The 72,089-nt window shown below is 44.3% G+C and overlaps 1 long non-coding RNA gene across 1 annotated transcript; it reads right to left on the reverse strand.

The window, feature by feature from the left end:
• Nucleotides 1–27,193: 27,193 nt before the first annotated feature.
• LOC115800246 (uncharacterized) lies at nt 27,194–39,989 on the reverse strand. Its single transcript, XR_004021646.1, has 3 exons — nt 39,971–39,989; nt 38,770–38,879; nt 27,194–27,265 (listed from the first exon to the last, which is right to left on the reverse strand). It is a non-coding gene; the product is annotated as an uncharacterized LOC115800246 (long non-coding RNA).
• Between the last annotated feature and the right edge of the window lie 32,100 nt (nt 39,990–72,089).

Below are 72,089 nucleotides of genomic sequence, written 5' to 3' on the forward strand. Positions count from 1 at the left end.
TGATTTTATATTTTATATCAGCTGCTAGAACCTCTTCAGATGATGTAATAACATCTTCAATCCTGTCCTGAGGGTTAAAGAAGTCTCCTGAAGTCTGTTCTGCATCCTCGTCTCTGCCTCAGAGTTGACCTCCTGTTTAGATTCCTGGCTTATTTTAGCTAATCTGCTGATTCCAGAGAATTTGTTGATGCTACAGTCTGCTGCAGGTCAAGGGGAAACGGAGTTTAACTCATGTTTGCGCGCTCCAACAATAAATAACACCTGAAACAACAAGCACAGACTCTGTATTTCTTTTTCTGGGTCATATAGAAAGTCATCCGAGACCAATTAAAAACCGCGGGACACCAGTTCCTTCAGGAGCAACGCAGCAATCTGTCTGCTGCTGGGAGAGAAAGAAATGAGAGACGAGGTAAACGGCATTGAGCTGATAGGCCTCGATCCAGAAACCGAACTGCCGTTAATTCATCAGATGCATTTGTCAGCGTGGAAATGAAGTGCGATCCTCCTGCAGAGCTGTGCAGTGCAGCTCAGTGAGGTAACCTTCGCATTTATTAGGTCACGTTTCAGGATTTAGACTGCTCCCCACTTCAACAAGACCATTACCACTGCCAGCAGCTAACTCTCTCTGCTCCCCACTGCTTCTTCTCTACACTCTTTGTCCGTCACACACTCACAAACCCACAATCCTCTTTGTGTCTCAGTCTCTCTTTTTCATTCCACAGAGATGATTTATTTTGTTTCTCCCCTCTCCTCCTCCTCCTCCTCCACTCCTCAGCCGCCCTCGGGGTCAGCGCCGAGCTCCATCACTCTGTCTGGATTCTTAATCCCCACACTGGAGACGCCCGTGCCAATACAGGAGAATAACAGATTAAAAAAACGCATCCAAAGCCCAGAGTATCTCCCCTTCCTCTGCCTCTGTCTCTGCCTCCCTCCGTCCTCACCACAGATAAGTGGAAAAATAAACTCGGGGGAAGCTAAGCTGGAGTCGAGAGGCGAGTCATCGACCCGGGGATGACAGGGAAGCTTGCAGCACGGTGGTTAATGAAGGTGATGCAGCAAAGCAAGGCCCTCCACAAAGGCTCCTCTGAGTTATAACACCGGAGCCTTGGGAGGTGACACGACTGCTGGCAGGAAGGTTTCCACTTGGCTGCAATTGTCTAAGGAAGATACATGGATGACCTGCACAGGCAAAAACACGAGTAGCAGAACATAAAAATAATGAAACCTCGGCTCTGCTTTCACATAAGTAAAACTGATGGCGGCTTCACCTCCAGGAGGTCACAGTCAACTGGAGAGAGGACGGGTATTAAAGGGTCTCAATCTGAAAAATTAAAATATAGAACACAAAAAACCCTTTAATCAGAGAATCCACTAATCCGAGGCCAGCGTGACGATAGGCCCACGCTGGTGTTTGCACGGCTTCACAACAAACCGGTGACCTTAAAGCAGAATCTTTAGACAAAGCGGCTGCGGTCCTTTCATTCGGGTACGAGGCTCCCCTCCCCGCTGTGTGAAAGATGGGAAAGGGGAGAGGAAGAGGAGGCAGAGGAGGAGGGGAGAGCTGGGACAGCTCTACAAGAGAGATAATGGCTGTGTCAGTTTCACACTGCTGTCCTCACAAAATCCGAGCCAGGAGGAAGCTGAGAGGGAAAGCAAGCGTCTCTGTGCCGGTGCAGCTCAGTCTAATCCACATGTACGGATCTCTGCTGCACTGCACTGCCCTCCACTCCCCAAACACAAGCAAATCATTTAATCACCCTACAAAATCACAGTGATTGTAATTCCTTTCTGATTAACCTCTTAGCATCCAGTAGTTTACCAGCAAGCAGTCCCGGGTTAGTCTTATTAATGCTAATTTGTTCTTATTAGCATAAACAGGGTTAAAACACAGTGAGAATGATCGTGCTGTGTGTTAAAATGTTACATTTATCAGAAATCGTTTCTCACGCAGCAGAATCGCATACTGTTAGCCACATGCTAACAGATCATTTTCAGAAGATGCTGCACATCAGCTGTAATCTCATAATGTGGAGTTACAGGTTTTCCATTTGGGTGCTCAAACGTCCACCCCGAGCCCAGACCCTGTCACAGGATTTTATTATCAGGACTGAATCACGTGACCTCAGGAAGTGATGTCGACTCGCCTCCTCCTAACGAGGATGTTTCCACAATTAATCAGGTGGAAGTCAAATTTAAGCCAAATGAGGAGCACTCGACTGACCAGGTGACGATGGATTTAAATGCTGGATGAGCTGAATATTAACTGTGAATATAATTCTGGATATTCAGGTTAACAAACAAAAGGAACCCATAAGCTAAAAACATAAACCCCTTTGAGACCCAGTAAACAAACAGAGACGGTGTGAATGATGTGTGATGGCCTGTGATTTACCTTTGACCTCTCCACTCCAAACCCCACAGTCATCAGAGGAAGTGGAGCCTCGAAATTCTTCTAAGATTTCCAGTTTGGGATCAAACAGGTAAAAACTCACCTGCATGGACTGTACCACTTAATTAGATTAATGAGCCCGAGCCATGACATCGCCTCCTCTGTGTTTCACAGATGAGCTCGTATGTTTGGGATCATGAGCAGATCCTTTGTTTCTCCAAACTTTAGCCTTTCCATCTCCATGGTAACAGTTCGTCTTTGTCTCATCGGTCCTTCAAACTTTGTCCCAGAGCTCCCGAGGCTCGTTCTTCTTCTGCCCTTCTTGCTCAATAGTGGTTTGGATCTTCTGCTGAAGCCTCTGTGCTTTTGTTCGTGGTCTTCTGTGAACAGTAGATTGTGATCCCTTCACTGCTGCCTTCTGGAGGTTGTTGCTGATGTCACTAACAGCTGTTTTAGGGTCTTTCTGTCATCAGCTGCTGTTGTTTTCTCTGTTCCACATCTGTTACTTAGTACACCTGTGACGACTTCCTTCTTCAGGACCTTAAAAACTGCTGTATTGGTTATGGCTAGTATTTGTTCATGGCTCTGATTGATCTTCCATCTTCTCGCAGCGTCACAGCTGCTGGACAGCTCTCTGGTTTTCATGTTGGTTCCTCCTCTAACTATAAATGCACAGTCTGCACTGGCAGAACCCAAATCTGAAAATGAGCGTATTTATTGTTTGAATAATCAATGTAACAGGACACACCTGAGCAACAAAACACACCTGTCTGTCGCGTGTTCCAATACTTTTGCTCACAGGAAAACGGGTGGCTTCAGACCAAAGGTGCTATCTTCTGAACTGTGTATCAGATCCAGATGTAAACACCTGGAAATAAAAGCTGAGATGTTGATCTTTGGTCTCAGATTCAGCTTTTAATGTCAAACCCAAAAGTTTTCAGTCTGCAGCAGAAATAAAGGGATTCGCCTCAGTGTTCCTATACTTTTCTAGAGGAGTGTATGTTCAAGGATTGTCAGGTGGCTACAGAAACCCCTCTCCGACTCCCCCCTGCTCCTCCTGTCCCAGTTACTCACTGCTCTCGACCTAATCATGTACAGGTGTCTTCATGACCTGCTGATCCCGCTTTGCAACCTGCCTCCACTGCAGCTCGTCCTTTCATGCAGACGCTCAGTTATGCAAAGAGGTTTCCTTTGGTGGACTGAAGTACACATACCTCAGAGCTGAAAGCTTCATTTTGACCTCAGCTACACACCTGTAAGGTTTCCTGACTGCAGCCTGTAAGGCTGAAATTGGTCCTTAGACGGACCTGCCAAAGTACTTCAGCCATCCTTTGTGTTGGCTCGTACTGCTGTAGCTGTCCCCATGATTACACATACAGGCACACAGGCTGCCACAGGCTTGCATCAGAGGGTCTTTTTTAAAGTCTGTTATGAATTTTTAAGTCCTATGAGCCGGTGAACTGAGCGTGTCCAGTATTAGTTCATGTGGGATGAAAGAACCGGCCAACTTCCTGTACTTCTTACAGCTTTTTCAAGCTAGCCATTTTATTTTGGGGTCATTCGGCCTTAAAAAACACTCACTGCTCCAGGGCTCACTGAAGGGTTTGGGATCATGGATTTCCAGCACCAAAATTCCCTGTTTGGAACAAACCAGCGCACCAGCTTCCAGATGAAATCTAAGGAAAAGTATCACGACTGGCAAAAGAAGAGAAGTTGTGTCTTTCTGAGCTTATAGGTTCATTGTTCACCTCTAAACAGCTCGTGACTCTCAGAGGTCCCTCTGTGCCCCTTTAAGGTCCCACCAACAGGACATCGCTGCACCCAGAACGCACACTGTTGGCTCACTGTGGCTGTCTGGACTCTGACAGCACAGCACAATGTGTTTATTGGCTGCATGTGGCGCTTCAGCCATCCGGCCCCCACCCCCACACGGGCCCCCGAGCTCAGTCTGCATGGTGCCAGTGGCAGGTGGGGGCTCCGGCTGGACCGTAAGGTCATCTGCGTGGGGACGATGAGGCGGAGGAGGGGAGGGTGGATCTGTGTGGACGATGAGTGAAACAGAGCAGAGAGCCTGTGCAGGAGCAAAGAGGATTAAAGTCAGAGGTGTGTTTAGAGAGGGAGAGGAGGGCGGAGGAATACAGAGCGGGGGCGAAGCCTCGTTCAGTTTCCGGTGGGGGGGGGGGTGTATCTGCTGCTTACATAAATTCACCCCTAATAACGAGAAGTTACTATCACTGTAATTCCCTCTGTAGTCTCACTGAATATTAAAAAACACACTGACTTCAAGACAAAGAAACAGAATTTTTTTTTTTTCTTTGTACAGTAAATTAATTTAATGGAGATGTTTTCCCTTCGAGCATCAGGCCCTCAAAGTGTGCGGGGGTGGGACAAAAGTTGGTGTTTATTAATTCAAGTCACTTTTCCAGTATTTTTGAACCCTCGTCACCACCTTTAAGCTCGTTTTACAGACGCTCCAAGTGTCACAGTCTGAAGGTAAAATCTGGATTTGGTTGAGCTCGATTTTTCTGTGATCGTCTGTGAGCAGCAGTATGATGGGATGATCTATCACAGCCTGAATAAACTGCAGCAGTTTAGTGTCTGTGATGCAGAGCAGCAGAAACAAACTTCTCCGGATGTTTGATCCGCTTCTGAAAATTCACTGGAAGAAACTTCAAAAAGTGCATTCTGGGTAAACTTTCAAGGCTCGTCTCACCGCGCGGCACAGGTGGCGGTTCAAAGCCACCTGTGCCGCGCATATGAAAGCTCGTTTTTACCCCGTTTAAACACTCGTGATTGTGGCCGCAGGAACAACACTGATGTTCACATGTTCTTCAGCCTGGACAGATCCCACCAATCAGAAGTTTTTCTAAATCCTCTCAATTTAAGCATGCATGAGGTGATTTTTCATGGAATGACCTAATTCATTTCTGTGGCTCTCCACCCACATCAATAATCCAAAGGACTGCAGCTGAGGGGCCGAGCAGTTCAGCTAAAGTTTACAGTGTGGCTGTAGTCCTGACTCAGATACACTCAGATACACCAGCCAGAGCAGAAGATGGAGCTCATTTGTATCTGTGGATGGTAATATTTTATTGACAGGTTTGTATTATAACATGTAAGAAGGTGTGTGTCCGATACAGAGAGCCACACACTGAAACCAACATCTTCTTGTTTCATATTTATATCCAGCTGGTAAACCTACGGCCCTCCACTTCCTAAAGTCAGTCTCTCCCATCCCTGCTAACACCTGAACAAGCTGCTGATACCTGACTTTGGACTGACATGCTGGACGGACCAACCCTGTGTGTGTGTGTGTGTGTGTGTGTGTGTGTGTGTGTGTGTGTGTGTGTGTGTGTGTGTGTGTGTGTGGACGCAGACAGGGGAGGGCTGAGCTGTTTGATGAGTTCTTAACCTCACAAAGCCTCATAAACAACCCACCGAGGGACCTCCCAAGCGCTCAGCACCTCATCCCTCTTTTTGTGTGGACTTGTGCGTTTTGTGTGCCACTCACATCCGAGCGTGGAATTTTCCGCCTGTGAGTCTTTCAGTTTGAGACGACAGCGCGCTGCCCACCGTCTTGTTAGCGCGGTGATTGATTGAGCAGGTCTGGCGGTCCTGAGCCCCCTGCTTGGTTCATTTGTTATACATTTATAGTTCATAATCCATCTGCTCTCACCTCTTCACACTCCATGCCATTTTTCATCCCTCCTTTTGTATCAGGGGGTTCATTTTTCTATATGCCTGTGATAGATTGTTTAGTGTCTGCAGCCTATAATTGGCCCAGATAGTGGGAAGACTCACATGTGTTTATGATTAGAGCCGGAGGCTGTGTGGAGATCTCTTCATCATCTCTCACAATAGCTGTCGAAGCTTCACTTATTGCACTGAATTGATTCATTAAGCTGTTCCAGGGCATGTGGAGGGTAGAGTGGTGTTATGTGTAAAAGTGGCACAAAGTGAGCATTTAAAAAGATGCTAAATAGTGCAACTTTTCCCTTATTTGTGATCGAAAGTGCAGTTTATCCTTCCCCCATGTGGCCTGCAGGTGGCAGTAGAGGACCATGCATGAGCGCGCTGTGGCTGAGTCACTCAGAGTTTACCATCTGTTGCTCTGCAAGAGTTCCCGGGAGATGCCAGACACGGGAGGTAGACCTAATGCTTGTTACAGCCTCATCCCAGGTTTTATTAGTATTTTTTTATTATTATTATTTATCCCCGCAGCTCTCAGCGCTGTTTTTCCTGGTTACTCTTCACAAAGCCTGAGGGAGGGCCAGGATTTTACTGACAGGACCAACCTCAGGGTCGAGACAAAAGTGGGCCGAAATTAAATCCTCCCGAAAAAAAAAAAAAAAATCTAATACACACAATTTATTTTAATGATAGCTTAGCTTTAGTTCTGGAATGAAAAAGCCAAATAGAACAGATGACGAGCTGCACTCAGGCCAATGCAAAAACAACCAGAAGCAGCTGAAAAGTAGCAGAGAACATGTGAAGTCCCCAGGCTCACAGCGCTGCAGGACACGGTCAGACAGCACGGGTTCAAATCTGCAAGCCGGACAAATTTTCTGACCTCGATCTGTGGTTGCATGCCAAACACGGTTGTAAAGATTTTGGATTAATGTTGACCTATTTTCCAAACAGGGATTTTTCACATTTATCAGCACAGCCACTTCACCTATGCATGACCTACAAATGATAAAATCCAAGTTACTGTTAGTAATAAAGAATAACAATAATAGATTTACTGTGGAAGATTGAAGGTCATTTACTGCTTCTTGTTTTTTACAGGGTTGCATGAATGATTCACCAAAGTTTGGAGTCAGCTGTGTTTTTTCACTGCTGCTGTTATTAACTCAGCATTTATGATTATTGGGATATTTTAGGGGCAATTAACAGACAGGTTTGTATGACTCACGTTTGCTCATATACAATAAAACTGATGTGACCTGTGTCACTAAGGGGAATGAAGAGAGGTGAACACGAGCAGTGAAGTGCAGCCGGTTTGTCGTTAGCTTTCTGCGTGTTAGCTTTACCGAGCATGAGCTAATGTGCGGGTTTGAGCAGAGAATGCTCCAAGCAGACGACGATCAGGCGCTCCAGAAATAACAGTGTCAAAATGAGAGCTCTTTTCAGTATCAGGCAGGAACCCACCCACAACCCCCACAGCGGGTGTTGTAATCTGGATGGATGACTGACCTGTGTGAGAGGAAGAGAATCCTCAGAGCGAAGTGAGGGAGGTGTGTAATGAGAAGGAGTCCGATCTCACTCGCCGTGTCGCTGAAAGCACGCTTTGGTGGCTCGTTCCCCTTCTTTGTCCTCCTCGCTCCAGAGGACGGAGCCACGTTGGGCTGAGTCTGTCCTGTAGCTGTGAGCGTTCTTTCCTGAGACCTGAGCTCGAGTGAGGACGCTGCCATGCAGAAACAGAAAGAAAAGAAATCGTTGTGGGAAGAATTGAGAGCAAACTGTGGACTAAGCTGAGGTCAGGAGTTTTTAGCTTAGCATAAAGAGCCAAGCCAGCGAGCCCGGCTTTGTCCAAACTAGCAAAACAAGTCGATTAACTTCCACCTGGAACCAGAAACAGCCTCACAGCAAAATTCCTTTATTTTGTTCATTTATGAGTCAATGAAAGTAATGCACTGTGGAAAAACACAGCATTAGGTGTGTAGACTGTTAGCAAAGGCCAGCTACCTGCTGCTGAGAACATAATATCAAATCTCTCCAAGCACCTGCACAGGTAACGTGCTAACACACAAAGCTAACAGCGAAAGCCCGTGAAAAGCTAAAGCTGAGTGTGTGCTGACCCCGAGCAGGCAGCTAAAGCTCGATGTTCATCAGCAGCACAGAGAAGACCTGAAGCATCACACAAGGAAAACAGTAACATGTTCCTCATTGGTTGATCATGATTGTTTCTGCCACTTTTTAAAAAGTGGTATTTTGTTTCCACCCATAATTCAAGTTATTATGTCAAAATTCCAACTTACTGACTCAAACCTCTGATAAAATAACTCAAAATTGAAAAAATAACTTGAAATTTCGACCTAGCTCTGCCAGTCAGGAGGCTGCTGAAGTGTTTTTTCTTTCAGTGGTGGAAACAAGCTTCCATATGAACGACAGGTTAGATATGATCCATTCTTACTATCAGTGAAAGGTTTGGTTGGCAAATTACAGACTGTGTGGTTCATTGCACAGATAGCTGCTAAATTAGTAGCATTATCTGCTTGGCTTATTTTTTCCAGCTCCTGAGGCTGTTTAGTTTCCACCACAATCACCTCTTCTATGGCTTTATGATTTACCAGGGCCATAAGGGACCTTTTTTTGGAGGGGGGTGCTGAGTTTCAATGCATGCTTACAAGCTTGGTTAGAACGTTAGTTAGATATGAGTGCTGTATGCAAAGATGCCTCATTACTGCTCAGTAAGTAGAATTTCACTCACCCAAACCGGAGCTCCGCCTTCTTGGACGGTCTGTTAGTCCAATGAAGCCACAGCAGTCATATTATTGGTCAGATAATTATATTAAAAATGCTCCAAAAGGCTCCAAAAGTACAAACACTGTGCAGAGGTCCAGGCCAGGGACTCCAGTTAGCTGAGGTGAAGCCTAGCAGACAGCTAGCAGCTACAGCCGCCTGTGTCGCCATCCACCTGTCAGTCAAAGAGGCCACGCCCCTAATAATGAAAACTTTATTTAAACAGTTATAGAAACATCCTCCCCTGCACAGCTGTTATGAAGGACCAAAACAGTTTCTGTATCAGGCTGTAAACGTGTTTATTTAACATGGGGACTGACTCACGGCTGCCTCTGCTGGACGGCAGAGGAACTGCAGGGTTTGGCACATCAGCGCTGTCTCCTGTTTCTGTCCTCGCTGTGACTGTAACTATATGTGGGCATGTGTGAGGTTTAAAGACAGGGAAAGTTAAACAACCCAAACATACTTTGTCCTGTTTCAGGCCTTCCCCTGCCTGTAAAACCATGTTTAACATCTCTTCTTGATCTTTTCCCAGCCATTCACTGACTCATGGTCGATGACTTCAGCCTCAGATGAGTGCAGTGTATCAGGCCACTTCACACTTACTATAACCACTACTCCTTTCACCTAGTGTTTTTATAGGAAACCATAGCAACACCACTTCATGCTACATTTGCTGTCATTGCTTACAGGTGCAAAGAACAGCAGGTGCATTGCTTCTGGCTGCACGGCATTCTTGTCTATTCAGAGGCATTTTCAAGGTGAAGGGATTGGCTAAGAAGCTGTTGCTCTTTGATTTTAACAGTAAAAAAAAAATTTTCTTTCAATATTAGAGCTTTCTTTTCAAGCTATAGTCACAGCTCCACCGCCTTATGCCAGCTGTCTGTATGATGAAATATGCACTGTGAGCGTGGGGCTGCATTTCTTTTCCACTCATCACACCCAGTGGATGTGCTCAGCCACTTTAACATGCTAATGCTAACTGATACCTGCCTAATTAGGAGCAAGCTCAGACCCTAACCAGTCTAAAACCAGAAACGTCACTAACATAAAGCCAACCGTTACGTGATTTGTTGGTAACGACCTGAGTTGGGCTGTGAAATGGTTTTTCCCTCCAGCTTTACTGCTTTCTGAGGCCCTGTCACTACGCTGTGGCAGACACTGTCCAGACCCTGTCCAGACCCTCAAAGCTGGTTTATTTGTTCTGCGCACATAAATAGACCAGTTTCATCTTCACCCACAACATGCTGTAATTCCCTGTGTTATTTCATTATGGCAGATTTTTGCCCTCTGAGCAGTGCCTGATAGGTTTAACAGATTGACAAGCGGGAGAGCCAAAAAAAAGCGTGAAGGAGAGTGACGGATAGAGCAGGAGCCAAAGGTGGAGGCAGAAACTGACAGAGATGGAGAGCGGCTGGAGCTGGAGAAATGAAAGAGTGATGGGTTAAATGAAAAGGACTGAGCGAGCGGTTCGTTCCAGGCTCTGCGGTTGCGGGTGCCTGTCCAGGCTCAGATCAGAATGGTCCACAGCCACTAAGATGTGCTGCTAGCTTTGGCTGCTTCATTCTGCCTCTTTTGGCTCACTGCTACCCTTCTCCTCTATAAAAGGAGAGCGCTGGCTAACGTCAGTGTGGCCACACTCCTTATTGCCCAGAACAACCTCTGGCTCTTGGGATCGCTTACTCATCCCCATTTGGCACTCACAAAAAAGACTCCATCGCCTCCACCTCTCACACTCCCAACAAGCTCTGGTGGAAAAAGCGACACTTTCTCATGGTTAAAATTCCCCCCTCAAGGACTCTGAACTTGCACCCAAAGCTTTTTTCATTTTTCCTCTTCAGTTCAGCATCTGAGAGCAGCAGGAGGGTGATTATATAGCAGTCTGGATGATCAGCCACAACATTAAAACCGCTCACTGATGAAGTGAACAACGATCAGCTCGTTCCAACGCTGGGAAATGTTGGGTTGCTGCAGTCATGTGGATGTTACTTTGTCATTTACCACCCACCTAAATGTTGCCACAGATTAAACATGAACAGCACTCCCTGATGGCTGCAACCTCCCTCAGTAGAACAGCTTCCAAACTCTCCAGATGTTGACTCAGTCAGGCAGCCAGAGCAAGCCAGATCACCAAAGACTTCACCCATCAACCCCACTGCCCAGGCCCCAATGCCAGATACTGCAGGACACGTGCAGTCACATTACTTTTTCAGTAGCACATGACTGTACTGTAATTGTATTACAGTAACTACAGTGAAACAATTAAGTTGCTACTTGTGTGAAATATCTGCCTGATCATCAAACATCAAACGTGCCTGTTTTTCCTGCACACTTATGCTACAATCAGCTGACTTCAGTGTGTGCAGGAAAACGGTGGAGTGACCTACAACTTTTGAGGAGTGCAGATATGGACATTATTTTATTGCATGAAAGGATAAGAATATAATATATATAAGTGTTAACTGTTCTCACATCAGAGAAAAACATCTGCAAACACAGAAACTCTCTGCAAGCATCTGCACAAACAGCACGCTAACACAAAGCTAGCCAAGAACCCAGAGTGATGTTAAAGCAGAGTGTAGCTGATCCCAGCCGAGCAGCCAGAGCCTGATAGTCCACAGCTAACAGAAGCAGAGACAAGCTTGTAGCCTTATAGCCTCCATCTCTACCTGTACATGTTTCTACAGGAGAATCACAGCAGCCACATTCTTCCGACTGGTCAGCGATTATCTGCAACCACTGGTTAGTAGGGAAAAATGTGTATTCCCCATCTGACTGGTGAGTAGCTGCTGGCTGTTGCAGGCTGAAGTAGGTCAAAAAGAGGTAAATGGTGCTACACCAAGAACCCCCCCGTGATTGCTTTGGTCCTGAGCAGACTGCCATAGTCTGCATGGAAGATGCCGACCTGTCTGCAAACACTCGTCAGTGCAACTTTTACTTTGAAGGTGAACTTGCTCAGTTTCCAGTTTGTGTTGCAATTTTTCAAGTTTTGCTGCCACTTAGGATTAGTTGGTGAGAGTTTTCAGACAAGCTGGTGCCTTTCATGCAAAGTATGGGCAACCAAGGCAATCGAAGCAATCACAAGGAGGTTCTTGGTGCAGCAACCCATTTCACCCAGTAACAGCCAGTAACCTCCAGGAACCACTCGCCTACCGTCAAGGAATACACACTTTAACCAGACCTTATCAGAGGGTCGCTGACCAACCTTTAGGCCTGAGGGCTTATCCAGGGTCCAGGGTTATCCAGTCAGAGTTTAATATTATTTTATTATTGCATTATTACACTTAGAAATAGAACTAACATTTGTAGCGTGCTTTTCTTAAACTGCATCCACACTGGAAGCGAAGCAACCAGAGACCACAGAAAGTCAATGACATTAGGTGACTTCAAATGACCTGAGATGAACCTTTCTCAGCTTCCAGGTGAGTGATTGATGCAATTACCAATAAGAGCACAGGATACTGTTGACTGGCCTATGACCTGGTAGTAAATACATGAGCTAACCTGGAATGTCCACAGGAGACCTGCCATCAGCTTCAAGGTGACGCGTGACTAACAAATTACTCTGAGCAGCTTTACTGAGCACTCAAAGCTTTATGAAGCACCCGGAGAAAAGCCCCACCACCACCACCCCCGAAAGGAAGCAGGGAGGAACCTTCCTGTCAAGAGTGCAAAATGAAAAATGTTTTTTTACGTATTTAATTCTTTTCAGTTAATTTAAATACATAAGGAGACAGTAAAGCCTGAAATTCTAAGAATAAAATTAATATTTTAGCTAATTTGTTTTGGTATTTGGCAGAACTCAGACTGTTATTATTGCAGTTTGATGTGAAGCTTTTACTGGTTGGGAAAGTACAAGTACCATGTTAACATTTAAAAGAGTGCACACAGTTACCCTGAGGTCCATTAACAAGCCCTCAGAGATCCACTGATGCACTCGGTACCTACAGGGACAGAAATGGACTTTACTGCACCCCGTCTCTGAGAGCATCCGCGGCTGCTGGTCACCATGTATGGATGTGCTGTGAAACAGCTACACTCCCACACCCACAGACCTTTAAAGGTTGCCTCGAACTTTTCAAACCTCTTACGGCCCTTTGGTTGAGTACGGGTTTGTCTGATTAAAATTTTTGGGGCATTAACGTCTTCCATTTTTTTCTCATAAAATGAATGTCATTGGCAGCACGGCCACAGCTGCCCCGTTATTTCCTTTCAGTTGTGACTACATGAATGTACTTCCTGTAGCTGTTTAAAGGTTCAAAGGTTTTTATAGAAGTACTTTTGTTTTTAGTCACTGTCACACATAATTTCTACTTATGAAGAGTGAGCTGTGGCCTTTATCAATCTGCATAAGGAGTCAATTATCATCTGTTTGGTGATGTTGGCGCCCTATTTTTGGTACATAAAACAAACCATCGTCCATGAATCAGTCTTTACCGTTTTCTTGTATCAGGCTGTAAATACGTTTATTTCTACTGTTAAAATTGGATATTTTAATATAGGAATTTGTGGGGCCAGACTCGGGGGGGGGGGGGGGGGGGGGGGGTGCTTCGTTGTTGGCTTCATGTTAGAGCTTCGATGTTGCCACTTGATCACAAAAAAAGCCAATCTTCCCTCTTTATGCACACTGCCAGTCTTTCAAAGAGGAGCCTTTGCTTTCGGTGTCCAATGCTGCTGCAGCCGTGACATCAATGCATCGACACCAAAGGAAAAGGGCGATGTTTGGGATATTTGAGTGGGAAGGAGAAGTGGGTGGTTAAAAAAAGAGAAATATGCATGTCTGCACAGCACTTTAGATGAACACAGGATGATGTGTGCTCCAAAAAACAAAAAGCAAAAATAAAAATAAAAACATGTCCATGAAAAAAAGTGGCTGTAGTTCAGCTCTCGACATTTCAGTGCCTGGATTCAGGGTCAGCAGCTTGTTCCCTCTGCACATTGTGGTTGTTGAAAAAAGTCCAGTTTTCATGCCCTCCCTTATTCACAAGCTCCAGACTGTCTTAAGACAGAGGGAGGGACCACTCCGCCTGTAAAACCACCAAACAGGAAGGCATGGATACACCGAGTGCCATCGTAGCCGTGAGCGACACCCTGCAAACATGAATCCCTTCTGTCATTCAGCAGCTTCCCAGCGGTCTATCGTTGCCATGACTCCTCTGCCACAAACAGCAGGACTTTCTCTTTTGTTCTTCACGACTACATCCCACTCCCATCCCAGACTTTCTAAGACATGCTGAGATTTGTCATTATTCATTCTGTTAATGAAACACCCTGAGAGTTTCTGCACAAAGTCCTGCATCATCACAGGTGAAAGCTGCTCAGGAGCGAGGATGTGGTGAAAGTCGTTTACGCAGCAAAACTAGAACTCGAGGCTTCGCCGCGTCCCCGATGGCTAAATGTTCCTCGTGCTGCGAGGCCCCGCCACTCATGAATGAACGACAGCTTCTTGACAGCTTCATTAAGACCGCAGATGGCAGGGGAAGTGGAGAGGAGCTAGAACAAATGTAGTGCTGCTGAAATGTGAGCGAGGCCGCGGGACCTTTTCACAGCTTGCGCGGCTGGCCCGAGCCCAAGCAGCCTGTTTGGGCAGCCCGTCGCCTCTATCTGAAATCTGGCTTCGGCTGAGATCACGGAGCCCCTGCAGGTGAGATCTGATGACACGGTGGTAGCTTCTCTGCTGCTGCGGCTGCTGGTGGGCGACTTCCAACTGTTGCCCCCTAAAGACCAGGAGAGGGTGTGAAGGCTGGACGTGTGTGGTCATATAATTACTTACATCTGCACTTACACACTGGACAGTCAGGAGCAGAGTTTGGATGAATGAATGAGAACGCTGATGTGACCGCAAGTGGTTTTTTACATCCTCCATATGGTGTTTTTTTTTTAACAAAGGAAAAGATCTGTCATTCGCTCATTAACTGTTGATTCCCATGTTAGTCAAGCTCCATTTAGGCTTTTATGAAAACAAACCACAGAAAAGAAACCAATCAATAATTATTGAGCATATTGTAATGTAGGAACCCACAGGGTCAGGGGGTCATTTGGCAACACAATGCTGTATGAACTGGAGAAATCCCTCTGTCGCTGCACTCATATTTAATAGCTTTAAAATGACGTGTGTTAACGTCAGAGATTTATGAGGAGTTAGGACAGATCTGCTCGCCAACAAGCATCAGGAGCAGAGACCGAACTTTTCCTCAGGGTGAAACTGTTCCTCTGAAACATGCTGTAAATACAGCCAGAGGTCAGATGGCCTCTGAGGCCCTATTTGGACATCTCATTTTCTGTCTGGCCAAAACAGCCAACCATGCAAATTATGGGAACATAACTGACCACTCCCCAAGCAACCGCCGTCAGGCACTGCAGGCCTGCCGAGCTCTCACTTTCTCAACATGCACAAGTGCTGCAGAGAAGCTCTGCACAGGATACAATGTAACACTGCTCCTCAGTCTGAACTGTCACTCTATCTGAGTTTACAGTAATTATCATTATTAATTAGGACAAAAAGTACAAGCTCCTCACTTATTTATGAAAATATACTTTTTAAATGTTAGAAAGGTTTTTTTTCCCCAAACATAACTGCAAAGCTACATTCTTGAAAAACAATTAATAAACATGCATTTCTTGATATCATACAAATTTCCGCATCCAAGGGAGGCTTAAACAAATTTAGACAGCCTCAAGTGGACGTTAGAGGAACTGCAGTTTTTGGGACTTGATTTTAACCCAAGCTACGAGCTTTTCGTGCACGCAGCCACGTAGAGTTAGTGCTCAGAAACCAAACACTGAGCAAAAACAAAATGTTGTTGCTCTTTCAAAGAGGAGCCTTTGCTTTGTGCTTTGCTGCAGTCACAGCATCAGGGCCAAAGGGCATTTTCTGCATGCATTCTTTAAAAAAAAGAAAAATGCATGCATGCCTGCGTCTGAAGAAGAAAGCTGGACAGCTGATGTGTGTGAAGTGAAACTGACTGAAAACCTCAGAGTCAGACAGACAGAGCGGTGCAGGTGGACACAGGTTTAACACTGCATTCAGCCTACAAGAGGTGAGATAAAAGAAACGCCGAACACAAGCGAATTCAGCTCAGACATCACACTTTTGCCAAGGAGTGATTAATGCCTGTAGAGGAGACTGTGCATCATTGCCCTATTCAGACACATGCGGGCACCTTCATACACAAGCACACACACACAAACGCACACAGCCCCCAGGAGGGGGGGGGGTTATCAAACATAGAGGGGATGAATAAACTCGTGTCGTGAAGCAGTCAAACTAAGAGGAAAGTCTCTCAGGGGGTCTGCAGATAGAGTTGCCAAAGAATCTGTCTAGACTCTTTGCTACCACCTACACAGCATATGGCACAAGCTGATAACTGAGGCACAAACGAATAAGACTTGTGCATGTTAACGAGGAGGGAAAATGACCAGATATGCTAATGAATGTGTCCAGCGACAGCAGCAGAAAGCAGAGGCTGCAGCAGGTGAAGGCAGAGGAGCAGAGAATGGGAGGTGGGCGCCATCAACAAGTTTTTAAACTCCTTCAGGGTGGAGTGCGAGCGAGATCGTGCTGACATTTGATTTATCTCTCATTTCCTCAGCTGACGTTATCTCTCCAAAGTAAATGATCCTCCCTGGAGCCATGGGAAAAACAAAAATACCGAGCAGATTAGTTCCCGCTGTCTCATTTGAATCATGCTTTTTCATAACTCGGTTTGCTACAGTATTTTTGTCTCGTACGAGTGGCGGTGCGAGGGCAGTGTGGTTAGCCTGGCGTGGGCCGGGGCCAAAGGCGCCTCATATAAAAACCAGCCACAGTGAGTCCTACAGCTGGGACCGGCCATGAGTTGACACGATGCCCATTCCATTAGTGGTTAAAATGGGCTGCGGTGCATGTAGCAAACTGTCCAAGCTATCCACTCTGTGTTATATTTTAAATCTGCTCCCACATTACATGGATGGAACGTCCCATTCAGCAGAAAACAAAGCATAACCAAAGCATGTTTCCTCGAGTTTCCACTCAACTCATGTTTTTTTCAGGGCGTATTGATTGCTGCACAAGCAGGAACTGCTGGGCCTGAGAGATGTAGATGGACACACGTTTGTCTATGTACAGCAGTCAGACCGTGGATGACTAAATCAGAAACAAAAACGATGTGTACTGGAAAACAGGAGTGAAAGTTACTAAAAACCGGCCTTTACACATTTAGGTAAATATTGATGGATTATGATGAATGTTTGATTATTTATTCACAACAAATGTGCTTATGGTCCATAAACAGACATTTCTAAGTGATGCCAAAACTGCACATCAAGCAGAACATTTAAAGCTGCTTGATGTGTCACAGTTTCACTCGGTCATGCAGCCTCACTCTGTCATTGCTATAGGACCTCATCCTATTTCACAGTCACACTGTCCTCCTAAACAGGTGCCAATCACAGCAGGCTAACTCGCCCAGAGCTCAGAGTGGATGGAGCTCATTAGAAAAAGCTGGGCATGTTGTGGTGCCAGAAACATCCAGAAACCCAATGTGAGACACTGCTTGAGGCGTGGGGGGGGGGGGTTAATCAGCAGGGCAAAAACAATGAGCTCAGGTCCTGCAGGTAGAGGAGGAGGGAGGAGGAGGAAGGAGGAGGAGGAGGGCGGTGTCCAAGGGAGTGCGAAGGACGGCGTGGTGGGTCGACTGTGAAATGAGGGACTGTATCAGGAAAAGCACAAGGACATCCTGGATGCTGCTTGTTTCTGTGTATGCAGCAGATTTTTGTAAGTCACAGCATAATAAATGTGTTGTGGAAGTGTTCAAAATTCAGCATCTGCTACCAGCCAGAGGTTCTGTGTTTTATTAAGACTTTCTCACTGCACCCAAAGCTGTCATCACGCTCCTCAGTTACTGATACCTGAGTGCATGAAGGAACCCTGCAGTAGTAAAATGGACTGTAGCTAAGCTAATTCTAGCTAGTTTAGTTAACATCCATAGACTCAGCTAATCAGTGCTCACCAACAGCCAAATAAAATGCTAAAGCTTCACTCAGCAAACTGGAGCTCCGCCTTCTTGGACGGTCTGTTAGTCCAGTGAAGCCACAGCAGCCATATTATTGGTCAGATAATTGCATTAAAAAGGCTCCAACAGCACAAACACGGTCCAGAGGTCCAGTTCAGGGACTCCAGTTAGCTGAAGGGAAGCCTAGGAGACAGCTAGCAGCTACAGCCGCCTGTGTCACCATCCACCTGTCAGTCAAAGAGGCCACACCCCTAATTTTAAGCCTTGATGCAATAATATATAGGGTGTGTTTAACCCCTGTACAGTTGTTATGAAGAGGGAAAAGGGCTGTAGAGACCAAAGCAGTTTCTCTATCAGGCTGTAAACATGTCTATGGGGACGGAGTCGCTGTGGAGCCTCAAGTGGACATTAGAGGAATTGTTTTGTTTAGAAGTCCCAGAGAGGATGCAAAATGGGACTCCTACATCAGACACATCCCGGATCCTCAGCTCACAGCTTCAGAGCTGGTACCCACAGATACCACTCTCAGCATCGACAGTGAAGTGTTTCTTTGAGTTTCTCACCTTCCTCTGAGATCAGGACGCCTCTTTTTCTTTAGCCTCTGTGAATATTCTCCTTTTATTGGCCAGACTCAGATATGTCTAACAATAAATTCACCCTACTAGCAAGTGTTGCTTCATTGCCTCATTCCTCTCTGCCAAGCGGCTCTGTTGTTGTGCGAAAACTATTAAAAACACATCAGTGAGACACACTGTTGCACGGCTGACAGGTTCCTTCATTACCATAAACACACACTGCCGTATGTGTGGTTAATTCAAACATTTATTTCACTGACATAATTTTATTTGACAAAGAAAATGAGCTGGTGAATCTGTGCAGGACCGTCATCCAATATAACAGCCAAATATGGTCAGCTGATAATGTTAAACTAATGAAAAAATAGCCATCAATATGTCATTAGCATGAAAACAGGCACATATAAACCTGAGGGGAAAAACATGAATATAAAGATATCATATAAACAGTGGTGGCCAAAGTACTGACATTCTGTACTTAAGCAGAAGTACAAGTACTTGTGTTAAAAACTACTCTGGTAAAAGTTGAAGTACTGGTTCAACTTCTGTACTCAACTAAAAGTAAAAAGTACAGGCTCTGAAATCTACTCAGAGTAAGAAAGTAAAAGCAGCTCCTTGGAGGATGTTTCTACCTCTTTCCTACATCTTTCTCCATCAGAGTGAAGTTATCTCATTCTTTGCTCTCCCTTAAAATACAGCAGCTGTTCTTTTAGCTAGCAGACACACTGTGTGACAAACTGCACACACTTTTTTTGTCCTCTACGTTTTCTGTCATTTATGTTCCTCACCATTCCGGCGTGCAGCCTCTATGTAAAGTGCATCTTCCTCTGGCTCTTTCCGGTCTCCGAGCGAGTGTTGCAGGAGCCCCTTCCTTTACCGTGTGGGGTGTCTGGTCCCTCCCTCCCAACCTGTTCTTACTTAAAAATCTACTTAAGGACAGTAACGAAGTATTTGTACTTCGTTACTGTCCACCACTGCATATAAAGACCAGTTTTTGGACTCTGAACTTGCTCAAACGAGAGTGTATAAGCAAACAATATTCTCCTAATTCAAACAGTAAGAGCCAATACCACCAATCATGATGGCACATCCCAATGATTTTGGTTGTGACCAGAAGAGCTTCACGGTAAACAGGAAGTGATGCAGGACTGAGAAGATGCATGCTTCTGAGAGGGATTCACCACCCACCAGCTCATTGACAGCCCATCGCAGGTTTGGGTTACCCAAGTGGAAAAGCTTTTAGGGTTCCTGAAGATGTGCCCATGGTATGTATTTAAACCCTGACCTAACCCTACATTACTCATCCATGAACTGTTTAGGGTAGGGGGTGGGGATAGCTGCATTTGTAACCCTGTATATAAAAACTGTATAAAGTCAGCACTGTGTGAAACTATGCTTGTTTAGCTTATGGCTAAAATGTAGCTCACCAACCACCGTGTGAACATGAAGAGGTTAAAAGTCCGACTCCTGAGCAAATGATGAAAATAAATATGATTTTAAAAAAAGACCAGAGCACAGGCCTCTGGTGAAATGACTCGTTATCCTCCGGGGTATTAACAGCTTTTGTTCTCTGCAGTTTTCAACAGCCCTTTAACCACAGCTCCCAATAAGCTCAGCACTGAATCACATGGCAGATAATAATACCATCACTAGAAAGACGGGAGTTCTCTGAACTGAGCCTCGACTGTCCATTGAGGCTTGTTCAGCATGAAACACCGTCAGCTGCAAGGGCCTCCTCATTTTATATATATTGTGTTGTATTCAAGTAAATGCAACACTGTAGTCTATCACAGCTAACTGCCTGGGTCCCACTCAAGCCTGCGTACAATGAGCAAAACCCATAAAAACTGGTTCCAGTCTGTCCCCAAGACAAACACTTGCTCATCCAGCCTCGTCTAAGCCATCAATCTGAAGCATAAGAAAAAGATCTCCTTGAAAGTTATTTATGATTCACTGACCAGCACAAAGGTCCTGCAAACATAAATTTGCTGTGGAGGAAAACCGACACAACGACACTGTGTCGGTTTTCCTCCACAGTAAAAGCCAGGCTCTGGGTTTCTTGTGAAGCAGCAGCAGGAGGCTATAATCAATTTGCATTTGCAGAAGATATAAGACTGAAAGATTTGGCCTTAGCCCTAACCCACTTATAACTCTGACAGCGTATCAGCATAGAGGATCCTCCACTTTAAGTCAATAAACCCAGCGAGCTGTGATTGTGTGGGCCTCGCTCCCTCTTGTTCCCACAGCATTTTCTGACTGTGGTCAAAGGGCAAAAAGGTGTAAAAACACAGTGTGTGCATTGTTTTGAGGGACGAAACACAGCATCACCCCGTGAGGCAAAAGCATAACCTCTCCCAGACTCCTGGGTAATACTTGAGTGCCTGCTGCCTGGTCACCCGGACAGAACCTCCCCAGCAGGAGCGATGCTTCACATAATGGGAAATCAATTCTATTTTTGTTGCCTGGGTAGGTGGGCTTAAGGAATAATTACTCGGTCAAGAAACAGGAGACCGGGGTAGAGCGAGAGAGGCAGGCTGTCCTCCCAGCTTATCCACTGTGGGCCTGTGCTGATGTGAAACCAATACCATTATCCAGTTAAATCCGCCATGGCCTGCTCCTGCTCACTAAGAAAAACAGCGGTGCGAGGCTGCACCATCGACGTGTGGAGCTCCTTAATGAGATTCCTTGGGGTACATTCTCAAGGATTTCATGATTCTTCCAGCGCTGACTTGTCTCCGACTGTCTGGTGGGTCTACAGGGAGGCAACAAATGATTACACACTTAAACACACCACTGCTCTTATCAGGACACTTCATTTGTTATAGTCATCTCCTGCAAACCCCAACCCTGCAAACTCGGTACCCCCACCACCGGAGAAACAAGGCAGACAGACAGACGTACTTTCCCCTTACATAACAGCTCTCTGTGTGTCCTTTAAAGCCCCGAGGCCTAAAACTGCCACATGTGAGTGCACAACTTTCCTCATTCAACATATTTTAGAGCCACAGAGATGAAAAATTATGAGTAAAGTTAAAGTTAGAGGAACAAGACAAGAAATAGATCCGAGAAGCCAAAATTTCTGAACAAGCAGAAACTTTTACCTTTGTTCCAAACAGGCAATTATTCCATAAAACGGGGGTTGGCGTTCACTGAACCCAAACAATACCTCTGCAGAGGTTAAGAGTGGTTGCTGTTGCTGGATTCATGTGTTAAACCAGTCACAGCAGACTGATGTCCTGACCTATGGCAGCACACTTACATCAATCAAAGTTATTCTGAGAAAATCTGAAACAGGAGCTTAAAAAATACCCAAAAGTGAGTTCTAAGATCCGGTTCCTGCTGTCCCGACAGTGGGGACATGGAAAAATGGAGTTCTGCTTCCTGCAGTGCAAATGCTTGCTAGCATTTGTGTTAGCTTGACTACCAGACTATTAGTCACATGACACTTGCATTGTACCCCCCAGCAGCAAACTAAAAAAGGTCCAGAAATAATCTTTCAGCACGTCGCCGTTGTTAAATAAAAGAGGTTCTCTGTAGTTTGTGATAGTTTAAGGTCCAATCATGATCTGAGCAGGTCAACCACCAGATGTGATCGGGCCAATCAGCTGGCATCCCAGTTACAGTGTATCTGTCTGTGCTGCAGCTACACCTTTGGTTAGCATGTTTTCCTTATCCACAAAGTAAGCCATACGCGGGGTCAGGTAAATCGATACGTTCTTGTGGCTTTGTTGACCTTTGAGTTCACACAGTCACAATAATGGGAAAAGTGAGTCAGTGTTGATTAAGTGTGTAGAGATCCAGAGGGCTGTATCCCCCCTTTCTCAAACACGCTGTAGAATCAATTCTACTTTTCTTTCCTCGCCTCCCCTCCTGTGTTCTCCCACTCCTCCCCTTCCCTCGCTCAGCTCCCGTCACAGCAGGCTCTGCACCTTTTGTAAAATGTGTGAAAAACACAATGAAGGTTTAAGATGATTGAACTTGGGGTTGAAATCTGGATGCATCTCTCCCCCGACCCAATTAACGCAGAGTCAATAGAGAGCAAATTAAAAAGCCCCCGGGTGGCGAACCTTGCCAGAAAATGCCAACGAAATCAAGACAGTCAAGGCCGCCACAAAGGCACGAACCCCTTTAATTCTGTACAGTGCTCCTGAGCTCCCCTGAGGGGGATTATTTAGGACCTTTTCTTTCATGGCCAGAGTAAATGAGGGGAGAGGGTATCCATTCACACAGGGCAAAGGGCTGGGAAAAATGGACGACTTTGGGTTGGGAACCATTGAGGCTGCTCACTGAGGTGGGAACAACCCACCTCCTAGGGCCAACACCCGAAGTGGGAAAAAAATCTAAATCAAAATGGAAAACTGTTCCGGTCGGCAGGGTTAAGACAAACATTGGGAAAAGGCAACCTATCCAGTAAAACTGGCAGGAATTTTTGATTCCCAAGCAGTTTTCCACAAATGCAGCAGTCCTCACTGTATATTTAAGCACTGATTACAAATATGCTCAGCCCCAAATTTAAACCCCTGCATTTAAACCCCCTTGGAAAAAAATCAGACCTGTGTCACATGGTATGGAAGACTTTAAAAGCGATTCTGTGCACCAGATGGAAAATGTTTACGACCTGCCCTGATGTGGCTGATCCCATTCATCTGTAATTATGCTGAGGATTGTTTTCAAATACCTGAACATTCAAGTTTCATGAATTCTTGACCTTTATTTCAAGAGCCATACAAGGAGGATGCTGGTCTCAGTGGCTGCATGAATACTGCACTATCCTCCCCGACCACCTTCATAATTAGGTCCTTTCACTCTTCTAACCTCCCATCTTGTGATTCCCTCTCGTACAATTTAGCCACAGCATGTCAGATTGGAGGTTAGGGAACCCCTACCCTTCCATAGGACCTTTAGTAGTTGATCCGCCCCCATTTCAGCCTCAGAGCCCTGTGGAGACACCTTTCACTGGGCAAAGCCCTCTCCTGGCAGGATGTGAAGCAGCGAGGGAGCTAAACTAATTACAGCTGGTCCTGTCTCCCTCTCTGTCTAAGCCAGGGGCTTACCCAGCACAATGGGGCCTTTAGCAGAGTGCCTATCCTCTTTTGGCTCCACGGTTTGGAAGCACTGAGGCCTACAAAAGGACTTCCATTAGTGTAATTAGAGGCAAAATGAAGTGCAGTTTTGTTCTGTATCTGTACTAAGTTGTTTGGCATGTTTTTTGTCCGTCTTTTTTGTGATGGAGGGACCTCTGGATTCTTTTAGCTTTTGCTGAGCACTTGGGTGATAATGAAACACACCCTATAGGCTCAGAGGCCATATCTGATGAGGGCTCCTTTACTGTTTGTTTTCCTTTTGTGTTGACACTAAAAGAAAATACATTAATCTTATTCCTATGGCAACAGGCCTGTGGGATAATTTTTAAGAGAAGATTTTATCTTAAAAACATCTTTCACTATCTTAGCCAGAGATTTTCCCCCCACAATGGTAAAATGAAAATGCCGGCTATTTCACATAAAGCTTCTTTCCACTCTGAGAATAAGATGCAGGGCTTAGCTGGGATATAATTGTGTTTATTTTACTAGAACCATGTGAGCTGAGACACTTGTATCTACATTTCCTCGCTAAGTCGGCCCGAAATCTATTGTCTTCTTCTGAAAACAAAGACTTCATCATATGAAAGCATCCGACCACGGCAGTTTTTAAGGGATCAGATAAACAGGACATCACCATTTTAAACATCTGAATTAGTGCTTTCTAAGAACGTTAACAAATTAAGAAGAAGCAATGTTGAAATGATGTATCTGGGCTTTTAAAAACAAGTTAAAATGTTAGATATGGATTTAACAGCGGAATAATCCACACATCACAGGATTGGATTCTTTTCTTTGCCACATCTGATATTAAAGTAAATCTCTGGATTTTCAGCTATTGGTTGGACAAATAAAAGATTTTTAAGATGCCACTCTGATTTGAGGTTTTCACTAACTACTACCAAGATATAATCTAGCCTGAATGTTACAGTGTGTTTCCTGTCCCTCTCCCTTTTGGATTTTGGACACCAAAACAGCAAACGGCACCACGCTCCGTTGTAGACACTAAATGTTCGGACCTGCCGGATACACCGTGAAGCTTTTGGAACAGTAACGCAAATACGTCTTAATAAATGAATAAATGTGCATGACAACCGGCAACATCCAGGACTTAAAAATGAAGCCAGTGCTGAAGTCCCAAATCCTGCAGTTCCCCTAATGTCCACTAGAGGCGCCAGCAGTGAGTCAATCCCCATAGAAGAAGGCGGAGCTCCAGTTTGCTGGGATTATATTAGGATGTCACCGAGCACTTGTTGCTAATGTTGATAGCTACGTCCATCTTTTAGAACTGTTTACCATAAATGCAGCAGGTTTTTGACTGAGAGCTCATCTCTTTGTTCCCACTGAGTTATGATGTGTTGCAGCAGCACAGAGTCCACGCAGAGGCCACTAAATTACAAACACTGGTTACTGGTTGACAGAAGCCATTAGCCACCTAAATTTTAAGCTATGTGTGTGTCAAGTCATCAATTTCAGAGCGTTTGCAGGATTTAGTGAATAGATGCTACTCAAGAATGCTCATTTCCATATAGTGCATATTTGGATATTTTCTTTGGAGTATATTTTTCTAGTAAAAGCACAAGAAGCATTGGTAAGAGTGATATGACTGTTAGAAATTTTATGAAATTTAAACCTTTCTAAGGAATATTTAACTGTAAAAAATCTTTCTGTTAAAACCCTCTCAGATCAGCTCTTCATTGATAGAAATCTTGTACGCCGGCTGCCAGAAACGCCCCGCTGTCTGTGCTGCTCGTCTCGCTGTCACGAAGCTCAGCTCGACGCTGATACAGTGATGAGAGAGAGAAGTGGACCCGGCCCAGCCGGGGGGGAGATGACGACAAGGTCCCAGGCCACAGTCTGACTTCCACCCCCACCTCCTCAGGGAACAAACGTCTTGGAGACTCAGCTCTGCACCTCCAGAGGCCCCAGACCCCGGTGCTGATGGATGTCCAGGTGGCTGACCATGAGAGATGAAGGGCCCGCTAGCAGATGGGCGCCGGACCCTGAAGCTGACAGGGTTGGTGTGAGATGCAGCACAGCTGAAGGGGGCAGCAGGGCCTGTCATCAAGATCATCAGTCCAAAATGGGCCCTCGGCCCCACGCTAATTGCTGTGAACCTATACATGGAGCACAATGAAAAGATGTTCATCCAGTTTGTGCTGGCTGTTTGCCCGAGCAGGCTGTATTTCAGCACGTACTAAATAATAGAACTCTAAAATATACTTAGTGACCGTTTCTCAGCAGTTTATTGAGAGACTCCATCATCTGCAATCTTAGAAAAACAGCATATCCACGGGGTGCCTGTGGAATTAATAGCACATGTATAACACATGCTTTGATTGAACTCTTCTAATTGGCAGATTAATTTATAAAAAAATTCAAACTCAAACAAATGAAAGTAACAGCCTGCAGTGTCAACGTTAAGAAATATGTAAATACATAGACTAACTAAAACATGACAGACCAAAGAAAAGGAGATGATAGTTCAGGATGCACATGTGCACTAAAAGGTAAATAAACATGCGTACAAACAGAGTATGTTAACAGAGATGTTCCTAAAAGGAAAGAGAGCTCCTCATCTCACCTGACAGGTCTCTCCAGAGTCACGAGTCCTCCAAATCTTTGGAAATATAGCCCTGCTGGAGGATCTCAGCTCACAGGTGTGCTGGTGCAGGATCAGCAGTGCTGGGATGATACAGGTGATTCTTGGATTTAGTGAGAAGAGTTACAGCAGCAGCAGCATCGTTTGTTCTTCACCGTTTGGTCACATGTGGCTTTGAAAATTTGGAAAATTTGGAAAATTTGGAAATTTGGAAAATTCTCAACCAAATTTAGGTCTAAATTTGGTTGAGAAGTGAAGGGAGAAAAGCTGTGAATGGTGAAGGTTTGGAGGACGCCAGGTGACATCTAACCATCTGATTTTCTTGTTTTCAGCCCCAAATTTGATTTGAGTAAAAACTCTGAGCATGTGGACGGTGAAAACTTATTATTCCAACATGCTAGGACGGCGGGATGGAGCTGCAGAGGTGCTGTCGGCGCTCTGAGGAGACCTTTTGCTTTAGACCAAATCTGCTGAAGTCATTGTTTCAACAAGAGTTTGTGGGCGAGGACGCAGCAAACATGTTTGAAACATCGACATCACCTCCTCCTAGAAAAATGCATTTACAAATAATTTGCATGATATTTTTTATCTGTATGACAGGCCTGAGTTTTTGCTGTGATTTTACAGGAATGTGTAAATTGCTGCTCTGCACACGTCTCTGTGTCATCAGAAGAAGCTCATGCTGCAGACTAAGGCTCAGGTTACTTTTTCAGGAAGTATCTCCAAATGAAAAGAGTCCCCCCCCCCCCGACTTCTAAGTGGTGTTTAGCCATAACAGCTCATAGAGTCTTGACTGAATGTAAACATATTTGACAGCAGTAAAATGATACCAGCAACACAGAGTGCCCCCCCAAATCTCTAAATCCCTCTGTTGGGGGGGGGTGTGTCTGCCTTTTCACACCTGCAGGCCATGAGCTGCAACACCACGGTCACAGTCCATCTGCTCCCCCTCTCCAAGGCCAAGGTCGGCAGTCTGAGGGGGCACACTGGGATGAAATAACCTCCCAGCCCAGGGTGTTGGGCTCCTCCAGTTTGGCTAATGTTGAGAAGACCTGCCTCTGAGCCGGGTTTAGAACCGCAGACCTGTGACGGGCAGCTCTGAGTGCAGCCATCATGGGACGTGTCAGACAGGAACAGAAAGTCAAGGCATTCATTCATACCTGTAAGCACAGAGGTCCACATCCCATCATCACACCACATTTGAATCCACAACAGGAGCAATGAAAGAAACCAGCAGGTGACCGAACACTCCATCTATGTGATGATGAAGCTGCTGTTTAAGCTCTAATTTGCATGTTTTGTGCATGTGTGCGGCACCTTGTCCTTAGATTTTCCAACAGATTTGGTTGCATTTTGCTGGGGTGTTATTAAAAAAACTGTAAATCTGGCTCACTGTGCCCTCTCATTCCCCTGTTTGGCAGTATGGTTGGTCTTTCCTGAAGAAAATGTGGGAGTAATTTGTGCTAATATTTATTAAAAAGTCTGAAATTATCCATCACTGCAACCTTAATCCCGACCCTGTTGATGTTGTGGAGACAAACAAAAACAATATTTTTGTGAACAAATATGTCAGAAGGATTACTTTCATTGGCCCCTGAAGACTAAAACCTCGTCTGTAGCCGAGGGTTAGCATGGCTCAGGCGCAGGTTTTTAATTTGGAGATGCTGTATTTAAATCATTAACAGGGAGATGAGTTCTGTAAATAATTTACTTTAGCTGCTCAACATTGACTTTCGCTTATCAAAACTGACTGAATATTAAAAATGATGTGATGTCACTCACTGGTTTGGGCAACATCAGCAATTTGTCTGCCGCCAACTTTTGTTTTTTTAGCCATAAGTGACCATTTATGGCTGAGAGGGTGTCGTCAGGTGTTGCCACAGGTGCACCTGGCCTCCTTTGCCATTAACATCAGCACAAAACTGTGTGCCAGGAGCTTCATGGCATTTTATGGCAGCTCCTGCAGGTGTAACGTGCAGGTGACCTGGTTCTTTTGTCCATTCGGTGCATCTATAGAGGCCAAATCAGCTTTTCAGATCAGGCTGTTTGAGCATTTTAACACAGAAGTGTATGAAAGACTCACTTTTGGAGACATTAGAAGTGCAGTTTTTGGCACAGTTAATGTTTCGGGTTTGGAGGCTGCTCTTTAGTAGAAATGAGCCTCGTCAGCTCTGTTGAAGTGATTCCACGCTTGAAACTTTGACTCTCCTCGCTTCTGTCACTGAGATCAGTGTGTGTGTCAGAGAGACAAAGCTCCAAACACAAGATAAGAGAGATTTTTCTTTTTGCAAACAGCCAAAAGCATCATAATTCATCCAGGACTAAAAGCAGTTTCAGAACATTTGTTTTCACTGCAGAAATGTGTTGTCTTTTTAAAGCAGTGCTCTTTGTAATTACCACCAACTTTGACTTGTGGTGGGCAGCAGAAAGTTTTAGTGTGTTTGCCCGCTCCTGTACTCAGAAAGAAGAAAATGTAATATTTGGTCTGAGATCAGCCAGTTCAGCGTTGATAGCTTCGACGTCGGTGCGTCATCACTTCACAAAGCGGATTAGCAGCTTTTCCTGCTATATTGTCGATAATGCAAAGAAAACGAGGAAATGTGATTCCCTTTAGGGATAAGAGGCGCCTTCTTCATGCTCCTGTCACAACCCAAAATTCACCCACTCAGACGAATGCAGATGCAGAACGATAAGAAGGTGTAATTTACCGCAGGAGAAGATCGCTGTCAGCTGATAAAACAACACAGGTTTATCTCATAAATATGCTCTGAAATTACCTGTCTGCTCGGGGCCCGCAGGGCAGCAGCAAGTTGTTGTTTGACTGTCTGTGTTAGACCCGCAGACGATAAACTGCTGCATACATGTGAGGATCCAGGCTCAGGTCACTGAAAAGCTGCTGTGACAGAGGGTCACAGAATATTAACGAACTCCCAGATTAGCCTAAAATCGTGTGACTGTATCAGACGCAGACACTTTGCAACAAGTGAAGCTCCAAGTTTTCCCGACACCATTTGGCTGCAGCGCTGCTCAAAGTGAGAAGTGAATAATGAAGTGGATTCGGCAGCTTTGAGGGAGAGTTGAAGAATTAATGTCAGAGTTGAATTAATAGACTTGTGGGCTCTTGCAGCCTCGGTGTACACGGATGAAGGCTTGCTAATTAATAGCAAAACAAAGAAAGGATGATAAAAACCTCATACTGCGGCTGCACGCGGCAGATGAAAGACACTAATGCTGCTTGTGAAAAGGAGGGCAATTATTAGATGGGAACAAAGCTGCTGAATTAAAACTGTTTTCTTTTGCCGTCTGTGTTATCCACCTCTCCTTAAAGCAGAACACCAAAGTGTCCTCCTCTGCTTGTAAGGGTTACACAGACGGCTTTAAAATGGCCTTTGATGCTCTAACGGCCGCCGTAATTGTCGCTCAGCCCAGGAAGCGCGCTCCAGCGGTGGCTCGCCTGACTCTAGTTTGCTATGTGTTGCCATGGAAACAGCATAGCAATTTTTACCCTGGTTTATTTACACGGGCAGAGCCTCCTAAACATGCCGGCTGCTGAATAATACCTGCTTCCACAGACGGACTCGGACCGTGGTCAGAGACGGGGAGTGGACCCACGGTCACCCACTTAAACTCTAATCAATCCACGACATCATCCCTTTGTCTAGTTTGAGGAACTGCCCTGGTGTTACATTAGCAGCTGTTGAAGCCATCCTTGTTATGTTCTGAACAATATGTGCATGAATATTCATTGACTGTAGGAGGGATTTATTTAAACCATTCAGGATGAATTGTCTGAATGCAGTTTTAAAAGGAGAATTTAAACCAAATATTAGTTTGTTTTTGTTTGTCAGAGCACCTGAACTCTGCTGATCATCACTGTGTGCATGTGTGGGGTGCTTACAGAGGGAGGGAGGGAGGGTGATGAGCAAGCAGCAGCCATTAAGGGCAGCGCTGCAGTTCCCCTGATGTCCTGCAGAGGCAGCAGTGAGTCAGTCCCACAGACTGCATGTTAAAACTTTTCAGCAGTAAAAAAAACACGTTTGCAGCCTGAAACAAACACTCTTCATCACAGCGGTACAGGGGCCCAGTTCTTATAACTCGCCTGTTCTTTAAGCCTTAATTCATGAGAACAGTTTTTACTGCTGTTACACAAGTACAACGAAATTCAGACCAGCATCTCTTCATGCACATCAGCAAAAAAAAAAAAAACTAATAGAAAGAACAATAAATAGACAACAATAAAAATAATAATAGAAAATTAAATTATTAAACCTGAGGTAATGATTACAGTGTAAGGGGGGTGGGGGGTTGGATGGGAGCTCCGGGGGAAAAGGCTGCTCCTCGCTCTGTTTGTGTGGGATCGTGTTAGTCTGGATCTTCTGCCTGATAGCAAAACGTGAGGGCGGTGTGAAGTGTCTGCAGTGATGTGGCTGGCCTTCTACCTCAGGGGGTGGGTGCAGACATCCTGTAGGTGTGAGACCTCCACCCCCACCACACACACTGTGGGTCCTTCAGCTTTAACGCAGTAATCTGACCAATAATATGGCTGCTGTGCAGTTAATTACACTAACAGACCGTCCAAGAAGGCGGAGCTCCAGGTTCAGTGTGTGAGACTCGAGGATTTCATTATTCTGGATCTCAGCTCTGATTAGCAGGTGTGTGTGTGTGTGTGTGTGTGTGTGTGTGTTGCTCCCGTACACTCTGTGGATGCAGCTCCATGCCCAAGCTTACCGATAACTTCACACTCCACCCTCTTGTCTAAATATGGTTACTTCTGGCGACACTCGATACCTCAATATGCAGAGTCCCAAACCAGAGGGTGACATGATGAATCATCTGTCATATATGGTGGGCATGTCAGGCTCATTTATGGGGATCGGCCACATGCAGCTGAAATGGACCCGTCAGATATGAGCATCATAACCTTTGTCTTAAAGTAAAGGTGAACATTCACACTTAATGAAACAAAAATATCTTAACGTGTGCACACAGTTCACAGAGGAAGCACAGAAACTTCACATTTAGAGTTTTGGACACTAAACAAGCTCATTTCATCATTTTGATTCAAGCATCCACACTTTCCCACACCTGTGCTGTACTGCAGCACCTCAGCAGATACTGCAGCGGGACACCGGACAGGTTTCTGACTGCACGTCACACCGGACCCTGTCTGATGCTTGGTGACTCATGCTGAGCAGGTAAGCCTGCAGAGGAAGCGCGATGCTGTGGTGATAATAACAGAGTAATTAATGAATGGCTGCGGCTCCGCCTGTGAAATGTTTTAGGCTCAAATACACAAAATCAGCTGTAAGTGAAATAATGAGAGTCCTGGTTGACGAGGAACTTTACTGCAAATTAACTTCTGCACTAAGTGCTCGGTTAGCAGGTGGTCACTGAAAGCCTCTGAGCTCGTTTAGAAGAACGAGCATCCTCAGAAGAAAAACGCCTGAAACGAGCTCAGCTCTGTTCTCAGGAAACTGCCAGAACATCTCTGCTTCTGTATATTTATTAATGAATTTCTTTGATGGAAAAGGGCACCTTAATTATTTTTTTTCTTATGTGTCCAATTTTTGCTCGATTAAGCATGATGACAGTGTGATTTAGAGATGAGTAGTGTAATTACTGATAAAACTAGTGGAGAAGTACGAGGCCGTGTCTAATTTAAAATGCCTCAGCTTTTCTTTGAACCTCTTGTACAAAGATCTTTCTAGTAAATGACATGCACGCATTTCTCTTATTCTATTTAGGTGGGCATGAGCAGAAAATCACTGTTTAGCTTTTTCCTCCATTCTGCTACCTTTCAAGTCCGTGATTAAAATCTGGAATGTTCCAGATTTAATTAACTTACGATTTACTTTTTCTTCTCGTGCTTCCCGGCAAGGATATTAAAAAAAGGAGGGCATTATTCAGGAGTACGAATGGATGCTAAGCATCACTGGAAATCAAGTCTAACAGGCTGTGACAATAATGAAATTTATATGGCGCAGATAAACCGGAGAGTCTGTGCTGCAGCGGGCTCCTGAGCTTCAAGACAAATTTAGATATAGTCGCTGTTATTGCAGAGCTTCTGTTTTATGTGCGCTCCTGTCTGAGTACAAAACGCTCCTCACACAAACACACAGAATTTAAGTGATGATGAGCAGAAGGAAAGTGAGGAAGACGGAGCTCTGAGACAAACATAAAGAGCTCAAATTAAATGTGTTTTCTGTGGTCAGTCTACAAACTGTCTGCACATTTATGGTAACTATAATGAATATGATGTTACAACTATTACAAAATGGTGTAATTGCTCTGTTTGTCCTGTTGTGGTGACAGCCTCCTGCTCACCTCGTTATCTCGGTGTGTCACAGATTATTTGGGGGTCACACTTCTGTTTGTCGAGGTCTCATCATCTGAAAAATGAGTCAGTGGAGCTTTCAGGACTGCGATGACCTGCTGGTGGCTCTGGTGCGTTGGCTCTACATGAGGCCATGACACGAGGCCCCCCCCAAAAAAAACTAAGCACTGAGATTTCAAAGTAAGTACTGGGTGAGCACACCTGCTGTAATGTGAGGTTTACTGTCCCGCCCCATTTCTACAGGTGTTTGAAAAAGAAATAAAAATGTGAATAGTTTCTGGTTGTGTTCAAGTATTTTTTTAATTGGAAAAACAATTTAGCAAAGCTGAAAATCGCTTTCTGTGAGTGCAGCATTTGACTGTAGGGTTCCTGTCTTTGTCGTGAGGAGCAGACAACAAACATCCACCTTGTTTTTATCTGCTTGGTCTCTGAGTGCCTCCCTGGCACCGTGTTAGCATCGGTTTGCTTTCCCTTCAAAGCAGAAAAGTTCTCATCCAACAATCCTGGAAAACTTGTAACAAAGCAGATTAATAAATACACTGCTCAGAAAAATGAAAGGAAGCCTTTAATCAGAGTTCAGTAAACCTCTGTGATATTGATGAGGTTTTTCCCTCCTCATCTTTTCTGACTGGTTTTCACTAGTTCTGCATTTGGCTAGGGTCAGAGTCACTGCTGGTAGCATGAGGTCATACCTGGACCCTACAGAGGCTGCACAGGTAGTCCAACTCCTCCAGGATGGCACATCAATACGTGCCATTGGCAGAAGGTTTGCTGTGTCTCCCAGCACAGTCTCAGAGCATGGAGGAGACTCCAGGAGACAGGCAGTTACTGTAGGAGAGCTGGACAGGAGAAGGTCCTTAACCCATCAGCAGGACCACCATCTGCTCCTTTGTGCAGGAGGAACAGGATGAGCACCTCAGAGCTACAAAATGACCTCCAGCAGCCACTGGTGTGAATGTCTCTGAGCAAACAAGCAGAAACAGACTTCATGAACGCGGGGAAGGGGGGTGTTCATTAGTATAGATATGCAGCATGATTTTTCCCTCACTGAGATGTTTACTTGATATGATTTACATAATAAATATCAGTCAGTCACTTGTAACCAAACTGTCTGAAGAGAAGATTATTTACAGTTTAATTCAGCACTTTGTTACCAGTAAAGTTTAGTAGAAAATAACTTCCGTCTTACTTGGTTGTGACGTTTCTTTTACTGGAACAAACAAAAGCAGCACAAAGCTCTGAGGTTTCCTCCTTTATAATATCAGCTGCTGACTCTTGACGTATTATTGTGCTGCTATTTATTGAAAATTAAATCATGTCTCAATGTTGGAAAAGATGGACTATCTGAGTGGGGCGTGTTCCTAAAATGTGTTCCCATTTCATGCCCTGATGCTCTATCAGTATCTGTTATATTGCTATTCTCTTAGCTGATGCAAAATGGAGAAAAATGAGCAAGTTTTGATTAATAAATGCACTTATTATTTCCCATGCTGCCGATGGAAACAAATATTACTGTTGTTATAATAAAAAGCCTGCAGTATGACGGCTGCAGTGTGTGAATGTACAGCCGGCGGACGATCAGCCTTTCAGGGTGATGTTCAAATTAATCTGAGCAAATTGTTTCTGTAAAAAGTGACGGCCTCCTCTCTGTCAGCTGTTCACCGAGACTCCAGAGGGGCTCACGTTTGGTGCAATAAACACATCAACGTGTCACTGAAGGAAGAATTTTACCAGCAGCCAGTCCTCCGAGGAGAGAAGAAGTGGCTGTTACTTCAAATGGCTCAATCACTTCTTCAAGGAGCGCACCGCAGCACGAGTGCAGCTGAGTGCAGCACAGGCCTCATGTTAGGGTTCTGTGCTCCAGTTAGCACCATGCTGGCAACACACACACACACACACACACACACACACACACACACACACACACACACACACACACACACACACACACACACACAGATGCAGAAACATATTTCATTGTGACTTCCCACTCACAGAGTGTGGAGAGACATGAGGACAGGATCCTAGGACGGGTGGGGGGAGCAGAGGTTGGCGACAGGACACAGATGAGCAATGATGAGAGAAACTGGGAGAAAGATGGATGAGACGTCGGGTCTGTTTATCAGAACAGGTCAGTTTGAGTTTCAATCTGATTATTTTTCTAAAGTCTGAGCAGAAAAGAGAGGACAGTTATTTTATGGGAACCGCTCCTAACGATGGTGAGAAAAACACGCCTGCTGCAGACTGAAGAAACTCTGGTGACAAAGCAGTGATGTGGACGGTGTATTGGTCGGTTATGGTGACGTGAGAGCTGAAGGACAAGATGAAGGACAAGCAGCAGAAACGAGCTTCCTCTGAAGGGTGTCTTCTTTACAGTTAGGATGAGGAGCCCAGAGTAGAGCCAGCGCTCCTCGACATCGAAAGGAACCAATGGAGGTGGTTCGGGCATGCATGATGTGTCTCAGCTCGCTCCAGAACGCCTCCAAAGAGCTGCGGGAGGTGGCTGGGAGGAGGGAGTATGACAGTGTCTGCTCCTGACCTGGAGCCAGGATGGACAGGTGTGTTTTACTTAAATTCACTGCTTACTTTATTCTGCTTTTCAAGTGGTTTTCAAGTCTTGCCAATTGGGGTAAAAACCCCAGACACTTGATTTCCTGCATTCTGGAGAATATTTATGCATCATCTTACTCAGTTTGTGCATCAGTTGTGTCTTTTTTCAGGAGCTGCTTGGACTTGAAGCTCCCGGTGTTTGTGCTGATGTTAATGCCAGAGGAGGTTTGGAGACTTTTACACACTGTAGGCCTCAGCACTCGATCAGCCCACTCTGTAACTTTACTGCTTCCTAAATATTTATGCAATAATGCCACTTACTGCTGAACATGGAATATCTAACAGAAGAAGGTTCATCAACCAGCTTCTTGCAGCAGTGGCTCAAATTCACTGAGCTCTTTAAAACGACCCGTTCTTACACAGGTAGACTGCATGGAGACGTGCTTGATTTTACACACCTGTGGCAATGGGACTGAAACACCTGAAGAGGTGTGGCCCAGTACACTTGTCTGAAAACAAGAAGCTGAAGCAGCGTTTCCCTGAGTTTAGTCCTGATAAGTAAGAGTCCAAAATTCATCATCATATTTGGTGGTGTGGTGGTTAGCACTGCTGCCTCACAGATAGAAGGTCCTGGGTTTGAAACTCCTTTCTGTTGTGTCTGTGTGGGTACTCTGGTTTCCTCCCACAGTCCAAAGACATGCAGTCAGTGGGGTTAGATTACCTGCTGATTCTAAATTGCTCATAGGTGTGAATGATTGTCTGTCTCTTTGTGTTAGCCCTGCGACAGGCTGGAGACCTGTACAGGTGTACACCACCTCTCAGCCTATGATAGCCTATGATGTTTTGTGAGTAATGTGTGCTGCTCCTGTCTGAGGCCTTGTTGTTGTCAGAGTATTTTTACTGAGGGGAACATAAATGTGTCATAAATATGTTCTAACTTTTTATTTTAGTTTGCATGTTTGCAGCTTCTTGTTTTTTTTCTTTTCATAACTGCTGTAAAATCTGTTATGATGCAAACACGCCTGCCTGCTGTCTGCAGCCCGTCAGGCTGTCAGGGATGCTGTAATTTCCTCACACTGGATTAACGGAAAAAATTTATGAAAGGCTGCGGTCTGCATTTATTCAGGTTACTTTAAATCAACATGTGAGATGCAAAAAAAAATGATCATTATTCAAAAATCTGCCTTCATTCCTAAAGTCTGGATGTTACAGAAATATCATATCAGGATTATGAAATGGAGAAAACTACTGTTTCTGTAGACTGAACATTTGGATGACATGATGTATATTAGTGAGCTCTGTGTATTCATATCTCTTTGTATGCTTCATATTTGAGAAGACGTCTCAAACCTTTAGATTATTAACTGTACAAACTCATCAAAAATGGTTCTTTTTGTCCTGAAACATATTCTAAAAGGACTTTGCTTTTTCTTAAGCAGTCTCATATTTTTATTTTTGGTATGTCCCCTTCACAGGTGTAAGGTGTGCCTCTCAGGAATACATGCTTCTGTTTATTTCATGCATGTTGGCTTTGCACACTTTAATGTTTGGATTTGATCTAAATTATGAAGCACTCTGTGAGAATGAGCAAATGTTTAAAATGAAGCAGCTCAGAGGGAGGAAGGTCGCTCCAAACGCGGTCACCTCTGGATTTAAAATAAGTGCTCGTTTGCCCGACACAGCAGAGGAAGGAGCCAGAGCCTGCAGAGGTGGTGGCACAGGGCTGTGTTTGTCTCTTTCCCTGTGAAGCAGTGCGTAACTCCGCCTGGACGATGTCGGGCGCGGTGCCACTGGAACTCAACGCCCCCTCCATCACACCCTCAAGCTGTCCCTCAGCTACATAAAGCTGCCAAGACCACCTGATTCTGCATCCCAGAGTCCCAGAGACCACAGCGCCACGTGTGGGAGTGACGCCTTGCTTCTACCTGCACCTGTGGCCTTTAGAGTCCTCGGAGAGGCGGTTACATGATCACGGCTGACAGAGCAGGAACCCGGCTCTCCCTCTGGGCTGAGACCTTTTCACAATGTGAGGGTGAGTGAGCTTCAGAGCTCGGCGTAAAAGCCAAACGCCTGCACGCCACACTGTCACACAACCAGTTGCGGCACATTCACTGGAAGGGGTGCTGGCTGCACGAGCAGACTGTGGTTTCTGGAGTGAGACTTAACACTAAAGGAATATGATGGAAGTTGGGATGGATACGTGATACTCCAGATCCTCCGCTTTGGCAGTGGTGCGTAGCGAAGCCATAAGACATTCCACAGATATGAACTTGGCTGGATGTCTATCTCTGTGAGCTGCTCATAAAAAACTCCTTCATCCATTTGATGATGTTATGCCAACTGGTCTGGAACAAAGTGGAGATTTCTGAGCTCGTGTGTGACAGCCACACATGGATATTCCAGTAAATACAGAACAGTGATGTGCTAGTTTTGGCTGCAGCACTATTTAAATAAACTCTAACATACACACTGTAATGCTGAGTTAACTTTCACCCCGAGTCACAGATTCCACACAATTCTCCTCAAAAAGCTCGTTTACAATATGAACGCGATTTGCAAAGATACTTTCAATTTCCATAATGAATGCGGGAGCTCCTGCCGACAGTACGAAGGCGTACAGTACACAGGCCTGAAGAGGGCTGTCAGAGAGGATTCATCGTTTGCTTTATGGTGAATCTCCGTGGCCTGGAAATAATTCATCACAGCAGCAAAACAGCTGTGAAGTGAGAAGTCTGCTGTGGTTGTTATCCCTAAGTGCTTCTCCCCCTTTGTCTGCACGGCTCGTCCCACTTTGGATCACACGGGCTCTGCAGATAAAAGTCCAGCTGCACAGAGGCCAGCCTCTCCTCTTAACTGTCCGAGGCTCAGTTTGTTCGCCGCTGGTTCAGAGAAGTTGAGCGTACTGGTGGAGCGAGGAAGGACGTGACGTCTGCCGTGTGGTTGGAGTGTTACAGTATGCATGTACTGAGTGAGAGTGCTGTTTCTGAGTGCATGCGGTTGTTAAGACTCTCCTCTGTGCAGGCCCTGAAGGTTGGCCCAGACTTCGCTGTCATTTCTCATCCTAATGGTTCCTGCCACACGCTCCTGCCAACATGCGGCTGGAGAAGGACCAAGAGCTGGGAGGAAAAAGGAAAACTCAACAGACATTCAATCTGTCTCCTACTCGCTCTCAGAACAAAAGTCACTGTGTGGTGATGAAGAAGGGAAACAACAGAATGGCTGGAGGTTTGATTTAAATGCACACACTGAAATAAGGTGTACAGGTGCTGTACATGAACACAGCGTACCTGCAGTGATATATTACGTGTCTGGATGAGACAACATAACATGCAATACCGATCCTACTCAATAAACCAAATATCGCATTGATAATTTGATTCGTATTGCACCTCGTTGCATTTTACAGCACGTCCATTCCACTTACTTTATGCATAAAGCTTCACTAATTCAAACTTTTTTATAAAGAGTGAATCTGAAACACGCGGCCCAAAGACAAACCAGCAGGTCACCCTCACCCTGCTCTGCAGTCCGACCCTCCCCGCGCACAGGCGGCCGCCCGCTGCACACCATCATCCCAGATCCACACCTCAGGAACTGATGGACACCAAAAATGGAGCTAAAGAAGAGGTTTCTGGCACGTTATGTGAGGTCAGTGGCTACGTCCACATTAGTCAGAAGTAACCACGATGACAGAAAGCTTCACTGATTAACTGCATGAGTACATCATACAGATAATTAGTGCTAATTAAAAGACTAATAGAATGCTACAACATCACTCACCCAAACTGAAGAGTAAACTCCTGTGCTGGCTGTAACACAGATGCTGCTGTCTCTGCATCAGGCTGTAAACAGGCTTCCTGCTGCAGTGTCGGACGTTTTAACATCAGAGTCTGTGAAGACGGATTCAAGCAGACAGTCCGTGATAGCTGGAGACTTTGCAACAATCTAACAGCTCAGAATTAGCGCCACCAACTTTTCTTTATTTTAAAAGACCTATTTGATAGTTGATGATAATTCTCAGAGACATTACTGGTGAAAAAAGTATTTTATACACTAAAAATCGTGTTAAGAAAGACTAAGTTAGGTTTGCTTAATAAGATTCAAAGAGTCAGACTGATGTACAATCAGCTGAGGCTAAATTTGCTGGAACTGATCCATCCAGAGTGACAAGCCTGATGCAACCCTCCCAATTATCACTGCCTCCTTTTCATCCTTTGCATCTCGCACTCGGAGCAGATTAGCCTCACACTGCACTCCTCACTCTTGCATTGCAGTAGTTTGGAATTCAGGGCTACACTTGGCAAATTTGGTGGCACCAACTGTCAGCAAGAGATAACTTAATTTTTTGAAAGTCTAAAGGATTTAATTAGCCGCACTCATGTACTGTGACATAAACTGCACACTTCCTGGACTTAAATCTTCTCTTGTTAGCGCCTGCTGACTGTGTATGAAAAAGCTTCCTCGGTAGGTAGCGTCATTGTTGCTGCATCCATCTCTCTCCGGATGGACGGAGCACTCATTTGCTGCTGTTGGAGATACTGCTTTGTATTTTCCTCCTGAGCTTTCATGCGTCACTTTGCCCGCACTGAGAAATTTCCCGTCAACAGTGATTCCTGACTTCGGAAATAAGTTTTGGCAGAAACCATGAATCTGTAACATCTCAGTCAGGAGTTATGGGATGCTTTTTTTTCCTGCAGCAGCAACAATTCATTTGCAGTTTAGGCTGTTAATGGGGGATTTTCTTACATATAAATCTTAACTTATGTGGCCTGGCTTTTCCTACCACAGCAATCATTTTCAGTTCCTAAGAGCATCTGCAGAAGGCCTGAAATGTCAAATGCAAATGCAGCTGTTGAAGCATTCGGACTCTTGGTGCTGTCTGTTTTTATCTTTCCTTTATTCTGTCAGTTGGTTTCCAGCCCTCCATCTCACTCTCAGTAGCTGTTTGTCCCCGGGGACTGAACACACCGGTGTCACTCACTTCCATCACCTTTGCTGGGTTGTGTGTGTGTCGCTGTCACTCTCTGCCTCTCAAAAGCACCTGCAGCACAAAGACCACATTGTGAGTCTCACAATAAGGTGTTTAAATTTTGAGTGGCTACTTCTGACTCTGCCTCACACTGAAGTAGGCAGTAAAAATATCCACAATATTTAAAGTGGAGTAACACATTTGCAGAGCAATATGTGAATGTAGCAGACTGTCAGAAAAGGCCGATATATTTGCCTGCATCTTCCAAGATTTAATGTTAGCTCAACACACAGAATCTGTAAGCTAGGTGCATTTGGTGCATTCATCCATCCATTTTCTGCACCTTATCCAGGTCTCACTTCCAGCTCATCTCCCCCGGCTCTTGTTAGAAGATATCAACATGTTCCCAAGCAGCCAAGAGACATCATCCGTCTCCTGCCTGCTGAACATGCCTAAAACATATCACCTAGGATGTGTCCAGAAGACCACCTTTGCTTGTTCCTGTCAGTGTGGAGGAATAGCAGCTCTACTCAGAACTCTTCTTGAATGACCAAGTTCCTCAACCTGTTACTAATCAGCTCATGGCCACGGGTGAGGGTAGGAATGGAGATCACCCAGTAAATCAGCTTTATTCTCCACATCCTCATCCCTGCAGACTCTGTACCAGTCTGCTAGTTTCCTGCTCCAATCTACTCCAAAGATAATCGTGGGTTGGGCAGTAGCCAGAGGTGAGGTGAGGTCCTGGTACTAAATACCAAGAGTACCTTGAGTAGTGTTGGTATACATTAAAGTAAATGTAACCAGTTAATAACCAGTTAACCTCTGACTCAGCTGATAACCAAAGACTATTTCATAAAGAGACTTTTGATTAACAGGTGGATGGTTGTAGCTGCTAGCTGTCTGTTAGGCATCGCCTCAGCTTCAGAGTTTGAGGTTCTCATCCCAACAAGTTCACACTCAGCTACAAACTGTCCCAGCACAAGCTGAAGGTCATGGCAACAGAACCACATCATCTGCAAACAGCATGAGAACATCGAACCCAACAGCTTCCACCCTCCACTCATTGGCTATGCCTAAAAGTTCTGTCCACAAATGTGAACAGAGTCGGTGGCAAAGAGAAGCACTGACAGAGATCAACACCCACGAGAACGAGTCTGACTGATTGCCAGCACTGCAAACCGAGCTCTCGCTAGTTGTAGAACTGGAAACAACTAAACACACACTACAGGCAAGTCTAGCACACAATTTTCCTCATGCTGTGCTCAGGGCATGCTGGCTGTGGCACCTTTTTTCCAAATAGATTTTCCAGCCAAACACTGGACTCAGCAGGTGGAGTTTTCCTCACTCAAAGGAGGGTTATTGTTAGTGTTTAGTGTAGCTGTATCAGCTCTCCTTTTCATGTATGGCATAAACAGGGGACAACCCAGCTGCCTCAGGTAGATCAGAAATGTCTCCAAAGTTCTGATCATTTCCAGTCTGGAACGTTCCCTGTGCGGGTGATCGAGGCAGCGATGGCATCTGAGTTGATATTCTTTAAAACAGCTAACAGAGGGCCCCTACCTCCTTTGATACTGTGTGGATGCACGGCAAAAATTACATCAATAAATAGCTCCATTTATTAAAACTGCACAAGCTTTTAACTGGAGTCCACTGGGACCCCAATTCATCGTGCATCTATAAAAAGCTCAAATCGAAGCAGAAATAGAAAACAATGATGTCATATCATTAAGAACAAATTTATATATATGTTTCTTGGCCCATCATTGTAGCCATATGTTTTTGTGTTCCTTAGCTACTTTGGTAGCTACAAAAATTTGAAGTAGCACTAAAACTGTAATGAACGGATCTAATTACCCAATGCATCAAACTATTAACAGAGACATGTGGGAAGGTAATAATCTTTTCTATAGTACATGAAATAAAATTTTTTATCAGGTGCCATTTCTCTCTCAGAAATACAATAAAGTGATTAGACTATAAAAGAGCTGATACCTTAAAAGGACACGTTTCTGCATGTGGGACATTAAGTCATTTATTATGACATCATCTTTATAGCATGTATGTTTCATATCGTCATTCTCCTCCTGAAATAAAAATTCTCATTTCAGTGGAAACACCCAAGCAATAGTGTCTTCCTTTACTTTGAGGGCATAAATGTGTCCTCCCTAATGCACCATAAAAAGAGCGAGTGCAGCACATACAGGGTGTAACCTAATGATCACGTTACTGTGGTTGCCCGCTGGCTCGGTAACAGTCTGGAACATTTTATTTCTTCACGTAAGTCACTCGGAGGTGTGCTGTACATCAAATGTAAGCTGCGTGCATGAAGAGCTCCATCATGAGTGTTGTAGAGAGAAAAAAAAACAGGAGATGGATAAAAGGTTATGATGCAAGAGTGCAGTAAAAACAGGCAGACTGTCGTTTCTTTCTCTTAAGCACCCTCAAAGTCTTGGCACGAATGTCTGCAGCCTGCATTCTTCATAAACCCTGAACATCCATCTCTGTGACAGCTTGAGTGTGTGTGCTTGTTTACAGCCATCAGCATATGTATCTGCTGTCTGTATGGATGTACAGTGTGTGTGTGTGTGTGTGTGTGTGTGTGTGTGTGTGTGTGTGTGTGTGTGTGTGGAGCATGTGCTGTGCACGAAAGTACTGAAAGTTGACATTTTCCAGTCTGGCACATCCGTCGTCACCCTCCTAAAGATGGCATCGTCCTCTCGCTCACACGCTGTCGGCTCTCCTCTGATAGTTAATGCCTCATTGAAAGCCATTTGCTACCCTGTCCTTAATTGTGGCTAATAATCCAATCACACTCAGTATCAGTGCGCCAAGCACCATTAAGATAAAATGGGGGACATCAAGGAAGGAAGGGAGGAAGGAAGGAAGGGAGACTAATGACATTCACGAGAAAGTGAGCACTTGGTTGTAGCTGGAGGTCCAGAGTTTGACTTTTGAGTGGATATCATTGAGATTTAACAGCTATCAAACAGACACTCACACTTATTACCCACATAAAATGAACAACTTTCATCCTACGCCTGGAAAATAATATTATTAGCTGTCATAGATCACCCTGATTCAAACACTGGACCGTGGAGTCGTTATCATGTCAGCTGCTGCGTCTCCTATGACAGCATGTTGTGCAGCATCACTTCGAGATCACGAGCAAACTCTGCAAAGATGTGGAGAAACAGGTTTGGTTTGAGCGACCAGAGTCGAACGACACACAGCTGTTTGGCACCTCAGCAGGTCGGTGACTTCTTACCAAAATTTGAATGAAAACATGGATTTGATGCTCACATCTGTACAGGAATGAAGCTGGAACTAGCAGGTTATTAGCTTATCACTGGAAAGCATGTGGAAAGGGAGGTTAGGTTAGTATCCGGGTTCAGTGAGTGCTCGGCTGTGGCTGGAGTTTACCTTTGAGATGATGTCATTGAGTTTTAACCACCATCTCACTCTTAACACAACATAAAGCGAATAACTTTTATTCTACACCTTGAAAAATAATCTTTTTGGCCACCATCGATCAGCCTGTTTCAAACACTGAACTGTTTTCTGCGTATTTCACACAGCGGCGTCTGCAGCAGCATGCTGTGAGACATCTCTCTGAGTAACCTGATGTCACTGTGCAGCTGCAGCAGATGTGAGCAGAAAGGAGTTGGCCTCGGAGAGTTTGTTTTGGCGGGGGCGCGATCGAACACGGAGTCGAGCAAATACGAAGCGGTTACAAAGCTGCCTGGCACCTCGGTATTTTCTTTTTTTCGCTGTAGCTGCTAACGATTTCACTTGATGTATGCGCCCCTCTCTCCAAAGCAAATATAGCAGTTTAATTAGGTCACTGACAGTTGACCAGGCTGCTACAGACTTTGACGCCCACCTTAGAACATGTTCAGTGACGGCGTCCAAACATGGGCCGTCTCACTCACCCTATAATACAAATGTGCCTGAGAGAGACTGAAGGCCAATTCACATTTATTTTTGAACAATTTCTGAGGCCCACTTAGGAAACTTGAACATTCTCCAGCTGAATTAGTGTGAGCACGAGGCTGCACCCTAACAACAAATGCAGTCCAAATGTACCCCAGCACGAATACTAATTTGTCATCCACGGGTGAGGGCAACAAAATAATGATGCTTTGGAAGGTATTTGAAAATCCATGTGTGAGCGTGTCTGGGTATCCAAGTCTTGTTCGGGGAAGAATATGACTTCTGTTTGCTTGTCAGTCCTCGGTGTGGAGCACAGCTCGACTAAATTACTCATGAGGTGGATGAGCAAGGAGAAGGTGACCCATTTCACTGCTCCACTTCTGCAGCCTCAGGTCTCCTCTGAGTCAGAGTCACAGTCATTCAAAGAAAGGGAGATAAGGGACTGAATGGAGAATATTTCTGGTTTGGAGGGGTTGGAACAAGAAATTAAGCAAAGGTCCCTGCAGCATAATTAACATTTCCTTTTCTGTAAAAACCCCTCTTAAAATAGTAACACAGCTCTGGTAGAGTGTGTGTTAGAATGAATAGCTGAACAAAAGGAACTAAATCAGCTCAACCTCGATGAAGCAGAAACTTTATCAACAGCCACCAACTGAGAGTACGTGCCGATGAGAACACATTCCTCACTAACAGGCTGATAATGGATATTTATTCCGACAAGTGTTACGATCCATGATCATGTGCCATTGCTTACATGTTTGGCTCCTCCCACCAGTGTGTGTGAGACAGGTAGAGACTGCTAATTGGCTGGTTTGAGTTCCTGAGCCCCCTGCTGGCTGTATGACAGAATGCACTCACTTTACTTTTCAGACCCATCTTTGAATATCAGCTTTACTCCGACTCTGCCTGCCCCTCAGCCACAAGGAAACCGACATAAAGTTCCCTTCCTGTTCACAAGCAGCGAGAGCAGGTACGGAGACAGAGTGGAGGATGGTCCAGGTAATAGTTCATTTAAGCATCCTGCTCCAGGCTAATACGTATGAATGTCACACAGATATGAATGAGCATGTGGACGTGAAGAAGTTGAATATATGACAAATGTATGTACGTACTCGTACGTACTGAGCTTGAAAGTCATTCTGACTTCAGGCATTTTCAGCTCGTGAGGAATGCTGTGAAAGAGCCCACGAAACCAGGACACATTATTTAATAATTCATCCCATTACATTATTCATCAGATTTTCCTGAATAGAAACTGTTGTCTCGTCCTGTAACTGTTCTGTTCTCAGGTGATTTTACGCTGCACACCAAGCTGTTCAGAGGGGAGCTAATGACCTACGTGGGCGTGTCCAGCTTTTTTCTTCTTTTCCTCCAAACTCTGTATCCAGGCAGAGATCCCAGCTGGTTCCCACTCATCATCTCATAATCATCTTTTTATGGTTGCTTTCTTCTAGGACTGTGTGAGATCGACTTGGATGTGTCTTACATTACAGTCACCCATCATCTCGCTTTTATCCCTCTTCCATTAGGGTAAATGTTTAATTCGCCCTTGTCACTGAGTGCGTCTGAGGGACACCCTAAAGTTACAAATACTATCAGTCAGAGTCATCAAAGAGTCATCTTAAGTGCAGAGGCAGAGTTTCAGAAAGTTCTGACCCAACTTCAGCTGCTGTTTCTTGCTTTTATTGCTTCATCATTCTGACATAAATGTTTACATCTGTCCTGTATTAGCCTCATTTCCACTGTCTGCCACCAGGTGCAAAATCTCCTGAGAATAAAGACTTCACAGAGGTGAAGCAGGAGAGCAGCTCTGTTTCACCTGATAGCAATCCAGAGATTTCTGTGGTGGATGAACTGGTGAATAGAGTTGTGTTGTCAGAAGATGGCATGAAGGCAAAGAGGGAGACTCAGAAGCTGAAAGAAAAAGAGTTAACCCCCGATGACGTTAAGCCAAAACTTGAGATGGTTCAAAAGTGACAGTCGGTATTATTTCTGCTCGATCAGTCAGCAGCCGTCCCTGCTTAAACCGCTAAGACAAGGTTTTATTACCACTTTAAGTCCATCTGTTAAGCAGCCTGAATTCTGGGAGACTTGCATTTTATAAAGTCAAGTACTCCAGAGTTTGTGTTAGTTCAGCAGACTGATGATCGTGATCTTTTCAAAGGTTAGTCAGAAAAAATTGCTCTACAGTTCTTGGACTTTTAAGCAAGTGTGAAATTACTCACTGAAAGTCACTTCCTGATCTTAGACTGTGACTTCCCCACGATCCAAGGCTGGAAGCTTTCCCAGCTTTGGGTGACAGGTGGGGAGACTGGACTGTCCCTCACAGGGCGAACTGTGTGACCTGTATCCGATCTTTTCATAACAATCTGAACACCACAGGTCCGATTTTTACAAATGTGACCCAGGCCACTTGGATATGTGGTCCTAAATCTGATACGTATCCGATCTTTTTTCAAATGCGACCTGTGTCTGTACGGCCAGGTCGCAGTCATCCGACCTGCACGTCATTGACACTCGACAAACGTCACTATTCTGCATCCTGATCCATGTTTACTTCTGCAAACACTGAGCACACTCACTACGTGTGACGTTATTGCGTCCTCTACTGCACATGCCGGACACTTTTAGGTTGTTGGCAGTTCACACAGGAGATCATATACCAGTCGCACATATTTGGAAATGTGAGTGACCACGCAAAAAAAAAATGGATTTCACAAAAAATTGGAATTGAGCATTAAGGCCTACCAGTGTGAACACAGTCTTAGAGTCACAGTTCATTTAGTGTGCATGACTTTGGACTGTGGGAAGAAACTGGAGTACCTGATTCAAAAAACACAAAGGCACCAGCTGGCCATCAGGTTTGAACTGAAAGGGTTGGATTGCTGCATCCACAGGTTTCAGCTATTCAACACAAGTTTAGATGAAGCCAATCAACCACATCAACATGCTGCTGGAACAGCTCACAGAGAGACCGGGCGGAAACCATGATGAGTGCTAAAGGTCGAAGGCAGCACAGAATATGTAAGTTTGTAAGAGTTAGAGCCAGTTGGGTATGACATGAAAGCTGCTCTCTTCTCCATGTTTAGTTTGTGACAGTTAATAGCCCAACTAGCAATCTAAGTAGAAGCAAAGCACCTTCAAATATCAAAGTTCCTCTGTTTGCTGATCTACGCCTTTGAGACCTATAATAGAACAAGTCTGCCAGACCATGTCGTTACAGTTATACATGCTTTAGTACCATCGTGTGGAATATTACAACTCACTTTACATCAACAGAACCTTCAGAACTCTAATTATAATAATATGTATGAAGGTAATCCATAGTAACTACATAAGGTAGCTGAAGAGTGCACTAACCCACAGAGAAATTGAAAACCATTTTCTGTATCTACATATTATGCTAGATACAGAAATGCCATAGCTGTACTTGCTAATGCACACAATAAAGCACATGGAGTACGTGTTCTTGTTAGTGCTTTCTACGTGATTTTTGCGATACAGACCTCTGGGACACATTGAATGCGTCATATGTAAGTGTAAATCCTCTGGTTTTACATGCAAAAAGACTTATTGCTCTGTGGTTTCACTTTTACTGGCATTTAAAAGCAGTCGGCAGTCGAGACCGCCGGCGATCCGGCAGGTCACATGGATTTAACAAAGGAACAGAGTTCCTTCCCTGAGCCAGTCCCAGCATATACAGGCTCACTCTGGTGGAGCTGGTGTCCCTTTTGTGGGGGACTCACAGATGAAGCAGCTTCGTGGCTGCCACGTGTTCCTCTGATCAGCTGCAGCCGAGGCCAAAGGTTTTGGTGGTGGCACAAAGTTTGTCGTTGCCACTTCAGTCTTCATTTAGATTATTTTTAACACATTTCTAAGATGTAGTGAAGAACAATCACATGGATTTCATCACTTTCAAAATGTTACATTTTCTTGCTCATCCTGTCATGGATGCTTGCACTCTAATTTTTTTTTTTTTAATCAGCAAAAATGATTTGATGTGTCAAAGCCTGCAAATGTTTGGGGTCTAAAAGGTTACATCAGTACTCAGCAGAAGTGTAGGTAAACAAGAACAGAGTCAAAACAACACTTTATCCTACAGTACTTTGGACAGACTTTCTCCAACCTGACAGACGGGGGCTATAATTATTTGGACAATCTGCCTGATAATAACAGTGTGTTTGCTCTCGGGTACAGACTGAGCCGCTCTCAGGCATCCTGTCCTTCCTCGCAATTCCCACAAACCTCTGTTTATGTCCACATCCAACCTGTTTTTCTGTGAGTCCTAAATTACCAGCTGCCACGTGTAATGTATGGCAATTTGCTCCCACATTATCGTGGGCCGCCACAAGGTCAGAAGCACTTCCTGTGGTGCAGCTTACTAACTATTCTTAAAGAGGTCCTGTCACACTCAGACTGTGGCTGTGACCACTTCTAGTTATTGTTATGCTTTAAAGAAACACTGACATGTTTTTGACCAAATGACCTGGAAGATGAATTCATGGAGGTCCAACAGACCTTTAAAAGTGATGATATACATTTGTAGTTCACTGCATAATGAGAATAAAACCACTTCTGAAGGCAGAGTGAGTTTGGAAGTGTTGAATGAGGGTTGGAGACAAAGGAATGAGCGGTTAGAGGAGGATGAAGGGACAATCAGGCTTTTAACCAAGGATCAAAAAGAGACTGATGATGACTGCAGACTAGATTTAGGCAACTATTAAGTCAGCAGCTGGTTGTTGGGCTGACAGCGACCAGCTGGAACATTTAACACATTCCTCAACGCTAAAATAATTCACCATCATGGACAAATGCTTTCTTCCGATATGATCAGTGAAATTCAATTCAATTTTATTTATATAGCGCCAAATCACAACAAACAGTCACCTCAAGGCGCTTTGTATTGTAGGTAAAGACCCTACAATAATACAGAGAAAACCCAACAGTCCCCCTATGAGCAGCACTTGGTGACAGTGGGAAGGAAAAACTCCCTTTAACAGGAAGAAACCTCCAGCAGAACCAGGCTCAGGGAGGGGGGGCATCTGCTGAGGGGGGAGAGAGACTAATAATAACTAATGATTAATGCAGAGTGGAGTATAAACAAAGTAAATAAGGTGAATGAAAAGAAACACTCAGTGCATCATGGGAACCCCCCAGCAGACTAGGCCTATAGCAGCATAACTAAGGGAGGGTTCAGGGTCACCTGATCCAGCCCTAACTATAAGCTTTATCAAAAAGGAAAGTTTGAAGCCTAATCTTAAAAATAGAGAGGGTGTCTGTCTCCCGAATCCAAGCTGGAAGCTGGTTCCACAGAAGAGGGGCCTGAAAGCTGAAGGCTCTGCCTCCCATTCTACTCTTAAGTATCCTAGGAACCACAAGTAAGCCAGCAGTCTGAGAGCGAAGTGCTCTGTTGGGGTGATATGGGACTATGAGGTCTTTGAGATAAGATGGTGCCTGATTATTCAAGACCTTGTATGTGAGGAGAAGGATTTTAAATTCTATTCTAGATTTAACAGGGAGCCAATGAAGAATTCAATTCAATTCAATTTTATTTATATAGCGCCAAATCACAACAAACTGTCGCCTCAAGGCGCTTTGTATTGTGGGTAAAGACCCTACAATAATACAGAGAAAACCCAACAGTCAAAACGACCCCCTATGAGCAAGCACTTGGCGACAGTGGAAAGGAAAAACTCCCTTTTAACAGGAAGAAACCTCCAGCAGAACCAGGCTCAGGGAGGGGCAGTCATCTGCCGCGACCGGTTGGGCTGAGGGAAGAGAACTGTGGAAGAGAGCCAGAGATTAATATCAATTAATGATTAAATGCAGAGTGGAGTATAAACAAAGTAAATAAGGTGAATGAGAAACAGTGCATTATGTGAACCCCCCCAGCAGACTAGGCCTATAGCAGCATAACTAAGGGATGGTTCAGGGTCACCTGATCCAGCCCTAACTATAAGCTTTATCATAAAGGAAAGTTTTAAGCCTAATCTTAAAATAGAGAGGGTGTCTGTCTCCCGAATCCAAGCTGGAAGCTGGTTCCACAGAAGAGGGGCCTGAAAGCTGAAAGCTCTGCCTCCCATTCTACTCTTAAGTATCCTAGGAACCACAAGTAAGCCAGCAGTCTGAGAGCGAAGTGCTCTGTTGGGGTGATATGGTACTATGAGGTCTTTGAGATAAGATGGTGCCTGATTATTCAAGACCTTGTATGTGAGGAGAAGAATTTTAAATTCTATTCTAGATTTAACAGGGAGCCAATGAAGAGAAGCCAATATGGGAGAAATATGCTCTCTCTTTCTAGTCCCTGTCAGTACTCTAGCTGCAGCATTTTGGATCAGCTGAAGGCTTTTCAGAAAGCTTTTAGGACAGCCTGATAATAATGAATTACAATAATCCAGCCTAGAAGTAATAAATGCATGAATGAGCTTTTCAGCATCACTCTGAGAAAGGATGTTTCTAATTTTAGAAATATTGCGCAAATGCAAAAAAGCGGTCCTACATATTTGTTTAATATGTGCATTGAAGGACATATCCTGGTCAAAAATGACTCCAAGATTTCTCACAGTGTTACTGGAGGCCAAAGTAATGCCATCCAGAGTAAGTATCTGGTTAGACACCATGTTTCTAAGATTTGTGGGGCCGAGAACAAGAATTTCAGTTTTATCTGAATTTAGAAGCAGGAAATTAGAGGTCATCCAGGCCTTAATATCTTTAAGACATTCCTGCAGTTTAACTAATTGATGTGTGTCATCTGGCTTCATTGATAGGTAAAGCTGAGTATCATCTGCATAACAATGAAAATTGATGCAGTGCTTTCTAATAATACTGCCTAAGGGAAGCATGTATAATGTAAATAAAATTGGTCCTAGCACAGAACCCTGTGGAACTCCATAATTAACCTTACTGTCTGAAGAAGACTCCCCATTTACATGAACAAATTGGAGTCTATGAGATAAATATGATTCAAACCACTGCAGTGCAGTACCTTTAATACCTATAGCAAGCTCTAATCTCTGTAATAAAATGTTATGGTCAACAGTATCAAAAGCTGCACTGAGGTCCAACAGGACAAGAACAGAGATGAGTCCACTGTCAGAGGCTCTAAGAAGATCATTTGTAACCTTCACTAATGCTGTTTCTGTACTGTGATGAATTCTGAAACCTGACTGAAACTCTTCAAATAAACCGTTCCTCTGCAGATGATCAGTTAGCTGTTTTACAACTACTCTTTCAAGAATCTTTGAGAGAAAAGGAAGGTTGGAGATTGGCCTATAATTAGCTAAGACAGCTGGGTCAAGTGATGGCTTTTTAAGCAGAGGTTTAATTACAGCCACCTTGAAGGTCTGTGGTACATAGCCAACTAATAAAGACTGATTGATCATTTTTAAGATTGAAGCATCAATAATTGGAAAGACTTCTTTGAACAGTCTAGTAGGAATGGGATCTAATAAACATGTTGCTGGTTTGGAGGAAGTAACTATTGAAGTTAACTCTGAAAGATCAACTGGAGCAAAAGAGTCTAAACAAATACCAGCAGTGCTGAAAGCAGCCGAACATGAAGAATAATCTTTGAGATGGTTATGAATAATTTTTTCTCGAATGTCTAAAATTTTATTTGTAAAGAAATCCATGAAGTCACTACTAGTTAACGTGAAAGGAATACTCGGCTCTACAGAGCTCTGACTCTTTGTCAGCCTGGCTACAGTGCTGAAAACAAACCTGGGGTTGTTCTTATTTTCTTCAATTAATGATGAATAGTAAGATGTCCTAGCTTTACGGAGGGCTTTTTTATAGAGCAACAAACTCTTTTTCCAGGCTAAATGAGCATCTTCTAATTTAGTGAGACGCCATTCCCTCTCCAGCTTTCGGGTTATCTGCTTTAAGCTGTGCGTTTGTGAATTATACCACGGAGTCAGGCACTTCTGATTTGAAGCTTTCCTTTTCAGAGGAGCCACAGTATCCAAAGTTATACGCAGTGAGGATGTAAAACTATTGACGAGATAATCAACCTCACTGGGAGCAGAGTTTAGGTAGCTGCTCTGCACTGTGTTGGCACATGGCACTGAAGAGCATAACAATGAAGGAATTAGATCCTTAAACTTAGTTACAGCACTTTCAGAAAGACTTCTACTGTAATTAAACTTATTCCCCACTGCTGTGTAATCCATTAAAGTAAATGTAAATGTTACTAAGAAATGATCAGACAGGAGGGGGCTTTCAGGGAATACTGTTAAGTCTTCAGTTTCTATGCCATATGTTAGGACAAGATCCAGAGTATGATTAAAGAGAAGAGAAGCCAATATGGGAGAAATCTGCTCTCTCTTTCTAGTCCCTGTCAGTACTCTAGCTGCAGCATTTTGGATCAGCTGAAGGCTTTTCAGGGAGCTTTTAGGACAGCCTGATAATAATGAATTACAATAGTCCAGCCTAGAAGTAATAAATGCATGAATGAGCTTTTCAGCATCACTCTGAGAAAGGATGTTTCTAATTTTAGAAATATTGCACAAATGTAAAAAGCGGTCCTACATATTTGTTTAATATGTGCATTGAAGGACATATCCTGGTCAAAAATGACTCCAAGATTTCTCACAGTGTTACTGGAGGCCAAAGTAATGCCATCCAGAGTAAGTATCTGGTTAGACACCATGTTTCTAAGATTTGTGGGGCCGAGAACAAGAACTTCAGTTTGATCTGAATTTAGAAGCAGGAAATTAGAGGTCATCCAGGCCTTAATATCTTTAAGACATTCCTGCAGTTTAACTAATTGATGTGTATCATCTGGCTTCATTCATAGGTAAAGCTGAGTATCATCTGCATAACAATGAAAATTGATGCAATGCTTTCTAATAATACTGCCTAAGGGAAGCATGTATAATGTAAATAGAATTGGTCCTAGCACAGAACCCTGTGGAACTCCATAATTAACCTTAGTGTGTGAAGAAGACTCCCCATTTACATGAACAAATTGGAGTCTATTAGATAAATATGATTCAAACCACTGCAGTACCTTTAATACCTATAGTATGCTCTAATATGTTATGGTCAATGTACCCATGATGAATACACACCACATGCTAATTGGTCAACTCATCAATGACAAGTTGTCAGCCAATAAGCATACACCGGGTAATCCTCCTTTTTGAAACATAGTATGAACAAAGTTTACAAAATGGTTTTATTTAGTATGACCTACAATGAGAGTCCATAAACCACAGCTATCACCATCTGGTGCAGGTTTAAAGCACCTGTGGAAGCTACGTCCATCTTTTATACCAGGGGTCTCAAACTCCTGGCCCACGGGCCACTTCCGGCTGGTGGCCCCCCCCCCCTGCTTCTGGCCTGCGAATTGATGTCAAAAGTATAATACAATTTGGCCCTTTAAGTTACTTTTTAAAAATTTTGCTTTCCCCTCCAATTAATACAACCATTTCTTTTGTAATTTAAATCAGAGTTCCCCAGGTACTGGTCCGTAGGTCATTTGGTACCGAGCCGGACTGAAAGAATAAATTACTTACATTATTTCTGTTTTATTTATTATGAGTCTGAACAACATTTTAGTTTGAAAAATGGGCAGATTCTCTCCATTTACATCCATCTATGACTCACTCCTGATGCGTGTCACAATGCTTGTCTTGGTCACGTGTCTTAGTTACCACCAAAATTAAACTCACAAGCTTGAGACCCCTGATTCCTACTGTCTGCAGGTACATCACAAGACTGATGCTCCAGATCCAAGTCAATACTAAAGTTACCAAATCATGATAGTGCTTATATGTATTTTTAGCATTTTTAGTATTGTTAAAAAGCAATCGACTTGCCAACATGTTGCAATCAGTCATTTCCAGTGAGTGTTTGTAATACACCTCTTTGCAATATGGGACTCGACTCAACAGGTTACCAACTGGTTCTTGTGTGGAAATATTCCTTTAACCATGGTTACAAAGTGCCTGTGCCATTTTGGAGTTTAAGCTTCGTCCTGCAGTAACTACATCACTGTTTGTGGAGGAGTTTCTGTTTCAATAAGCTTCTTCCTGGACTCTGAATTTCTGTGTATGTAAACAATTTGCAGCAGATTTGCACCAAAGTCACTTTGAAGACAGTAAATATCTGCGATGGTCACAGACCTGATTCTTCTTCTTTGAAGCATCTTTGTCAAAGACAAAGTTTTTGCAAGTTCATTGCACGTGTTTGTTGCAATAATTTTGGTCGTGCTGTGGTCGCCAGTCTGACTGTAGCATTAACAAACAGTCAGCATCTTTTCCTATAACTGGTCGAGCCAAGACAGACGTACAGTCTTAACACTGCTGCATCATAACAAGGAATAACTGATATCATATTTAATATATCAGTTATTCACACACACACACACACACACACACACACACACACACACACACACACACACACACACACACACACACACACACACACACACACACACACACACAAAACCCTGAAAAGAATAAGTGGAAGAAAATGGATGGATGGATATTTTATTTCATGATCACCAATAAAATCCTGGGGGTTTAATTACTAATAATTATACTTTATAATCTGGTTTATAGAATAATTCTCTGATGGCCCATCGTAACCCTGATATGGGGTGAACAGATCAACAACACCTATTTTTTTAACATAAATGTCTTTTTTAGATATAAATTGAAAGCTGTGTGTAACATCCTGAAGTCGTGTGTATTTGTCTAATTCCTCTCAGATTTATTTTGCTGTAGGTCCACTTAAATAAATAAAGGGCCTAGCTGAAGGATTCTTTATTGTCATTCACATCACATTTGCATGCATTGGAATCAAACTCTGTCCTCAGGTCCCAGTGTTGCCCATGTAATAGTTATTACAGTTTCAGTGATGAAAGAAGAATAAATATAATTAAAACCGCAAGCGGTGATATCGGGCCCTCGCACTCCACGCGCGTCGACCTGTGGCGCTCGTCGACCCGTGCCGCACTCGGAGGTTTTGTGATCGTGATGGGTCTCTAGAAAGTTGAATTCTTTTATAGGAAAAGGTATCTTTTGCTCTCGGCATAGACGCAATGGAATATTTGGGGGTGTGGTCACGGCTCCAGCATGCAAAATAGGGCATGGGTCTGATTGACTTTTTTGATGGGCTGTTTGTCTAGATGATGTGGAGCCAATTTGGTCTCACTGGGTGAAATGCCCTAGGAGGAGTTCATTCAAATAGCAGGCCTGAAAATGGCAAAAATTGACACTTTCAATTGAAGATGCTGGACTTCCTGTAGGGTTTGGAGTATGGCTCCAAGAGACTTTTTTGTATGTCTTAGGATGTTACATGAGTGTGCAAAATTTCAGAGCTGTAGATAAAATGTAACTCAGGGGCTAGCTAAAAAACATGGTATATTATGATATTTAAAGCTGCCAGTAGGGGGCGCTCTAACGTTTATGGACTTTATGCATATCAATGTGTTCAGGGCAGGAGGCTTATCAAATAGATGAGGATTTTGTAAGGAATGGTGAAAGATATTTCATGTATTTCAGAGCAAAACTAATTCTGTGGACGGTCATACAAATTTTCATTTGCTTCTGTAGGGGGCGCTATTGCGCCTACAGTCTTGAATCTGTAGTTATGGATTCAGCCTGGGTGTGTACATGAGTGATTAAATTTTCAGCCTGATCAGACAAAGCATGTGCGAACAAGTGCACAAACAATTTTGGTGGTGAGGGAGAAAAACAAAGGCCAAATTTAATGGCCTGGTGTGACAAGGCCGTTTAATATTTTGTAAAGATTTCCACAATATTTGATGGGCTACTTGTGTAGATGATCTGGAGCCAATTTGGTGTCAGTGGGTGAAATGCCCTAGGACGAGTTCGTTCAAATAGCAGGCGTGGAAATCGCAAAAATTGACACCTTCAATTGAAGATGGCCGACTTCCTGTAGGGTTTGGGGTATGGGTCCAAGAGACTTTTTTGTACATCTTAGTATGTTACATGAGCCTGTACATTTTCATACATGTAGATAAAACGTAGCTCCGGGGCTACTCAAAAAACTTGCTATTTTAAGATATTCCGAGCTGCCACTAGGCGGCGCTCTACCGTTTATGGACTTTATGCATATGAGTGTGTTCAGGGCAGCATGCTTATCACACCACTGAAGTTTGAGCCAGATTGGGCAAGTTGGCTTTGAGTTACAGCCATTTTTGTGTTCATGGCGAATCATCGAACTTTGCCGTCCCATAAGGGTCACGCCCTTTTGTCAAAAACTCACAGTTTTGAAAACACAGTAAGTCCAACTTCTTAAGGCTTTCCAGGTGAAATTTGAGATGGTTCTGCTAAACCACCTTGGAGCTGGACCTCCAAGTGTAAAATATGACATTTCCTGTTCCCACTAGGTGGCGCTGCGACTGATATTAAATATTGTCATATGTATGTGTTCAGGGGGGCACCCTCATCCTACTGGAGAAGTTTGATGCACATTGGATCATGTAGGTATGAATGAGAGGCAATCAAAATTTCATGGCGAATGATCAAAGTTCAAAGGGGCATAAGGACCCCTCCCCCTTGGCAAAAACTCACCATTTTCGAGATTTAGATTCCCCTGGGGGTGTAGGTTAGACAAACCAAATATGAAGATGATAACGTCTAAAACCTCTGAGTTATTAGAAAAAGTGTGAGGGCTGCAAATCGCCAAATTTGCATAATTAATTCAAAATGGCGGACTTCCTGTTGGGTTTAGGGCATGGCTCCAAGAGGATTTTTTGTGCGCCTGGACATGATATACATGTGTATGAAGTTTCATTCATGTACGTGAAACACAGCGATGGGGCTCCAGTTTAGGGGGCGCTAGCGAGCCATTTGGGCGCGCCCTTGCCCGAGCCCATTAAAATACTTAAATTTTCACCAGGTGTGACGCATGTGCAAAGGTTCATGAGTTTTTGAATATGATAAAGCCCCCAAAAAGCCAATTCATTTGCCTGAATAATAATAATAATTAAAGCCGCAAGCGGCGATGAGCGGGCCCTCGCACCCGGCGCGCGTCGACCCCTGGCGCGCTCCAGCCAAGCCGCGCGTCGACCCGTGGCACGCTCCAGCCGAACCGCGCTCGGAGGTTCTCGCAGACGAGAGAGTAGCTGGCTCACCCGGCTGCTGACGGCTCAGCAGGCTAGCCGTACTTCGCGTCGATCGTCTCCCGCTTCCACTAGGTGGCGTCGGTGAGTGCCCACTAATTAATATGTCACAATGCTCTATGTAATGCCTGCAGCCATCAATGAAACTGTAATGACCATAGGATGATGAGTATCAGTGTCCTACTGATTTCCTGTTGCCACTAGGTGGCGTTATGAGTGTGAAACAAAGCTGATAGAGGGGTGTGTCCGGTCTCCCTTACCCTCCCATTAAGCCTGTGAAGTTTGAGGCACATCGGACAATGTATGTCAGAGATGTAACAATTTGGTGCACTGTGGTATATGAGTAAAATCCCACATTTAGAGGGTTGCTACGGCAACACCGTTCAATATTCTACAAAACCATGAATATCTTTTGATGGGCTACTTGTGTAGATGATCTGGAGCCATTTTGGTGTGACTGGATGAAAAGCTGTAGTAGAAGATGATTCAAATAGCAGGCCTGAAAAATGTGAAAAATGCTGCAAAAATGACACCTTAATTAGAACATGTCAGGCTTCCTGTTGGATTTCGGCTATCGGTCCAAGAGACTTTTTGTACGTCTTAGGATGTTACTTCAGCATGCACGATTTCAGGTACACAGACCAAGCACTGCCCTGGGGCTGATGTTTAGAACCTATCTGGGCCTGAAATGGAAAAAAAGCCCAAATTCAGAGGGTTGCTACGGCAACACCGTTCAATATTCTACAAAACCATGAATATCTTTTGATGGGCTACTTGTGTTGATGATCTGGAGCCATTTTGGTCTCACTGGGTCAAATGCCCTAGGAGGAGTTGAGGCAAAAAGGCCTGAAAAAGGCGAAAAATGCTGCAAAAATGACACTTTAAAGTGAACGTGGCTGACTTCCTGTTGTGTTTCGGCTATCGGTCCAAGAGACTTTTTTGTAGATGTTAGCATCTTACATCAGCAGGCACATTTTCAGGTACATAGAGAAAGCACAGCCCAGGGGCTGATGTTTAGAATCTCTGTGAATTTGAAATTGAAAAAAGTCCAAATTCAGAGGGTTGCCATGGCAACACCGTTCAATATTCTACAAAACCCTGAATAACTTTTGATGGGCTACTTGTGTAGATGATCTGGAGCCAATTTGGTGTCACTGGGTGAAATGCCCTAGGACAAGTTCGTTCAAATAGCAGGCGTGGAAATCGCAAAAATTGACACCTTCAATTGAAGATGGCCGACTTCCTGTAGGGTTTGGGGTATGGGTCCAAGAGACTTTTTTGTACGTCTTAGTATGTTACATGAGCATGTACATTTTCATACATGTAGATAAAACGTAGCTCCGGGGCTACTCAAAAAACTTGCTATTTTAAGATATTCCGAGCTGCCACTAGGCGGCGCTCTAACGTTTATGGACTTTATGCATATGAGTGTGTTCAGGGCAGCATGCTTATCACACCACTGAAGTTTGAGCCAGATTGGGCAAGTTGGCTTTGAGTTACAGCCATTTTTGTGTTCATGGCGAATCATCGAACTTTGCCGTCCCATAAGGGTCACGCCCTTTTGTCAAAAACTCACAGTTTTGAAAACACAGTAAGTCCAACTTCTTAAGGCTTTCCAGGTGAAATTTGAGATGGTTCTGCTAAACCACCTTGGAGCTGGACCTCCAAGTGTAAAATATGACATTTCCTGTTCCCACTAGGTGGCGCTGCGACTGATATTAAATATTGTCATATGTATGTGTTCAGGGGGGCACCCTCATCCTACTGGAGAAGTTTGATGCACATTGGATCATGTAGGTATGAATGAGAGGCAATCAAAATTTCATGGCGAATGATCAAAGTTCAAAGGGGCATAAGGACCCCTCCCCCTTGGCAAAAACTCACCATTTTCGAGATTTAGATTCCCCTGGGGGTGTAGGTTAGACAAACCAAATATGAAGATGATAACGTCTAAAACCTCTGAGTTATTAGAAAAAGTGTGAGGGCTGCAAATCGCCAAATTTGCATAATTAATTCAAAATGGCGGACTTCCTGTTGGGTTTAGGGCATGGCTCCAAGAGGATTTTTTGTGCGCCTGGACATGATATACATGTGTATGAAGTTTCATTCATGTACGTGAAACACAGCGGTGGGGCTCCAGTTTAGGGGGCGCTAGCGAGCCATTTGGGCGCGCCCTTGCCCGAGCCCATTAAAATACTTAAATTTTCACCAGGTGTGACGCATGTGCAAAGTTTCATGAGTTTTTGAATATGATAAAGCCCCCAAAAAGCCAATTCATTTGCCTGAATAATAATAAAAAAAATAATAAAAATAATAATAATAATAAACGAAGCAATTACAATAGGGCCTTCGCACAGTTCGTGCTCGGGCCCTAATTAAAGCCGCAAGCGGCGATGAGCGGGCCCTCGCACCCGGCGCGCGTCGACCCCTGGCGCGCTCCAGCCAAGCCGCGCGTCGACCCGTGGCACGCTCCAGCCGAACCGCGCTCGGAGGTTCTCGCAGACGAGAGAGTAGCTGGCTCACCCGGCTGCTGACAGCTCAGCAGGCTAGCCGTACTTCGCGTCGATCGTCTCCCGCTTCCACTAGGTGGCGTCGGTGAGTGCCCACTAATTAATATGTCACAATGCTCTATGTAATGCCTGCAGCCATCAATGAAACTGTAATGACCATAGGATGATGAGTATCAGTGTCCTACTGATTTCCTGTTGCCACTAGGTGGCGTTATGAGTGTGAAACAAAGCTGATAGAGGGGTGTGTCCGGTCTCCCTTACCCTCCCATTAAGCCTGTGAAGTTTGAGGCAGATCGGACAATGTATGTCAGAGATGTAACAATTTGGTGCACTGTGGTATATGAGTAAAATCCCACATTTAGAGGGTTGCTACGGCAACACCGTTCAATATTCTACAAAACCATGAATATCTTTTGATGGGCTACTTGTGTAGATGATCTGGAGCCATTTTGGTGTGACTGGATGAAAAGCTGTAGTAGAAGATGATTCAAATAGCAGGCCTGAAAAATGTGAAAAATGCTGCAAAAATGACACCTTAATTAGAACATGTCAGGCTTCCTGTTGGATTTCGGCTATCGGTCCAAGAGACTTTTTTGTACGTGTTAGGATGTTACTTCAGCATGCACGATTTCAGGTACACAGACCAAGCACTGCCCTGGGGCTGATGTTTAGAACCTATCTGGGCCTGAAATGGAAAAAAAGTCCAAATTCAGAGGGTTGCTACGGCAACACCGTTCAATATTCTACAAAACCATGAATATCTTTTGATGGGCTACTTGTGTGGATGATCTGGAGCCATTTTGGTCTCACTGGGTCAAATGCCCTAGGAGGAGTTGAGGCAAAAAGGCCTGAAAAAGGCGAAAAATGCTGCAAAAATGACACTTTAAAGTGAACGTGGCTGACTTCCTGTTGGGTTTCGGCTATCGGTCCAAGAGACTTTTTTGTAGATGTTAGCATCTTACATCAGCAGGCACATTTTCAGGTACATAGAGAAAGCACAGCCCAGGGGCTGATGTTTAGAATCTCTGTGAATTTGAAATTGAAAAAAGTCCAAATTCAGAGGGTTGCCATGGCAACACCGTTCAATATTCTACAAAACCCTGAATAACTTTTGATGGGCTACTTGTGTAGATGATCTGGAGCCAATTTGGTGTCACTGGGTGAAATGCCCTAGGACAAGTTCGTTCAAATAGCAGGCGTGGAAATCGCAAAAATTGACACCTTCAATTGAAGTTGGCCGACTTCCTGTAGGGTTTGGGGTATGGGTCCAAGAGACTTTTTTGTACGTCTTAGTATGTTACATGAGCATGTACATTTTCATACATGTAGATAAAACGTAGCTCCGGGGCTACTCAAAAAACTTGCTATTTTAAGATATTCCGAGCTGCCACTAGGCGGCGCTCTAACGTTTATGGACTTTATGCATATGAGTGTGTTCAGGGCAGCATGCTTATCACACCACTGAAGTTTGAGCCAGATTGGGCAAGTTGGCTTTGAGTTACAGCCATTTTTGTGTTCATGGCGAATCATCGAACTTTGCCGTCCCATAAGGGTCACGCCCTTTTGTCAAAAACTCACAGTTTTGAAAACACAGTAAGTCCAACTTCTTAAGGCTTTCCAGGTGAAATTTGAGATGGTTCTGCTAAACCACCTTGGAGCTGGACCTCCAAGTGTAAAATATGACATTTCCTGTTCCCACTAGGTGGCGCTGCGACTGATATTAAATATTGTCATATGTATGTGTTCAGGGGGGCACCCTCATCCTACTGGAGAAGTTTGATGCACATTGGATCATGTAGGTATGAATGAGAGGCAATCAAAATTTCATGGCGAATGATCAAAGTTCAAAGGGGCATAAGGACCCCTCCCCCTTGGCAAAAACTCACCATTTTCGAGATTTAGATTCCCCTGGGGGTGTAGGTTAGACAAACCAAATATGAAGATGATAACGTCTAAAACCTCTGAGTTATTAGAAAAAGTGTGAGGGCTGCAAATCGCCAAATTTGCATAATTAATTCAAAATGGCGGACTTCCTGTTGGGTTTAGGGCATGGCTCCAAGAGGATTTTTTGTGCGCCTGGACATGATATACATGTGTATGAAGTTTCATTCATGTACGTGAAACACAGCGGTGGGGCTCCAGTTTAGGGGGCGCTAGCGAGCCATTTGGGCGCGCCCTTGCCCGAGCCCATTAAAATACTTAAATTTTCACCAGGTGTGACGCATGTGCAAAGTTTCATGAGTTTTTGAATATGATAAAGCCCCCAAAAAGCCAATTCATTTGCCTGAATAATAATAAAAATAAAAAATAAAAATAATAATAAACGAAGCAATTACAATAGGGCCTTCGCACAGTTCGTGCTCGGGCCCTAATTAAAGCCGCAAGCGGCGATGAGCGGGCCCTCGCACCCGGCGCGCGTCGACCCCTGGCGCGCTCCAGCCAAGCCGCGCGTCGACCCGTGGCACGCTCCAGCCGAACCGCGCTCGGAGGTTCTCGCAGACGAGAGAGTAGCTGGCTCACCCGGCTGCTGACGGCTCAGCAGGCTAGCCGTACTTCGCGTCGATCGTCTCCCGCTTCCACTAGGTGGCGTCGGTGAGTGCCCACTAATTAATATGTCACAATGCTCTATGTAATGCCTGCAGCCATCAATGAAACTGTAATGACCATAGGATGATGAGTATCAGTGTCCTACTGATTTCCTGTTGCCACTAGGTGGCGTTATGAGTGTGAAACAAAGCTGATAGAGGGGTGTGTCCGGTCTCCCTTACCCTCCCATTAAGCCTGTGAAGTTTGAGGCAGATCGGACAATGTATGTCAGAGATGTAACAATTTGGTGCACTGTGGTATATGAGTAAAATCCCACATTTAGAGGGTTGCTACGGCAACACCGTTCAATATTCTACAAAACCATGAATATCTTTTGATGGGCTACTTGTGTAGATGATCTGGAGCCATTTTGGTGTGACTGGATGAAAAGCTGTAGTAGAAGATGATTCAAATAGCAGGCCTGAAAAATGTGAAAAATGCTGCAAAAATGACACCTTAATTAGAACATGTCAGGCTTCCTGTTGGATTTCGGCTATCGGTCCAAGAGACTTTTTTGTACGTGTTAGGATGTTACTTCAGCATGCACGATTTCAGGTACACAGACCAAGCACTGCCCTGGGGCTGATGTTTAGAACCTATCTGGGCCTGAAATGGAAAAAAAGTCCAAATTCAGAGGGTTGCTACGGCAACACCGTTCAATATTCTACAAAACCATGAATATCTTTTGATGGGCTACTTGTGTGGATGATCTGGAGCCATTTTGGTCTCACTGGGTCAAATGCCCTAGGAGGAGTTGAGGCAAAAAGGCCTGAAAAAGGCGAAAAATGCTGCAAAAATGACACTTTAAAGTGAACGTGGCTGACTTCCTGTTGGGTTTGGGCTATCGGTCCAAGAGAGTTTTTTGTAGATGTTAGCATCTTACATCAGCAGGCACATTTTCAGGTACATAGAGAAAGCACAGCCCAGGGGCTGATGTTTAGAATCTCTGTGAATTTGAAATTGAAAAAAGTCCAAATTCAGAGGGTTGCCATGGCAACACCGTTCAATATTCTACAAAACCCTGAATATCTTTTGATGGGCTACTTGTGTAGATGATCTGGAGCCAATTTGGTGTCACTGGGTGAAATGCCCTAGGACAAGTTCGTTCAAATAGCAGGCGTGGAAATCGCAAAAATTGACACCTTCAATTGAAGATGGCCGACTTCCTGTAGGGTTTAGGGTATGGGTCCAAGAGACTTTTTTGTACGTCTTAGTATGTTACATGAGCATGTACATTTTCATACATGTAGATAAAACGTAGCTCCGGGGCTACTCAAAAAACTTGCTATTTTAAGATATTCCGAGCTGCCACTAGGCGGCGCTCTAACGTTTATGGACTTTATGCATATGAGTGTGTTCAGGGCAGCATGCTTATCACACCACTGAAGTTTGAGCCAGATTGGGCAAGTTGGCTTTGAGTTACAGCCATTTTTGTGTTCATGGCGAATCATCGAACTTTGCCGTCCCATAAGGGTCACGCCCTTTTGTCAAAAACTCACAGTTTTGAAAACACAGTAAGTCCAACTTCTTAAGGCTTTCCAGGTGAAATTTGAGATGGTTCTGCTAAACCACCTTGGAGCTGGACCTCCAAGTGTAAAATATGACATTTCCTGTTCCCACTAGGTGGCGCTGCGACTGATATTAAATATTGTCATATGTATGTGTTCAGGGGGGCACCCTCATCCTACTGGAGAAGTTTGATGCACATTGGATCATGTAGGTATGAATGAGAGGCAATCAAAATTTCATGGCGAATGATCAAAGTTCAAAGGGGCATAAGGACCCCTCCCCCTTGGCAAAAACTCACCATTTTCGAGATTTAGATTCCCCTGGGGGTGTAGGTTAGACAAACCAAATATGAAGATGATAACGTCTAAAACCTCTGAGTTATTAGAAAAAGTGTGAGGGCTGCAAATCGCCAAATTTGCATAATTAATTCAAAATGGCGGACTTCCTGTTGGGTTTAGGGCATGGCTCCAAGAGGATTTTTTGTGCGCCTGGACATGATATACATGTGTATGAAGTTTCATTCATGTACGTGAAACACAGCGGTGGGGCTCCAGTTTAGGGGGCGCTAGCGAGCCATTTGGGCGCGCCCTTGCCCGAGCCCATTAAAATACTTAAATTTTCACCAGGTGTGACGCATGTGCAAAGTTTCATGAGTTTTTGAATATGATAAAGCCCCCAAAAAGCCAATTCATTTGCCTGAATAATAAAAAAAATAATAATAATTAAAGCCGCAAGCGGCGTTTTACGGCCCTCGCTGCCTGCGCGACCGCCAAACCCAGCGCGAGCCGCAAGTGAGCCCCCGCGAACCCCCAGCGAGCCACCTACGAGCTCCGCAAATCTCCAGCCAGCCACCTGCGAGCCCCGCAAACCCCACTGCATGCCGCCTGAGAGCCGCTGCTCCTGCAACCTGCGACCTGCCTTCCCTGCGAACAACCTGCCCTGCAAACAGCCTGCAACCCACCTGCGAGCCACCTGAGATCCCCCTTCAAGCTGTCAGAGAGCCACCTGTTCTGCCAAATGTAATCCCCACTGGCAAAAGATGAAAATCTTGGCAAGGATGGACATGATAACACTGTTGAATCTATCAATTTGACTGTTGCGAAGTTTTCTACCTTTTTTCATGCATTTCAGAAAACCTAAATGTGATTCCCACCATCTAATGCTTTTGTTCCATCTGTAGGGGGCACTAGTGCAGTTGTTGCTCTGAATCCACAAATCTAAATTAAGTCTTGTCCAGTACATAAGGGAAAGGAAATTGCAAGCAAAGTGCAGAAAGAGTGCGTGAGTGATTGCGCAATACGTGTGACAAGGTTGTGGTTTCTCCATAGTGACGTCATCTTGACATTGGGGTGGTGGTCACGGCTGCAGCGTGCAAAATAGGGCATAGGTCTGATTGACTTTTCTGATCAGGAGTATCTGAAGAACATGTAAAAAAATTTTCATGCATTTCAAAGAAACTAATGCGGTGGACCTCCATACAAAATTGCAGTTTCTTCTGCAGGGGGCGCTATTGCAGCAATCGCCATTGTTTCTCCACTTATGGATTCAGTGTAGGTGTGTTCATAAATGATTCCATTTTGGGGCAGATCGGGCAAAGCACGTGCGATTGATGGCAGGAAAGAGGACAGGAAATTTTTGGTCAAACGAACGCCAAATTCAGGGGCCTCATGTGACAAGCCCGTTGAATTGAATACGAAGCCTTCGATAACTTTGGATGCCCTATGTCTCTAGATAATGCTGAGCCATTTTGGGTTTAGTGGGTCAAATGCCCTAGGAGAAGTTCGAGCAAATACGAGGTGTCCAACAGTGCAAAATTGGCAAAAACAGAATTACAAGCCAAGCTAGCGGATTTCCTGTGGGAATGTGGACATGGGTGTCATTGACTTTTTTGATCGTGCTGGGGTAAAGAATGTTTGTCTCGAATTGCATGCATGTCTGAGAAAGTAAATTGTTGGCTCCCCATATAAACGCAACGCACATTTGCGGTGTGGTGGCGCGTGTGGCGTGCAAAATTGGGCATAGGTCTGATTGCCTTTTCTGACCAGGAGGATCTGAGGATTGTGTACAAAAATTTTCATGCATACCAGAGAAACTAATTTTGTGGACCCCCATACAAATTTTCATTTTGTTCTGTAGGGGGCGCTATGGCATCAATCGACGTGGTTTCTGCACTTATGGATTCAGTGTAGGTGTGGTCATAAATGATTCCATTTTGGGGCAGATCGGGCAAAGCATGTGCGATTGATGGCAGGAAAGAGGACCGGAATTATTGGTCAAACGAAGGCCAACTTCAGGGGCCTAGTGTGACAAGACAATTGAAATGAATACGAAGCCTTCGATAACTTTAGATGCCCTATGTCTCTAAATGATGCTGAGCCATTTTGGTGTTTGTGGGTCAAATGCTGTAGGAGAAGTTCGCGCAAATACAAGGTGAGCGAAATTGCTGACTCGGCAAAAGCCAAATTTCAAGTGAACCTGGTGGATTTCCTGTGGGTCATGCAGGGGTGCCTCAAGAGGATTTTTGTTTGTCCTGACATGATCTATGTGTGACGAGAATTTCATGAATCTAGGGCAAACTTGAATTTGGCCTCTCCCATAGGGGCCCGAAAAATGAAATTTCCAGGGGGCGCAGTGTAGCCGTGTTTTTGAGTTAGTTTGTGGCGACATTAAAATACGTAATTTTTCGCCAGACCTGACCACCATGCAAAAAATGGTGACTTTTCGCGCATGTTCAGGGGGTCAAAATTGGGTTCAAAGAGAGAGAAAGTATAATAATAATAAAGAAAAATAATAATAAAGAATAATGGAGAATTCGAGCAAAAACAATTAGGCGTTTTCCCAGTCACCCCGACGCATACCTTTTCGGAAACGTCTCGACCTGACCCACGTCCCTATGAGGTCAGGGGTCACTGGCGACCGCGTCCCATGCGACCGTGGGGATTTTAACGCATTTTGGGGTATGTGGCATAGTGAATCCAATAGGCTCCTCGCCGAGACTTCGTCGGCTCGGGCCTAATTAAAACCGCAAGCGGTGATATCGGGCCCTCGCACTCCCTGCGCGTCGACCCGTGGCGCTCGTCGACCCGTGCCGCACTCGGAGGTCTTGTGATCGTGATGGTGTACAGAAGGTCTGTAGAAAGTTGAATTCTTTTATAGGAAAAGATATCTTTTGCTCTCGGCATAGACGCAATGGAATATTTGGGGGTGGGGTCACGGCTCCAGCATGCAAAATAGGGCATGGGTCTGATAGACTGTTTTGATCAGGATGATGTCAAGAATGTTGAAACACATTTTCATACATTTCCGAGAAACTAAGTTTGTGGATGCTATACAAAATTTCATTTGCTTCTGTAGGGGGCGCTCTTGCAGCTACGTATAGCCTTGAATCCATAGTTATGGGTTCAGAGTGGCTGTGTACATGAGTGATTACATTTTCAGGCAGATCGGGCAAAGCATGTACGAACACGTGCCCAAACAATTTTGGTCGCCATTGAGAAAAATGAAAGCCAAATTCAATGGCCTGGTGTGACAACACCAGTTTAATATTTTGTCAAGATTTCCACAATATTTGATGGGCTGTTTGTCTAGATGATCTGGAGCCAATTTGGTCTCACTGGCTGAAATGCCCTAGGAGGAGTTCATTCAAATAGCAGGCCTGAAAATGGCAAAAATTGACAAAAATTGACACTTTCAATTGAAGATGCTGGACTTCCTGTAGGGTTTCCAGTATGGCTCCAAGAGACTTTTTTGTACGTCTTAGGATGTTACATGAGTGTGCAGAATTTCAGAGCTGTAGATATAATGTAGCTCTGGGGCTAGCTAAAAAACATGCTATTTTATGATATTTCAAGCTGCCAGTAGGTGGCGCTGTAACATTTATGGACTTTATGCATATCAATGTGTTCAGGGCAGGAGGCTTATCAAATTGATGAGGATTTCGTAAGGAATGGTGAAAGATAGTTTCATGCATTTCAGAGCAAAACTAATTCTGTGGACGGTCATACAAATTTTCATTTGCTTCTGTAGGGGGCGCTATTGCGCCTACAGTCTTGAATCTGTAGTTATGGATTCAGCCTGGGTGTGTACATGAGTGATTAAATTTTCAGCCTGATCAGACAAAGCATGTGCGAACAAGTGCACAAACAATTTTGGTGGTGAGGGAGAAAAACGAAGGCCAAATTCAATGGCCTGGTGTGATAAGGCCATTTAATATTTTGTAAAGATTTCCACAATATTTGATGGGCTACTTGTGTAGATGATGTGGAGCAAATTTGGTCTCACTGGGTCAAATGCCCTAGGACAAGTTCGTTCAAATAGCAGGCGTGGAAATGGCAAAAATTGACACCTTCAATTGAAGATGGCCGACTTCCTGTAGGGTTTGGGGTATGGGTCCAAGAGACTTTTTTGTACGTCTTAGGATGTTACATGAGCCTGTACATTTTCATACATGTAGATAAAACGTAGCTCCGGGGCTACTCAAAAAACTTGCTATTTTAAGATATTCCGAGCTGCCACTAGGCGGCGCTCTAACGTTTATGGACTTTATGCATATGAGTGTGTTCAGGGCAGCATGCTTATCACACCACTGAAGTTTGAGCCAGATTGGGCAAGTTGGCTTTGAGTTACAGCCATTTTTGTGTTCATGGCGAATCATCGAACTTTGCCGTCCCATAAGGGTCACGCCCTTTTGTCAAAAACTCACAGTTTTGAAAACACAGTAAGTCCAACTTCTTAAGGCTTTCCAGGTGAAATTTGAGATGGTTCTGCTAAACCACCTTGGAGCTGGACCTCCAAGTGTAAAATATGACATTTCCTGTTCCCACTAGGTGGCGCTGCGACTGATATTAAATATTGTCATATGTATGTGTTCAGGGGGGCACCCTCATCCTACTGGAGAAGTTTGATGCACATTGGATCATGTAGGTATGAATGAGAGGCAATCAAAATTTCATGGCGAATGATCAAAGTTCAAAGGGGCATAAGGACCCCTCCCCCTTGGCAAAAACTCACCATTTTCGAGATTTAGATTCCCCTGGGGGTGTAGGTTAGACAAACCAAATATGAAGATGATAACGTCTAAAACCTCTGAGTTATTAGAAAAAGTGTGAGGGCTGCAAATCGCCAAATTTGCATAATTAATTCAAAATGGCGGACTTCCTGTTGGGTTTAGGGCATGGCTCCAAGAGGATTTTTTGTGCGCCTGGACATGATATACATGTGTATGAAGTTTCATTCATGTACGTGAAACACAGCGGTGGGGCTCCAGTTTAGGGGGCGCTAGCGAGCCATTTGGGCGCGCCCTTGCCCGAGCCCATTAAAATACTTAAATTTTCACCAGGTGTGACGCATGTGCAAAGTTTCATGAGTTTTTGAATATGATAAAGCCCCCAAAAAGCCAATTCATTTGCCTGAATAATAATAAAATAAAAAAAAAAAAAATAAGTGCTCGGGCCCTAATAAATAATAAACGAAGCAATTACAATAGGGCCTTCGCACAGTTCGTGCTCGGGCCCTAATTAAAACCGCAAGCGGTGATATCGGGCCCTCGCACTCCGCGCGCGTCGACCTGTGGCGCTCGTCGACCCGTGCCGCACTCGGAGGTTTTGTGATCGTGATGGGTCTCTAGAAAGTTGAATTCTTTTATAGGAAAAGGTATCTTTTGCTCTCGGCATAGACGCAATGGAATATTTGGGGGTGTGGTCACGGCTCCAGCATGCAAAATAGGGCATGGGTCTGATTGACTTTTTTGATGGGCTGTTTGTCTAGATGATGTGGAGCCAATTTGGTCTCACTGGGTGAAATGCCCTAGGAGGAGTTCATTCAAATAGCAGGCCTGAAAATGGCAAAAATTGACACTTTCAATTGAAGATGCTGGACTTCCTGTAGGGTTTGGAGTATGGCTCCAAGAGACTTTTTGTATGTCTTAGGATGTTACATGAGTGTGCAAAATTTCAGAGCTGTAGATAAAATGTAACTCAGGGGCTAGCTAAAAAACATGGTATATTATGATATTTAAAGCTGCCAGTAGGGGGCGCTCTAACGTTTATGGACTTTATGCATATCAATGTGTTCAGGGCAGGAGGCTTATCAAATAGATGAGGATTTTGTAAGGAATGGTGAAAGATATTTCATGTATTTCAGAGCAAAACTAATTCTGTGGACGGTCATACAAATTTTCATTTGCTTCTGTAGGGGGCGCTATTGCGCCTACAGTCTTGAATCTGTAGTTATGGATTCAGCCTGGGTGTGTACATGAGTGATTAAATTTTCAGCCTGATCAGACAAAGCATGTGCGAACAAGTGCACAAACAATTTTGGTGGTGAGGGAGAAAAACAAAGGCCAAATTTAATGGCCTGGTGTGACAAGGCCGTTTAATATTTTGTAAAGATTTCCACAATATTTGATGGGCTACTTGTGTAGATGATCTGGAGCCAATTTGGTGTCAGTGGGTGAAATGCCCTAGGACGAGTTCGTTCAAATAGCAGGCGTGGAAATCGCAAAAATTGACACCTTCAATTGAAGATGGCCGACTTCCTGTAGGGTTTGGGGTATGGGTCCAAGAGACTTTTTTGTACGTCTTAGTATGTTACATGAGCCTGTACATTTTCATACATGTAGATAAAACGTAGCTCCGGGGCTACTCAAAAAACATGCTATTTTAAGATATTCCGAGCTGCCACTAGGCGGCGCTCTAACGTTTATGGACTTTATGCATATGAGTGTGTTCAGGGCAGCATGCTTATCACACCACTGAAGTTTGAGCCAGATTGGGCAAGTTGGCTTTGAGTTACAGCCATTTTTGTGTTCATGGCGAATCATCGAACTTTGCCGTCCCATAAGGGTCACGCCCTTTTGTCAAAAACTCACAGTTTTGAAAACACAGTAAGTCCAACTTCTTAAGGCTTTCCAGGTGAAATTTGAGAGGGTTCTGCTAAACCACCTTGGAGCTGGACCTCCAAGTGTAAAATATGACATTTCCTGTTCCCACTAGGTGGCGCTGCGACTGATATTAAATATTGTCATATGTATGTGTTCAGGGGGGCACCCTCATCCTACTGGAGAAGTTTGATGCACATTGGATCATGTAGGTATGAATGAGAGGCAATCAAAATTTCATGGCGAATGATCAAAGTTCAAAGGGGCATAAGGACCCCTCCCCCTTGGCAAAAACTCACCATTTTCGAGATTTAGATTCCCCTGGGGGTGTAGGTTAGACAAACCAAATATGAAGATGATAACGTCTAAAACCTCTGAGTTATTAGAAAAAGTGTGAGGGCTGCAAATCGCCAAATTTGCATAATTAATTCAAAATGGCGGACTTCCTGTTGGGTTTAGGGCATGGCTCCAAGAGGATTTTTTGTGCGCCTGGACATGATATACATGTGTATGAAGTTTCATTCATGTACGTGAAACACAGCGGTGGGGCTCCAGTTTAGGGGGCGCTAGCGAGCCATTTGGGCGCGCCCTTGCCCGAGCCCATTAAAATACTTAAATTTTCACCAGGTGTGACGCATGTGCAAAGTTTCATGAGTTTTTGAATATGATAAAGCCCCCAAAAAGCCAATTCATTTGCCTGTATAATAATAATAATAATAAAAAAAAAAAAAAAAATAATAATAATAATAATAATAACGAAGCAATTACAATAGGGCCTTCGCACAGTTCGTGCTCGGGCCCTAATTAAAACCGCAAGCGGTGATATCGGGCCCTCGCACTCCCTGCGCGTCGACCCGTGGCGCTCGTCGACCCGTGCCGCACTCGGAGGTCTTGTGATCGTGATGGTGTACAGAAGGTCTGTAGAAAGTTGAATTCTTTTATAGGAAAGATATCTTTTGCTCTCGGCATAGACGCAATGGAATATTTGGGGGTGGGGTCACGGCTCCAGCATGCAAAATAGGGCATGGGTCTGATAGACTGTTTTGATCAGGATGATGTCAAGAATGTTGAAACACATTTTCATACATTTCCGAGAAACTAAGTTTGTGGATGCTATACAAAATTTCATTTGCTTCTGTAGGGGGCGCTCTTGCAGCTACGTATAGCCTTGAATCCATAGTTATGGGTTCAGAGTGGCTGTGTACATGAGTGATTACATTTTCAGGCAGATCGGGCAAAGCATGTACGAACACGTGCCCAAACAATTTTGGTCGCCATTGAGAAAAATGAAAGCCAACTTCAATGGCCTGGTGTGACAACACCAGTTTAATATTTTGTCAAGATTTCCACAATATTTGATGGGCTGTTTGTCTAGATGATCTGGAGCCAATTTGGTCTCACTGGCTGAAATGCCCTAGGAGGAGTTCATTCAAATAGCAGGCCTGAAAATGGCAAAAATTGACAAAAATTGACACTTTCAATTGAAGATGCTGGACTTCCTGTAGGGTTTGCAGTATGGCTCCAAGAGACTTTTTTGTATGTCTTAGGATGTTACATGAGTGTGCAGAATTTCAGAGCTGTAGATATAATGTAGCTCATGGGGCTAGCTAAAAAACATGGTAT

This window comes from Archocentrus centrarchus, chromosome 21, assembly GCF_007364275.1.
Source record: "Archocentrus centrarchus isolate MPI-CPG fArcCen1 chromosome 21, fArcCen1, whole genome shotgun sequence".
Taxonomy (NCBI): domain Eukaryota; kingdom Metazoa; phylum Chordata; class Actinopteri; order Cichliformes; family Cichlidae; genus Archocentrus; species Archocentrus centrarchus.